Source organism: Salmo salar, chromosome 14 (genome assembly GCF_965601325.2).
Source record: "Salmo salar chromosome 14, fSalSal1, whole genome shotgun sequence".
NCBI lineage: Eukaryota > Metazoa > Chordata > Actinopteri > Salmoniformes > Salmonidae > Salmo > Salmo salar.
The window spans coordinates 98173522-98245610 of NC_138304.1; the positions used below are offsets into that span (position 1 = coordinate 98173522).

Sequence of the window (72089 nt, forward strand, 5' to 3'; positions counted from 1 at the left end):
GGAGGCTGAGACAGGAGCGGTCAGGAGACACTGTGGCCCCATCCGATGAAACCCCTGGACAGGGCCAAACAGGTAGGATATAACCCCACCCACTTTGCCAAAGCACAGCCTCCACACCACTGGAGGGATGTCTCCAACCACCAACATACCATCCCGGGACAAGGCCGAGTATAGCCCACAAAGATCTCCGCCACGGCACAGCCCAAGGGGAGGCGCCAACCCAGACAGGAAGACCACGTCAGTGACTCAACCCACTCAAGTGACGCACCCCTCCCAGGGACGGCATGGAAGAACACCAGTAAGCCAGTGACTCAGCCCCCGTAATAGGGGTAGAGGCAGAGAATCCCAGTGGAAAGAGGGGAAACCGGCCAGGCAGAGACAGCAAGGGCGGTTCGTTGCTCCAGCCTTTCTGTTCACCTTCACACCCCTGGGCCAGACTACACTTAATCATAGGACCTACTGAAGAGATATGTCTTCAGTAAAGACTTAAAGGTTGAGACTGAGTCTGCGTCTCTCACATGGGTAGGCGGACTATTCCATAAAAATGTATCTCTATAGGAGAAAGCCCTGCCTCCAGCTGTTTGCTTAGAAATTCTAGGAACAATTAGGAGGCCCGCGTCTTGTGACCGTAGCGTACGTGTAGGTATGTACGGCAGGACAAAATCGGAAAGATAGGTAGGAGCAAGCCCATGTAATGCTTTGTAGGTTAGCAGTAAAACCTTGAAATCAGCCCTTGCCTTAACAGGAAGCCAGTGGAGGGAGGCTAGCACTGGAGTAATATGATCAAATTTCTCATTCACACAGAATGAGCTCCTCCACCATCTCCGCTGTCACCACGTTGCCAGCCTAACACACACACACACACACACACACACACACACACACACACACACACACACACACACACACACACACACACACACACACACACACACACACACAAGTCCCCAAAGCACACACATCCTTTGGTTGCTCCTCTTTTCAGTTCGCTGCAGCTAGCGACTGGAACGAGCTGTAACAAACACTCAAACTGGACACCCACACACACACACACACACAAGTCCCCAAAGCCCACACATCCTTGGGTTGCTCCTCTTTTCAGTTTGCTGCAGCTAGCGACTGGAACGAGCTGTAACAAACACTCAAACTGGACAGTTTTACCTCCAATCTCTTCATTCAAAGACTCAATCATGGACACTCTTACTGACATTTGTGGCTGTTTCTTATGATGTATTGATGTCTCTACCTTCTTGCCCTTTGTGCTGTCTGTCCCCAATAATGTTTGTACCATGTGTTGTGTTGCTACCATGTTTTGTTGCTGTCATGTTGTGTTGCTGTCATGTTGTGTTGCTACCATGTTGTGTTGCTACCATGTTGTGTTGCTACCATGTTGTGTTTCTACCATGTTGTGTTGCTACCATGTTGTGATGCTACCATGTTGTTGTCATGTTGTGTTTCTACCATGTTGTTGTCATGTTGTGTTGCTGCCATGATGTGTTGTTGTATCAGGTCTCTCTTTATGTAGTGTTGTGGTGTCTCTTGTCGAGTGAGGGAAGGAGGGAAGGAGGGAGGGAGGGAAGGGAGTCGCCACTTCAGCATCTAATCCTAAACCATACAGCATCATATAGATCAATAGGCTACTGCCATCTCTTTTCACATCTAAACACTGATCTCTACCATTACTGCAGTCTTCCTGTTCTGCTGCAGAATGTCCAATCCATAATACTAGGGCATGTCTGAAGATCTCTATGTGTACATGATCATGTCCATCCATACATTCAATACTGAAGTCTGTGTTAAATGATCGGTTTTATTCACTGATGTAAAAAAGAGAGGGTGTAAAACATACAAGCGCTGAGCGAAAGTGTCAACAGTAGTAGTAATACTGTAGATGGCATGTGTAATGGAGCTCAGCTGTAAACAGTGTGTTACAAGGCAGAAGCTGAATCAACCAGTAGGCTGTCCATAGAGACAGCCCTGGTCAAAAACTACAGCTGAGCTGACTGGCTGCAGGCGCTGAATGAATGAACACTTGGAACAAATGGGCAAAAAAGATGCTTACCCCCATGGTACACTCCATGGTACACTCCATGGAACACTCCATATTACACTCCCATGGTGCACTCCATGGAACACTCCATGGAACACTCCATATTACACTCCCATGGTGCACTCCATGGAACACTCCATGGAACACTCCATATTACACTCCCATGGTACACTCCATGGAACACTCCATGGTACACTCCATGGTACACTCCCATGGTACACTCCATGGTACACTCCCATGGTACACTCCATGGAACACTCCATGGAACACTCCATGGTACACTCCCATGGTACACTCCATATTACACTCCATGGAACACTCCATGGTACACTCCATATTACACTCCATGGTACACTCCATATTACACTCCATGGTACACTCCCATGGTACACTCCATGGTACACTCCATATTACACTCCCATGGTACACTCCATATTACACTCCATGGTACACTCCATGGTACACTCCATGGAACACTCCATGGTACACTCCATATTACACTCCCATGGTACACTCCATGGTACACTCCATATTACACTCCCATGGTACACTCTATATTTCACTCCCATGGTACACTCCATATTACACTCCCATGGTACACTCCATATTACACTCCCATGGTACACTCCATGGTACACTCCATGGTGCACTCCATGGTACACTCCATGGTACACTCCATATTACACTCCCATGGTACACTCCATATCACACTCCCATGGTACACTCCATATTACACTCCATGGAACACTCCATATTACACTCCCATGGTACACTCCATGGTCCACTCCATATTACACTCCCATGGTACACTCCATATTACACTCCCATGGTACACTCCATATTACACTCCCATGGTACACTCCCATGGTACACTCCATGGAACACTCCCATGGTACACTCCATATTACACTCCCATGGTACACTCCATATTACACTCCATGGTACACTCCCATTGTACACTCCATGGTACACTCCATGGTACACTCCCATGGTACACTCCCATGGTACACTCCATATTACACTCCCATGGTACACTCCATATTACACTCCATGGTACACTCCATGGTACACTCCATGGTACACTCCATAATACACTCCATGGTACACTCCATATTACACTCCCATGGTACACTCCATATTACACTCCATATTACACTCCCATGGTACACTCCATATTACACTCCATAATACACTCCATGGTACACTCCATATTACACTCCCATGGTACACTCCATATTACACTCCCATTGTACACTCCATGGTACACTCCATGGTACACTCCCATGGTACACTCCATGGTACACTCCATGGTACACTCCCATGGTACACTCCATGGTACACTCCATATTACACTCCCATGGTACACTCCATATTACACTCCATGGTACACTCCCATTGTACACTCCATGGTACACTCCATGGTACACTCCCATGGTACACTCCATATTACACTCCATGGTACACTCCATATTACACTCCCATGGTACACTCCATGGTACACTCCATATTACACTCCCATGGTACACTCCATATTACACTCCCATGGTACACTCCATATTACACTCCATGGTACACTCCATATTACACTCCCATGGTACACTCCATATTACACTCCCATGGTACACTCCATATTACACTCCATGGTACACTCCATATTACACTCCCATGGTACACTCCATGGTACACTCCATATTACACTCCCATGGTACACTCCATATTACACTCCCATGGTACACTCCCATGATACACTCCCATGGTACACTCCATATTACACTCCCATTTTACACTCCATGGTACACTCCATGGTACACTCCATGGTACACTCCCATGGTACACTCCATGGTACACTCCATGGTACACTCCCATATTACACTCCATGGTACACTCCATATTACACTCCCATGGTACAATCCATATTACACTCCATGGTACACTCCCTATTACACTCCCATGGTACACTCCATGGTACACTCCATGGTACACTCCATGGTACACTCCCATGGTACACTCCAGTGTGTCTGATACTCTACAGCAGATATGCATGTATCCTACCATGTGTGCTGACCCCTGGATGTGTTTATGAAATGTTTTGTCTGTCTCTGTGTTATCCCGATAGGCCATCTGTTGGTGAAATGTCTTCTCATTGACACTAAGCATTTAGATTTTCTGAGAAACATCCTCCTGTCTCATGATGCCCACTACCTTGACCCACAGTAACCCCTGAACCTTTCCCTTGTCTCTTCACCATGAGAAGGTCACTCACTCCTTTGAATCCCTCCCTCTCCTTCTTGGTCAGACTTCTTATACAACTCATGTATACTGACACTGTACTCAAGCAAACACTCTCTCAAAGGAATCAAGTACTATGACAAGTCCTCCTTATTGAGATACACTTTAGCCAATAAATCAATATCAGCCACTACAACTAGGTCACATGATGTTCCCTGTAATAATGCCAGGGGTACAAACAAACAGCACACAGCAAACCCAGAGGAACGCAATCCACAATTCCCAATCCCCCTACCCCCAGTTTCCTACCCCTTGTCCCTTACCCCTAGTCCCCTGTCCCCGACCCCCAGTCCCCTACCCCCAGCCCCCTGTCCCCGACCCCCAGCCCCCTGTCCCCGACCCCCAGTCCCCTACCTCCAGTTCCCTGTCCCCGACCCCCAGCCCCCTGTCCCCGACCCCCAGTCCCCTACCCCCAGCCCCCTGTCCCCGACCCCTGACCCCCAGTCCCCTACCCCCAGCCCCCTGTCCCCGACCCCCAGCTCCCTGTCCCCAGTCTCCTACCCCCAGCCCCCAGTCCCCTACCCCCAGTCCCCTGTCCTCGACCCCCAGCCCCCTACCTCCAGTTCCCCAGTCCCCTACCCCCAGTCTCCTACCCCCTTGCCCCTACCCCCAGCCCCCTATCCCCGACCCCCAGTCTCCTACCCCCTGTCCCCTACCCCCTGCCCCCTGTTCCCGACCCCCAGTCCCCCAGTCCCCTACCCCCAGCCCCCTGTCCCCGACCCCCAGTCTCCTACCCCCTGTCCCCGACCCCCAGCCCCCAGTCCCCTACCCCCAGCCCCCTGTCCCCTGTCCCCGACCCCCGACCCCCGACCCCCAGTCCCCAGCCCCCAGTCCCCTACCCCCAGCCCCCAGCCCCCTGTCCCCGACCCCCAGCCCCCTGTCCCCGACCCCCAGTCCCCTACCTCCAGTTCCCCAGTCCCCTACCCCCAGTCTCCTACCCCCTGTCCCCTACCCCCAGCCCCCTGTCCCCGACCCCCAGTCCCCCAGCCCCCAGTCCCCTACCCCCAGCCCCGACCCCCAGCCCCCTGTCCCCGACCCCCAGTCCCCTACCCCCAGTTCCCCAGTCCCCCAGCCCCCTCCAGGCCGACCTCATTGTCTGCGGTCTGTTCTTCAGACTGCTTCTCTTGGGTCTGAACAGGACATCCGTAAAGTCCAGTTTGAGGTCTGTGTCAACACGAGGCATGGTTCCTGAGTTATGGAGGATCATTGAGGAGGTTATTCTGAGGCAGAAGGCTGCTGTGTTTTTCGTAGGCACCAAGCCCCAGACCGCAACCTCCAGGAGTGGATTTATAGTGTATGGTGGCCCCCTGGAATCTCCTTCTCCTTCTCTTTCCCCTTCACCCTCACTCTCCCCTCTCCTTTGTTGTTCTCCCTTTCACCTCCCTCTCTCGCAGTGGAGTGGGCAGAGCAGCTTTGGCAGCCGCAGACGTTGCTTGTCTGGGCAGATTAAGCACACACATCTTGTAAACATACACTACCGGTCAAAAGTTTTAGAACACCTACTCATTCAAATGTTTTACTTTATTTTTACTATTTTCTACATTGTAGAATAATAGTGAAGACATCAAAACGATGAAATAACACATATGGAATCATGTAGTAACCAAAAAAGTGTTAAACAAATCAAAATATATTTTATATTTGAGATTCTTCAAATAGCCACCCTTTGTCTTGATGACAGCTTTGCACACTCTTGGCATTCTCTCAACCAGCTTCACCTGGAATGCTTTTCCAATAGTCTTGAAGGAGTTCCCACATATCCTGAGCAGTTTTGGCTGCTTTTCCTCCACTCTGCGATCTGACTCATCCCAAACATCTCAATTTGGTTGAGGTCAGGGGATTGTGGAGGCCAGGTCATCTGATGCAGCACTCCATCACTCTCCTTCTTGGTAAAATAGCCCTTACACAACCTGGAGGTGTGTTGGGTCATTGTCCTGTTGAAAAACAAAGGATAGTCCCACTAAGCCCAAACCAGATGGGATGGCGTATCGCTGCAGAATGATGTGGTAACTATGCTGGTTATGTGTGCTTTGAATTCTAAATAAATCACAGACAGTGTCACCAGCAAAGCACCCCCACACCATCACACCTCCTCCTCCATGTTTTACGGTGGGAAATAGACATGCGGAGATCATCTGTTCACCCACACCGTGTCTCACAAAGACACAGAGGTTGGAACCAGAAATCTCCAATTTGGACTCCAGACCAAAAGACACATTTCCACCGGTCTAATGTCCATTGCTCATGTTTCTTGGCCTAAGCAAGTATCTTCTTCTTATTGGTGTCCTTTAGTAGTGGTTTGTTTGCAGCAATTTGACCATGAAGGCCCGATTCATACAGTCTCCTCTGAACAGTTGATGTTGAGATGTGTCTGTTACTTGAACTCTGTGAAGCATTTATTTGGGCTGCAGTTTCTGAGGGTGGTAACTCTAATGAACTTATCCTCTGCAGCAGAGGTAACTCTGTGTCTTCCATTCCTGTGGCGGTCCTCATGAGAGCCAGTATCATCATAGCGCTTGATGGTTTTTGCAACTGCACTTGAAGAAATATTAAAAGTTCTTGAAATGTTCAGTATTGACTGACCTTCATGTCTTAAATTAATGATGGACTGTAATTTCTATTTGCTTATTTGAGCTGTTCTTGCCATAATATGGACTTCGATTTATACCAAATAGGGCTATCTTCTGTATACCCCTCTACCTCATCGCAACACTACTGATTGGCTCAAGCGCATAATAAAGGAAAATCAATTGCACAAATTAACTTTTAAGAAGGCACACCTGTTAATTGAAATGCATTCCCGGTGACTACCTCATGAAGCTGGTTGAGATAATGCCGAGAGTGTGCAAAGCTTTCATCAAGGCAAAGGGTGGCTATTTGAAGAATCTCAAATATAAAATATTTTTTGATTTGTTTAACCCTTTTTTGGTTTCTACATGATTCCATGTGTGTTATTTCATAATATTGATGTCTTCACTGTTATTCTTCAATGTAGAAAATAGTAAAAAATAAAGAAAAGCCCTTGAATAAGTAGGTGTTCTAAAACTTTTGACCGGCAGTGTACACACACACACAAACACACACACACACACACACACACACACACACACACACACACACACACACACACACACACACACACACACACACACACACACACACACACACACACACACACACATACCCAAGACCTTTCTTCTGAGGTCTTGGCTGATATCTTTTGATTTTCAGACTCACACTGCAATGGGGCTCTGCAGCTCTGCAGCACAGTAGAGCATCACCTCCTGTCCAGTATAGTATAGTCCAGTAGAGTATAGTCCAACAGAATATAGTCCAGTATAGTATAGTCCAGTAGAGTATAGTCCAACAGAATATAGTCCAGTATAGTATAGTCCAGTAGAATATAGTCCAGTATAGTATAGTCCAGTAGAGTATAGTCCAGTAGAGTATAGTCCAACAGAATATAGTCCAGTATAGTATAGTCCAGTAGAATATAGTCCAGTAGAGTATAGTCCAGTATAGTATAGTCCAGTAGAGTATAGTCCAGTAGAATATAGTCCAGTAGAGTATAGTCCAGTATAGTATAGTCCAGTAGAATATAGTCCAGTAGAGTATAGTCCAACAGAATATAGTCCAGTATAGTATAGTCCAGTAGAATATAGTCCAGTAGAGTATAGTCCAGTAGAGTATAGTCCAGTATAGTATAGTCCAGTATAGTCCAGTAGAGTATAGTCCAGTATAGTGCAGTAGAAAATAGTCCAGTATAGTCCAGTACAGTATAGTCCAGTAGAGTATAGTCCAGTAGAGTATAGTACAGTATAGTCCAGTACAGTATAGTCCAGTAGAGTATAGTCCAGTATAGTCCAGTAGAATATAGTCCAGTTGAGTATAGTCCAGTATAGTATAGTCCAGTATAGTACAGTATAGTATAGTTCAGTATAGTACAGTCCAGTATAGTCCAGTAGAGTATAGTCCAGTGGAGTATAGTCCAGTATAGTATAGTCCAGTAGAGTATAGTCCAGTATAGTCCAGTAGAGTATAGTCCAGTATAGTCCAGAAGAATATAGTCCAGTATAGTCCAGTAGAATATAGTCCAGTAGAGTATAGTCCAGTAGAGTATAGTCCAGTATAGTACAGTCCAGTATAGTCCAGTAGAATATAGTCCAGTAGAATATAGTCCAGTAGAGTATAGTCCAGTAGAATATAGTCCAGTATAGTCCAGTAGAGTATAGTCCAGTGGTGTATAGTCCAGTAGAGTATAGTCCAGTGGTGTATAGTCCAGTAGAGTATAGTCCAGTAGAGTATAGTCCAGTAGAGTATAGTCCAGTATAGTCCAGTAGAGTATAGTCCAGTAGAGTATAGTAAAGTATAGTCCAGTAGAGTATAGTCCAGTATAGTCCAGTAGAATATAGTCCAGTAGAGTATAGTCCAGTAGAGTATAGTCCAGTATAGTATAGTCCAGTATAGTACAGTCTAGTATAGTTCAGTATAGTACAGTCCAGTATAGTCCAGTAGAGTATAGTCCAGTGGAGTATAGTCCAGTATAGTATAGTCCAGTAGAGTATAGTCCAGTATAGTTCAGTATAGTACAGTCCAGTATAGTCCAGTAGAGTATAGTCCAGTGGAGTATAGTCCAGTATAGTATAGTCCAGTAGAGTATAGTCCAGTATAGTCCAGTAGAGTATAGTCCAGTATAGTCCAGTAGAATATAGTCCAGTAGAATATAGTCCAGTAGAGTATAGTCCAGTAGAGTATAGTTCAGTATAGTACAGTCCAGTATAGTCCAGTAGAATATAGTCCAGTATAGTCCAGTAGAATATAGTCCAGTAGAGTATAGTCGAGTATAGTCCAGTGGTGTATAGTCCAGTAGAGTATAGTCCAGTAGAGTATAGCCCAGTATAGTCCAGTAGAGTATAGTCCAGTGGTATATAGTCCAGTAGAGTATAGTCCAGTGGTGTATAGTCCAGTAGAGTATAGTCCAGTGGTGTATAGTCCAGTGGTGTATAGTCCAGTAGAGTATAGTCCAGTAGAGTATAGTCCAGTAGAGTATAGTCCAGTATAGTACAGTCCAGTATAGTACACTAGAGTATAGTCCAGTAGAGTATAGTACATTATAGTCCAGTAGAGTGTAGTCCAGTAGAGTGTAGTCCAGTAGAGTATAGTCCAGTATAGTATAGTCCAGTATAGTCCATTATAGTATAGTCCAGTATAGTATAGTCCGGTATAGTCCAGTGTAGTCCAGTATAGTATAGTTCAGTATAGTATAGTTCAGTATAGTATAGTCCAATATAGCCCGGTAGAGTATAGTCCAGTATAGTCCAGTAGAGTATAGTCCAGTATAGTATAGTCCAGTATAGTCCAGTAGAGTGTAGTCCAGTAGAGTGTAGTCCAGTAGAGTATAGTCCAGCATAGTCCAGTCCAGTATAGTCCAGTAGAGTGTAGTCCAGTAGAGTATAGTCCAGTATAGTATAGTCCAGTATAGTCCATTATAGTATAGTCCAGTATAGTCCAGTATAGTATAGTCCGGTATAGTCCAGTATAGTATAGTTCAGTATAGTATAGTTCAGTATAGTATAGTCCAGTATAGCCCGGTAGAGTATAGTCCAGTATAGTCCAGTAGAGTATAGTCCAGTATAGTATAGCCCAGTAGAGTGTAGTCCAGTAGAGTGTAGTCCAGTAGAGTATAGTCCAGTATAGTCCAGTAGAGTATAGTCCAGTATAGTATAGCCCAGTAGAGTGTAGTCCAGTAGAGTATAGTCCAGTATAGTATAGTCCAGTATAGTCCATTATAGTATAGTCCAGTATAGTCCAGTATAGTATAGTTCAGTATAGTATAGTTCAGTATAGTATAGTCCAGTATAGCCCGGTAGAGTATAGTCCAGTATAGTCCAGTAGAGTATAGTCCAGTATAGTATAGCCCAGTAGAGTGTAGTCCAGTAGAGTATAGTCCAGTATAGTCCAGTAGAGTATAGTCCAGTAGAGTATAGTCCAGTATAGTATAGCCCAGTAGAGTGTAGTCCAGTAGAGTGTAGTCCAGTAGAGTATAGTCCAGTAGAGTGTTGTCCAGTAGCGTATAGTCAGTATTGTCCAGTAGAGTAGAGTCCAGTAGAGAGAGAGAGAGAGAGAGAGAGAGAGAGAGAGAGAGAGAGAGAGAGAGAGAGAGAGAGAGAAAGAAAAAAGGAAAGAGAGAGAAAGAGCAAGAGAGAGTGAAAGGGAGATATAATTGAGGAGAGAAGAATAGATAAGAAGAGTCTGGTTCTCAGTTGGTACAGCATGGCGCTTGCAACACCAGAGTTGTGCGTTTGATTCCCACGGAGGAACAGTTTTAAAATATATGCAAATTTCACGTGTTCATTACTTTCAAATGGACCATGTCTGGAATGAGACATGGCAGATAGGAATGGTGAAACACCACAAGGATCTCCCCTTACATTCTACAACACACAAATTGTACTTGAGAACAAACTCGCTATGGCCAGAAGGGGTCACAATAGCTAAGGAAATACAGCCTTATGCCCTGTGTTTTGGTACAGGTACAGCCTTATGCACTGTGTTTTGGTACAGGTACAGCCTTATGCACTGTGTTTTGGTACAGTGACAGCCTTATGCCCTGTGTTTTGGTACAGTGACAGCCTTATGCCCTGTGTTTTGGTACAGGTACAGCCTTATGCACTGTGTTTTGGTACAGGTACAGCCTTATGCCCTGTGTTTTGGTACAGTGACAGCCTTATGCCCTGTGTTTTGGTACAGTGACAGCCTTATGCCCTGTGTTTTGGTACAGGTACAGCCTTATGCACTGTGTTTTGGTACAGGTACAGCCTTATGCCCTGTGTTTTGGTACAGGTACAGCCTTATGCCCTGTGTTTTGGTACAGGTACAGCCTTATGCCCTGTGTTTTGGTACAGGTACAGCCTTATGCACTGTGTTTTGGTACAGGTATAGCCTTATGCACTGTGTTTTGGTACAGGTACAGCCTTATGCACTGTGTTTTGGTACAGGTATAGCCTTATGCACTGTGTTTTGGTACAGGTACAGCCTTATGCACTGTGTTTTGGTACAGGTACAGCCTTATGCACTGTGTTTTGGTACAGGTATAGCCTTATGCACTGTGTTTTGGTACAGTGACAGCCTTATGCCCTGTGTTTTGGTACAGGTATAGCCTTATGCACTGTGTTTTGGTACAGGTACAGCCTTATGCACTGTGTTTTGGTACAGTGACAGCCTTATGCACTGTGTTTTGGTACAGGTATAGCCTTATGCCCTGTGTTTTGGTACAGTGACAGCCTTATGCACTGTGTTTTGGTACAGGTATAGCCTTATGCCCTGTGTTTTGGTACAGGTATAGCCTTATGCACTGTGTTTTGGTACAGGTATAGCCTTATGCACTGTGTTTTGGTACAGGTACAGCCTTATGCCCTGTGTTTTGGTACAGTGACAGCCTTATGCACTGTGTTTTGGTACAGTGACAGCCTTATGCCCTGTGTTTTGGTACAGGTACAGCCTTATGCACTGTGTTTTGGTACAGTGACAGCCTTATGCCCTGTGTTTTGGTACAGGTACAGCCTTATGCACTGTGTTTTGGTACAGTGACAGCCTTATGCCCTGTGTTTTGGTACAGGTACAGCCTTATGCACTGTGTTTTGGTACAGGTACAGCCTTATGCACTGTGTTTTGGTACAGTGACAGCCTTATGCCCTGTGTTTTGGTACAGGTACAGCCTTATGCACTGTGTTTTGGTACAGGTACAGCCTTATGCCCTGTGTTTTGGTACAGGTACAGCCTTATGCACTGTGTTTTGGTACAGGTACAGCCTTATGCACTGTGTTTTGGTACAGGTACAGCCTTATGCACTGTGTTTTGGTACAGTGACAGCCTTATGCCCTGTGTTTTGGTACAGGTACAGCCTTATGCACTGTGTTTTGGTACAGGTATAGCCTTATGCACTGTGTTTTGGTACAGTGACAGCCTTATGCACTGTGTTTTGGTACAGGTACAGCCTTATGCACTGTGTTTTGGTACAGTGACAGCCTTATGCCCTGTGTTTTGGTACAGTGACAGCCTTATGCACTGTGTTTTGGTACAGCGACAGCCTTGTGCACTGTGTTTTGGTACAGTGACAGCCTTATGCCCTGTGTTTTGGTACAGGTACAGCCTTATGCACTGTGTTTTGGTACAGGTATAGCCTTATGCACTGTGTTTTGGTACAGTGACAGCCTTATGCACTGTGTTTTGGTACAGGTACAGCCTTATGCACTGTGTTTTGGTACAGTGACAGCCTTATGCCCTGTGTTTTGGTACAGTGACAGCCTTATGCACTGTGTTTTGGTACAGCGACAGCCTTGTGCACTGTGTTTTGGTACAGTGACAGCCTTATGCCCTGTGTTTTGGTACAGTGAGGCTTATGCCCTGTGTTTTTGTACAGTGAGCCCTGTGCCCTGTGTTTTGGTACAGGTACAGCCTTTGCACTGTGTTTTGGTACAGGTACAGCTTTATGCCTTATCCCTAACTACAACATTTTCAGACAAGTTAGAACGGCCAAAGGGGGCGGTGTTACAATCTACTGCAGAGATAGTCTGCAGAGTTCTGTCCTACTATCCAGGTCTGTACCCAAATAATTTGAACTTCTACTTTTAAAAATCCACCTCTCTAAAAACAAGTCTCTCACCGTTGCCGCCTGCTATAGACCACCCTCTGCCCCCAGCTGTGCTCTGGACACCATATGTGAACTGATTACCCCCCATCTATCTTCAGAGCTCGTGCTGCTAGGTGACCTAAAGTGGGACATGCTTAACACCCCAGAAATCCTACAATCTAAGCTTGATGTCCTCAATCTCACACAAATTATCAATGAACCTACCAGGTACCACCCCAAAGCCGTAAACATGGGCACCCTCATAGATATCATTCTAACCAACTTGCCCTCTAAATACACCTCTGCTGTTTTCAACCAAGATCTCAGCGATCACTGCCTCATTGCCTGCATCCGTAATGGGTCAGCGTTCAAACGACCTCCACTCATCACTGTCAAACACTCCCTGAAACATTTCAGTGAGCAAGCCTTTCTAATCGACCTGGCCCGGGTATCCTGGAAGGATATTGACCTCATCCCGTCAGTAGAGGATGCCTGTTTTTTTTTTTAACCTGTTTAGGATAGGGGGCAGTATTTTCACGGCCGGATAAAAAACGTACCCGATTTAATCTGGTTATTACTCCTGCCCAGAAACTAGAATATGCATATAATCATTTGATATGGATAGAAAACACCCTAAAGTTTCTAAAACTGTTTGAATGGTGTCTGTGAGTATAACAGAACTCATATGGCAGGCCATAACCTGAGAAGATTCTATATGGGAAGTGCCCTGTCTGACCATTTCTTGTCCTTCTATAGCCTCTTTATCGAAAATAGAGCATCTCTGCTGTAACGTGACATTTTCTAAGGCTCCCATAGGCTCTCAGAAGGCGCCAGAATGGGGAATGATGACTCTGCAGTCCCTGGGCGAAAAACAGTAGGGGTTTTGGAAAGTGGTCGTTCTGAGAACAATGACACTGGTGCGCGCGTGCATGTGAAGACTCCATTTTCTATTTTCAGTGTTTGAACGAAAACAAGGTCTCCCGGTCGGAATATTATCGCTATTATACGAGAAAAATCGCATAAAAAAAATATTTTAAACAGCGTTTGACATGCTTCGAAGTACGGTAATGGAATATTTTTTTGTCACGATACGCGCCGGCGCGTCACCCTTCGGATAGTGTCTTGAACGCAAGAACAAAACGCAGCTATTTGGATATAACTATGGATTATTTGGAACCAAAGCAACATTGGGTGTTGAAGTAGAAGTCCTGGGAGTGCATTCTGACGAAGAACAGCAAAGGTAATCCAATTTTTCTTATAGTAAATCTGAGTTTGGTGAGTGCCAAACTTGGTGGGTGTCAAAATAGCTAGCCATGATGGCCGGGCTATCTACTCAGAATATTGCAAAATGTGCTTTCACTGAAAAGCTATTTTAAAATCGGACACCGCGATTGCATAAAGGAGTTCTGTATCTATAATTCTTAAAATAATTGTTATGTTTTTTGTGAACGTTTATCGTGAGTAATTTAGTAAATTCACCGGAAGTTTTCGGTGGGTATGCTAGTTCTGAACATCACATGCTAATGTAAAAAGCTGTTTTTTTTATATAAATATGAACTTGATTGAACAAAACATGCATGTATTGTATAACATAATGTCCTAGGAGTGTCATCTGATGAAGATCATCAAAGGTTAGTGCTGCATTTAGCTGTGGTTTTGGTTTTTGTGACATTATATGCTAGCTTGAAAAATGGGTGTGTGATTATTTCTGGCTGGGTACTCTCCTGACATAATCTAATGTTTTGCTTTTGTTGTAAAGTATTTTTGAAATCGGACAATGTGGTTAGATAAAGGAGAGTCTTGTCTGTTAAATGGTGTAAAATAGTCATATGTTTGAAAAATGGAAGTTTTTGGATTTCTGAGGTATTTGTAAATTATATGCATATTCTAGTTTCTGGGCAGGAGTAATAACCAGATTAAATCGGGTACGTTTTTTATCCAGCTGTGAAAATACTGCCCCCTATCCTAAACAGGTTAAATAAAGGTGACATTAAAAAATAAATAAAAAGATCTTCAACCAAAACCTAACATTAGCTAAAAGGAACCTGAGTTTACATTTGTTTACAAATAACACAATAATTACATACTTAATTATTGTGTTAATCAGTATCTAAAATATTCCAAAGTTGAGAAAATGTTGAAGGGGCAAATACTTTTTCACAGCACCGTATAGCCAACTCATCTTTGACCCCTTGTACAGTATAACCCTCTTACTGTGCCTTATCAGGAGACAGAGACACAGCAACACGCTGCCCTGCATTGATAAGTTAGCAAGATAAGCCAGTCTTATGCAATATTCAATTAGAGGTGGGGCAGTCTGTGTTACAGAATGTCCACCATAAGAACCTGTGTCAGCATGTCGGAGCTGAAGATGAGTCTTCAGGTCTGCCTCTGTGTCTACTGTGTAATACATTGTTCGATTTTATGACACTGGAGAGATAGATAGATGCTGCCTGTAGGTGAAAGTTCATGTGGGGGTCACCATCACTGCATGTATGGAGGGAGGGTGACCTCAATACAACTCTATGTTACCCACTTTTTTATTTCATGACAGGGCTTACCTACCTATTACATTGAAGTATGTTTTCGCATTAGTTACCTGTTTTAATATTAGGGTATACACATCTAGTTACCTGTTTTTATATTAGGGTTTACACATCTAGTTACCTGTTTTGTATTCGGGTTTACACATCTAGTTACCTGTTATTGTTTTCGGGGGGCACCCATCTTGTTACCTGTCTTTGCATTAGGGTGTACCCACTGTTTCTTTGCCACTTTAATCCTGTGTATCACTGCAATACATAGAAAATAAGTATGTTGTGACTTTACTTTCATTAATCTGATGACTGTTATTTATTTATTCCATGTTTCATTGTTACCCTGATTAAATGAATCATGTAACAATTAACTCATAAGGATTTGGGGCACCACGGATGAAGTTGTTTAATGAGTTACCATCTCCCGAATTAATCTCTAGAAGATATGTAAATTATATATCAATAACAGTCACTTATTAATCATTCTTGGATCCGCAAAAACCCCAGCCTTACCGATCATTCTGTATCACACAATTTGGTTTAATTGGTCATTTACTAACTAACTAAATAATAACACAGAGTAACATACAGACTTACATGAGACAAAGGTCCCTAGTGGAATGTCAAGATATGATTATCTTTGGAGACAAAGGGTGTAATGGAAATTATATGATGAAAGGTTTGACTAAATGATTTCACTCAGAAACCATATAACCTGTTGAAATGTATTAGATATTATAAGGCTATAATAACGTGTTAAAGACTATAATCCAATGCTGTGTGTGAGTAGATTTTTAAGACTAGGACACTGTTACTACTTCAAAATGAGCAAGAAAGAGTTGATAAGACGACCTTGGGAAAGGAACAGGAGAAGAGGCCTCCCTAAGTTAGGGAGAGAAACAACGGCCTGGGAACGGCTTAGCTGGCAGGAGATTAGAAGACAGGTGGCAAGGTTTGATAATGAATGTATGTGTACTGTGGAAAAATACAACTGCCTATTTCTTAAAATATTTGTTATGTTTTTTGTGAACGTTTATCGTGAGTAATTTAGTAAATTCACCGGATGTTTGCGGGCGGTATGCCAGTTCTGAACGTCACATGCTAATGTAAAAAAGCTGGTTTTTGATATAAATATGAACTTGATTGAACAAAACATGCATGCATTGTATAACATAATGTCCTAGGGTTGTCATCTGATGAAGATCATCAAAGGTTAGTGCTGCATTTAGCTGTTGTTTTGTTTTTTGTGACATTATATGCTAGCTTGAAAAATGGGTGTCTGATTATTTCTGGCTGGGTACTCTGCTGACATAATCTAATGTTTTGCTTTCGCTGTAAAGCCTTTTTGAAATCGGACAATAATCCATAGTTATATCCAAATAGCGGTCTTTTGTTCGTCCGTTCAAGACACTATCCGAAGGGTAAAGAAGGGTGACGCGCCCGACACGTTTCGTGACAAAAAAAATCGAAATATTCCATTACCGTACTTCGAAGCATGTCAACCGCTGTTTAACCTGTTTGGGCTAGGGGGCAGTATTGAGAATTTTGGAAAAAATATGTGCCCATTTTTAACTGCCTCCTACACCAACTCAGAAGCTAGAATATGCATATTATTGTTCAGGTTTGGATAGAAAACACCCTAAAGTTTCTAAAACTGTTTGAATGGTGTCTGTGAGTATAACAGAACTCCTATGGCAGGCAAAAACCTGACAAGGTTTCATGCAGGAAGTGGCCTGTCTGACAAGGAGTCGTGCGTCTTGCATCTGTTTATTGAAAAGTAAGGATCTTAGCTGTAACGTGACAATTCCCAGGGCTCCAATAGGCTCTCAGGACGCGGGAAAATCATGAAGGTTGACGAGGCAGCCTCAGGCTGAAACAGATTATCATCTTATTCAAGTGTCCCATTAGGTGACAATGGAGTGAGGCGCGTGCGCGATTAGCCCCCGTGGAGTATTTTAATTCGGCTGTTTAGTTTATTGCAGATTCCCGGTCGGAATATTATCGCTTTTCTACGAGATAAATGGCATAAAAATTGGTTTTAAACAGCGGTTGACATGCTTCGAAGTACGGTAATGGAATATTTAGACATTTTTTGTCACGCCATGCGCTATGCTCGTGACCGTGGATTACCATTCTGATAGTGTCTAGAACTCACGAACAAAACGTCGCTGTTTGGATATAATGATGGATTATTTGGGACCAAACCTACATTTGTTATTGAAGAAGAAGTCCTGGGACTGCATTCTGACGAAGAACAAGAAAGGTAAGAACATTTTTCTTATAGGAAATGTGATTTTGGTGAAGGCTGAACTGCGTGGGTGTCTAAATAACTAGCCCTGTGATGCCGGGCTATGTACTTAGAATATTGCAAAATGTGCTTCATCCGAAAAGCTATTTTAAAATCGGACATATCGAGTGCATAGAGGAGTAATGTATCTATAATTCTTAAAATAATTGTTATGCTTTTTGTGAACGTTTATCGTGAGTAATTTAGCAAACTGTTAGTAAATTCCCCGGAAGTTTGCGGGGGGTATGCTAGTTCTGAACGTCACATGCTAATGTAAAAAGCTGGTTTTTGATATAAATATGAACTTGATTGAACAAAACATGCATGTATTGTATAACATAATGTCCTAGGGTTGTCATCTGATGAAGATCATCAAAGGTGAGTGCTGCATTTAGCTGTCTTCTGGGTTTTGGTGACATTATATGCTGGCTTGAAAAATGGGTGTCTGATTATTTTTGGCTTGGTACTCTGCTGACATAATCTAATGTTTTGCTTTCGTTGTAAAGCCTTTTTGAAATCGGACAGTGTGGTTAGATTAACGAGAGTCTTGTCTTTAAATAGCTGTAAAATAGTCATATGTTTGAGAAATTGAAGTAATAGGATTTTTAAGGTTTTGAAAATCGCGCCACAGGCTGCAAGTGGCTGTTACGTAGGTGGGACGAATTCGTCCCGCCTAGCCCAGAGAGGTTAAAATCAATTTTTATGCTATTTTTCTCGTAAAAAAGCGATAATATTCCGACCGGGAGTCGTTGTTTTCGTTCAAAGAGAGAGAAAGTAAACATGGTGTCGGCTCGTGCACGCGCCTCCAGTCTCATTGTCCTCTGATCGACCATTATCCAAATGTGCTAATGTTTTTCAGCCAGGGCCTGCAAAGCCACCATTCATCTTTCTGGCGCCTTCTGAGAGCCTATGGGAGCGTTAGAAAATGTCACGTTATGCCAGAGATCCCCTGTTTTGGTTAGAGATGATCAAGAAGGCCATGAAATGGTCAGAGAGAGCGCTTCCTGTTTGGAATCTTCTCAGGTTTTGGCCTGCCAAATGAGTTCTGTTATACTCACAGACACCATTCAAACAGTTTTAGAAACTTTAGGGTGTTTTCTATCCAAATCAAATAATTATATGCATATTCTCGTTTCTGGGCAGGAGTAGTAACCAGATTAATTCGGGTACGTTTTTTATCCGGCCGTGCAAATACTGCCCCCTATCCCCAACAGGTTAAGAACATTGATAACTTAATTCACGTAACAAAGGGACATTCCTTTAGTTGATACTAAAGGGTAAAAGAGAGAGTCTCCTTCTCTTGTAATTTACGACCGGGTGGGAACTGTTGACCTTCCAGCACCCCTCCCCCTCCCCTCTCCACTCTTTTGGAGAGAGAGAGGCCTGGTTACTGTCACAATCCCACCAGTCTGATCTGACCCATTCTGATCCTCACAGGACAGTCATGACAAGTCGTCTAGTCTACTTTACAGAATGTACACTGTAAAAACCTGACAGACATCTTTACTAAAGCCAAGAGGTTGAGAATAGAACAGAACAGAATAGAACAGAACAGAGCAGAATAGAACAGACAAAACAGAATAGAACAGAGCAGAAGAGAACAGAACAGATGGTTTCTGGGTGCAGAACGTTTTGTACACTTGGGTCTTTTATAAAGTCTTTCCCTCCAAACTCCATTCTCGTGTTAGAGAATGACACAGAGGAAAGACGTTACTGTGTCACTGGCATGTAGTCATAGAAATGGCTATCTGCAAACTATGATTAAAAAGAACATTAAAAGGGGAGGGAGATCATCATTTCTAATTGATAAAATCTCTAAAAGCTGTGCAGAACGCTCCCAGCTCTATGCGTTACTACAACCCCAGAGACCAGGGTTCAAGCCTCGTGTTCAGCATTGTATACCTTTTCGTTTTTTTATCGCTTTGGTACTATTTTCATAAGTATGTAGTAAGATTTCACAACTCTTAGTACAAAACTCAAAACAGATCATCAAAAAGGCTGTTATTTCAAAACTTTAAGCATATTTTCAATTGACTACTGTCAGTACAACACACACAATCACACAGTAGCTTTTTCACCAAACTTAATCAGTGTTTCATCTAGAAATATCTTTCATGCAAAGTAATTGCCTTTCACAATGCAATGCTCACAATACTTTTCATATGATTCTCTTCTCATTTGTTTAAATATATTTGACCATCACGTAATCCAACTAGTTTATCTACTATGTATGAATTTTGTTTGTAACTATAAACATCTAAATTACATGTATGATACATGATAACCATACATAATGACTACTCTTTATTGCAATTTTTTTTCATACAGTGTTAACCACAATTGACTACAGCTCAGCGTTCAACACCATGGTGCCCACAAAGCTGATCACTAAGCTAAGGACCCTGGGACTAAACACCTCCCTCTGCAACTGGATCCTGGACTTCCTGACGGGCCGCCCGCAGGTGGTAAGAGTAGGCAACAACACATCTGCAACGCTGATCCTCAACATGGGGGCCCCTCAGGGGTGCGTGCTTAGTCCCCTCCTGTACTCCCTGTTCACCCATGACTGTGTGCACGACTCCAACACCATCATTAAGTTTGCTGACGACACAACAGTGGTAGGCCTGATCACGACAACGATGAGGCAGCCTATAGGGAGGAGGTCAGAGACCTGGCAGTGTGGTGCCAGGACAACAACCTCTCCCTCAATGTGAGCAAGACGAAGGAGATGATTGTGGACTACAGGAAAAGGCGGGCCAAACACGCCCCTATTCACATCGACGGGGCTGTAGTGGAGTAGGTCGAGAGTTTCATGTTCCTTGGCGTCCACATCACCAATTAACTATCATGGTCCAAACACACCAAGAAAGTTGTGAAGAGGGCATGACAACAGCTTTTCGGAGACTGAAAAGATTTGTCATGGGTCCCCAGATCCTCAAAGATTTCTACAGCTGCACAATCAAGAGCATCCTGACCGTTTGCATCACCGCCTGGTATGGCAACTACTCAGCATCCGAGCGTAAGGCTCTACAGAGGGTAATGCATACGGCCCGGCACATCACTGGAGCCAAGCTTCCTGCCATCCTGGACCTATATACTAGGTGGTGTCAGAGGAAGGCCCAAAAAATTGTCCAAAACTCTAGTCACCCAAGTCATAGACAGTTCTCTCTTCTACAGCACGGCAAGTGGTCCCAGAGAGCCAAGTCTAGGTCCAAAAGGCTCCTTACCAGCTTCTACCCCCAAGCCATAAGACTGCTGAACAATTAATCAAATGGCAACCTGGCCTACAGTACCTACATGTACAAATTACCTCAACTAACCTGTACCCCGCACATTGACTCGGTACCGGTACCCTCTGTATATAGCCTTGTTATTGTTATTTTATTGTATAACTTTTTTTAAACTTTTTTTTACATTAAATAAAAAATTGTGGCCAACTTTTTTATTTTTTATTGAACCTTTATTTAACTACGCAGGTCAGTTCAGAACAAATTGTTGTTTACAATGACTTTACTTTATTTAGTAAATATGTTCTGAACTCTATTTTCTTAAAACTGCATTGTTGGTTGTGGGCTTGTAAGTAAGCATTTCACCTGTTGAATTGAGCGCATGTGACAAATAAAATTCGATTTGATTTGAAATGGTCACCATATAAACGGGTGTGTGTGAACACTTGCAATTTCTTTCAACATGGAGCAGATAGAGAGCAAGGGAGAGGAATAAATCAAAGAGCTCCTGGACAAGGGGCCCCTCAGAGAGGTGGGCATGGGCCCTGTCAAAGAGGTCAAAGAGGTGGGCAAGGGCCCTGTCAAAGAGGTCAAAGAGGTGGGCATGGGCCCTGTCAAAGAGGTCAAAGAGGTGGGCATGGGCCCCATCAAAGAGGTCAAAGAGGTGGGCATGGGCCCCGTCAAAGAGGTCAAAGAGGTGGGCATGGGCCCCATCAAAGAGGTGGAAAAGGGGCCTATCAGAGAGGTGGGCATGGGCCCTGTCAAAGAGGTCAAAGAGGTGGGCAAGGGGCCCATCAGATAGGTGGCCATCAGAGAGAAAGAGGCAGACGGAAGGGAACTGTTGTGTCTAATGAAGTCCGTGCCATTGTCGTTGACCAAGTGGTAAACAGAGGCCTTACCATGGCAGAGGCTGACAGATTAGTTCACCCCAATCTGAAAAGATCAACTGTCAATTCGATCATGAGAACATTTCGCCAAGGAAACTGGTAAGTCTGCAGGATATGCATTATGCTTTCCCATTACATTGACACTAAATTACATATTGTTATGCATGTAAATTCACCAAACATTTTCCAGTATTCTTACAGTATGATCTATGGACAGTATACTCTGTTCTACCTCATTGGCCAACGAGCGACCGTCCATGTGCCTGGACAACGTGGGAGAAACATCTCCATGTGCGCAGCTATCTCTGAAGATGGTGTGGTAGGATGTAGGCCATTACTTGGATTCTACAACGCTCCACACCTCATTGTGTTTTTCAATTAAATTGAACAGGCCTGTCAAGGTGAAGGGGTCCCTTATGTCATTGTGTGGAACAATGTCAGGTTCTACCCTGCAGAGGTGCTTCAGGCATGGTTTCAGACCCATCCCCAATTTGTGACCCTATACCTGCCCCCATATTCTCCTTACCTCAACCCTGTTGAGGATTTGTTTTCATCATGGAGGTGGAAGGTGTACGATTGCCATCCCCATGAGCGTGACACCCTCCTTCTGACCATGGATGAGGCATGCGACGACATCAATGCAGACCAATGTCAAGCTTGGATTCGCCATGCCTAAAGGTTTTTCCCGCAGTGCAGGAACAATGAGGACATTCACTGTGATGTGTATGAGAATTTATGGTGAAATGCTCAAGACAGGCTTGATGCACATTAACGTGTGCTAAACGTAGTGTTATTTTCATTTAATTTCTTCTATTTGATTAGACAGTACACCTATGTTGCAATTATATCTGAAAAATATATATATATATTTTTGCAAGAATGATTGTAGAGGATGTCTTCATTGATCACACATTGGATAGATATTATGGAAATCATAGATTTTCTGTCCATTTTGTTGGGTAATGTAACTGTATTGCCTAATGTGAAAACTGTAATTTACATACAGTACAGTAGCATATTACTTTCAGCACTTCTAAGGGCTGATTTGAAACACATATTCTCAGGTTGTTTCCTGCTTTGAATTCGATTCTTCTTCATGACAGCAACTCTTCTAGAACACCTTCCATAAGCAAGGTTCCACGGCTATCTACTATTATAGTACACACTGCACTGTACAGGCCATAGCATGTCATTTCAGACGTAGACCAAGTATCTGTAAGTGAAAAGTAATGAAGTCTTTAATAAGTTGGCCAGAAAGACATGTATGTATATTAAAGGAAAGAATGTTAGTTGTTCGCTTCATGTTTTTTAAAAGATTGTTCTCTTTCTGTAATGCCACTCTCTTTCTGAGAACAACAACGATACTCGTGGAAAAAATAGGGTGTTAAACTAGAACCATAGAAGCTTGTCCCGATAGGGGAACCCTTAATGGTTCTAGGTAAAACCCTCTGCAAAATGTTTTACCTAGAATCTTTTGTAAATTGTTCTATCTAAAACCCTCTGTAAATGGTTCTACCTAGAACCCTCTGTACATGGTTCTACCTAGAATCCCCTGTAAATGGTTATACCTAGAACCCTCTGTAAATGGTTCTACCTAGAACCCTCTGTAAATGGTTCCACCTAGAACCCTTTATTAAGGCGTCTACCTAGAACTCCTTTAATCTTCTAATCTAAGTGTTCTAAATGGAACTCTCATCAAGGGATAGAACCCTTTTATTTTTTGATACAAAATGTACATTCTAAACTAAACACCTTTTCTAACTAAAACCCTGAGAGGACTTGAACTCACCAACCATCAAGGAGTTGCATGCAATTAAATATTACATTTACACTGAAACCTCCAACCTCTTTGCATGGGCCTGTAAGTTAATAAACTACTGATGCCTAAGCCCTTGAAACCCATCTCTGCCTAGCCATGAGAGTGTCTGAAGAGAACTTCGAGACTATAAACTCAACAGAGGTGAAACCCATCTCTGCCTAGCCATGAGTGTCTGAAGAGAACTTTGAGACTATAAACTCAACAGAGGTGAAACCCATCTCTACCTAGCCATGAGAGTCTGAAGAGAACTTTGAGACTATAAACTCAACAGAGGTGAAACCCATCTCTGCCTAGCCATGAGTGTCTGAAGAGAACTTCGAGACTATAAACTCAACAGAGGTGAAACCCATCTCTGCCTAGCCATGAGTGTCTGAAGAGAACTTCGAGACTATAAACTCAAGAGGTGAAACCCATCTCTACCTAGCCATGAGTGTCTGAAGAGAACTTTGAGACTACAAACTCAACAGAGGTGAAACCCATCTCTGCCTAGCCATGAGAGTGTCTGAAGAGAACTTCGAGACTATAAACTCAACAGAGGTGAAACCCATCTCTACCTAGCCATGAGTGTCTGAAGAGAACTTCGAGACTATAAACTCAACAGAGGTGAGACACCCATCTCTACCTAGCCATGAGTGTCTGAAGAGAACTTTGAGACTATAAACTCAACAGAGGTGAGACCCATCTCTACCTAGCCATGAGTGTCTGAAGAGAACTTCGAGACCATAAACTCAACAGAGGTGAAAGTTAGATGGATTATAAAAAGAATGTCTACACATGGATTATTAGACTACCGGATCTGTAGTTTACTTCTCTCTCTCTCGCTCTCCTATTCTCTGTGTTAACCACACCCTAATATGCCATGTAGTACATGTTGCCACTCATTGTGTAAGCACACAGTATAGTGTTTTACTGCCAGTTATGTAATGAGGAATTTATGCAATCATATAGCATTTCACTTAAATACATTTTTGATTTGAATCTTGGACAAAATAAGCAATAATGTTTGTGTTTCTTCTATATTGTTTTAAAGACAGATTATAGTCTTATGCTGATATTAACACTTTTGTCATACATTATATTTCCATTGTCAGACATCGTACCCACAAGCTTGTTCTAGTTTCCCCATCCCCATTGTTCTGACACCACTAATACGTTTTGCCTGTATGCTTTTGACCACACTGTATGGCCACAGGGCAGCGACAGATATGACTGTTGCTGCGTCACAGAGCAGAACACACTAGATCAGGGGTGGGCAACTCCAGTCCTCGACTGTTTGCTAAGGATGGAGGAAAAAGTGTGACACCAATCAGGCCCTTGAGGACTAGAATTTTGGTATTTTGACCAAGTCAGATCAGCTCTGAAAAAACTACAGTGGGGAAAAAAAGTATTTAGTCAGCCACCAATTGTGCAAATAAATTCATTAAAAATCCTACAATGTGATTTTCTGGATTTTTTTTCTTCTCATTTTGTCTGTCATAGCTGAAGTGTACCTATGATGAAAATTACAGGCCTCTCTCATCTTTTTAAGTGGGAGAACTTGCACAATTGGTGGCTGACTAAATACTTTTTTGCCCCACTGTATTCATGAATCAAATGGGTATTTATTCATCCTTAACGGAATGGACCATTGAACAGCTGTAAATATTGCAGATTGTGCCTTTAAAGTCATTCACCCCCACTACTCATTCAGGACCCTCCCTCTGTCCCAGCTGTCATCAGTGTCCTTGGAGTCTCTTTGACAGTATTGATGTTGCCAGACAGTGTGTTGTGTGTTTGTCAATATAGATAGTGGATCAATACTCTGCAACGTTCTATGGGGTCACCTTCCCTCGATCGCCAAACTGTTTTATCACAGTGAAGCAATAGCAAACAGAGACAACGCACTGTAATGTCTGTAATGACTATATGCATTCTGATAAAGAAATGATCAGTACATCAACAAACTTTAATGACAGGCAACACCATCATTCATTTACTGAGATCTGATTAAAAGCATAGCAGGCATTACCTTTGACCTTATGAGTTTAGTAATCTTCAATCACAAAACACCCTGTCATTTAATCCCATATCTTTATCTGGCCTGTCAGCTGTGAACTTCCCCACTGGCAGTAGTGAATGCGAGTGTTGCCAGGGTAACTTCAGATCAACACTGTCAAAGCCATGAATAGAATGGATTAACTAAAAAAAAGTAATGTTTTAAAAACAAACAAAAAAACTTTATTAACACTTCTCATTCAAAGAAATAACATACAAAAGATCCAAAGTAATTTCTTTCTACATTTACAGAGCATAGGTTTTTGCTTCAAAAAAACAGAAACAAATCCTACTTGTACAAAGTGAACAAAACCATCAATCCCCTGCAGTGACAATGTGCCAAATGGTTCCAGCAATAAAGAAAACATTCTTCATCTTTCAAAACAACGAAAGTCTGTGCAAAGAACGCATACCAAAAACACAATGTGAGTGAGTCTCAAAATGGCACCCTATTCAGTGCACTACTTTTGACCAGAATCCTATGGGCCATGGCCGAAAGTAGTACACTATGTAAGGAATAGGGTGCCATTTGGGAGACAACCCATGTTGCTACATTAATAAGGCAAAACCCTACAGATAATTCACTTGGGAAGCTTCCTTGGTAAAGTGAGTGTAGATAGAAAGAAATATATATTCCACCCTAAAAATAAATAAAAAGGCTTTTCAAAAAGCAGCTAGTATTGCACTGATAGACTAGTACCCTTTAATAATGAAATCATAAGGAACTCACTAGTGGACTACATAAAAACAGAAATACTGATCACAGAATACACAGTAGTGGCTGATCCCAGATCAGTTTGTGTTGTATAAATAACTCCTACGGTCTGGGTTAGTGATGCAACATAAACACATCTGGGATAAGGCTAGAAAAACAGCCTTAGCAATAAATAAAATCACAGATTACTTACTGAGTAAAATAATACTTAGAACATGTTATTTTGGGGACCTGCATTTCTGCGGGTTCCTGTTCATATGGGATAAAATAATGAATGGCTGGAGCTCATGGAGTTCCGTTTGAGTCGGGTCTTTTTCCCTCAGGGAGGGTCATTCAACCATCTCTCTTTCCCTGTCAAAGTTCTGGTTTGGTTCCAGAACCCATCTACACATGAAGAGAATAATACTGGGCTTATCGTCAAGACTTACCCACAACGGCATCCCAAATGACATGCTATTCCCTATATAGTGCACTACTTTTGACCAGAGCCCAAAGTAGCGCACAACTTATAAGGAATAGCATGTCATTTGGGACACATTCCATCTCTAAATCAGAATGCTGTGCTAGGGTCGGGCTGCTTCCTACCCCTCAAATAACTTCCCATTGGCATGGAAACCATAGGAACTACATGGGAAACAAACAACTAAATGAAACGCATATCACTCCATTAGAACCATAACATGAGATTCTCAAAGCTTAAAAGAAACGTTTAGAAATGCAAATGAAATTTTTAAACTGAACGACTATCTACGTTGCCTACTACTCTCCTAGAACACAGAATGTCCTCGTATTCTACAAACGCTGCAGGTTATGGGCCCAATAGATAATTCACGTTCTGTAGACCAATATGGAGAAAAAAACAACACAATCAAAAACAGTGAACTAAATCAAAATAGCGCCACTAATTCAGATCAACTGATGAAATTAGATTAAAACTAAATAATACACAATAAACCTAAATCTAAAATGGAGGGGTGGTATTAAAAAAATGCCAAGTCCATCATTGGTTTAAAAATAATCCATATCATTGACAGTGGGGAGTGGAGAAAATACCACCGTCAGGGAGAGTGGCAAGGTGAAAACAACCCAACAGAACCCAATGGTGTTGGAACTGGACTGGGGTGCTTCCCAAATTGCACCCTATTCCCCATGTAGTACCAGGGAGCCATTTGGTACACAGCCTGGGAGTGGTGAAGTGGTTTTATGTCTCTGTGTGGTAGATGTTGTTGGAGTCGTGTTGGGTGTTGGTATTGCAGTAGTCCTTGGTGTGGCAGGTGTGTCCTAGACCACACATAGCTCTGTGGATGGGACCGGGGCTGTCGTCGCCACCGTGAGAGGTGGTGGTGAAGTTCAGAAGACTGGTGCAGGTGGGGAGGTAGACATGCTGCACGTGTTCCACCTCCGACCGACACACCGGACACGACTGGGGAGAGGACAAAGAGAGAATGTCAACATAAAAAACTGTCACTTCATTTGAGGTACAGGACAGGTACAATACATTCTGTAGACAGAAAGCACATTAAGAGGTGGAGTTGTGCATGCAGATCCACAGTGCTACAGAAAGCATGAACCACCATCAGCCATGGGCTGCAGAATGGACCAGGTAGCCAACCAATCATATTTCAGACACCCAGAACACCGACCAACAGTACTAACCAGTCTGTCACAGTGATGGAGCAGGGATAGTGGAAACACACTTCATTTTCATTTAGCCAGTCAATTGTATTGAAGTCACATAAAAGCCTGTTAGTTAACCAACAGGGACCTCCAGATCAAATTACCCACGATACACTCTGTTCAGACATATCAAGAAGATGGTTAATAGTGTTTTATAAGGGGGCGGCCATCTTGGAAAGTCAGTACATTTTTTTGGGGTGGGGGGAAATCTTCTGTTCTCTCTCTCTCCTCTCAATGTGTTTGGGCCTAGCCATCACATGACACGTTTCCTTGTGGATTTAATGGAATAGAGATTTGTTGGCATGCTGCCGGCAGCTTTAATCCACAGCCACTAATTCACCATCTGAGACGGCAGTTCAAGCAAAGTTGGGCACATTTAGGAGATTAGTGGGAGGGACAATCAGGTTAGCTGAACCCATGCATGAGCAAAACACTGGATCATTTTTTTTAAAGCCTTAAGTGATGAGTGACTCAGGAGAAAAGTCAAGTATTCTCCTGGAATCAGAGCGCTCTGCCACTCATGGTATTACACAGCTAGAACCACAGAGCGTGGACAACCACCACTAACACAGACTGTGGCTAGGTTCCAATACTCCCCAACAGCTTCCTTCCCAAGTGTTCTTTCCTACAATGGCACAAAGGACCGGATGGGTTTCTGTCCTACTGCTGTAGTGTATTAAGACCAAGCTGAACTACGGCCTCATGAAAGATGAGAAAGGGAAGACATTTAAACCTAGTGAGACAGCCGTGTATTCTGGGGGTTGACGGCAGTGGTGGCATCCAAATGTCTTGACCAATGGTCGACTTGACCAAAAACCATCAACAACTAAATGAATGTGCAGAGATCAGTGTTTTCTGGAGTCCTTCTCCATCATTGACTGGTAGTAGCTTCTCAATGTAGCCAGGACCACCATGTAGGAATTAACATGTGTGTTGAGATCATTTTCAACCAATCACAAGTAGTCACTTCTATCTGGGTCTCTTTACCTGTAGTTGGTTGGCGCAGGTCTGGCAGCACACCATGTGTCCACAGGGGCAGAAGGCTGCGTCTATCTCCTCCACACAGCACAGCATACACAGCAGAGCTTCTCTGAGTTTCTCTAGTCTCTCCAGCAGCGCCCTGCTCTGCTGGCAGCTCCCACAGTCCTCTCCCAGCCCCTCCTCCTGGCCACGCAGTGGACTGCGCCCCGATGGCGTCCTCTCGCCGCCCGCCACCATGATGCCGGCGTTGTAGAGCGTCCGGCGTGCGTAGTCGTAGACCTCCTTGGAGGTGCGTCGGATGTCGAAGACGTACTTCTTGCCCAGGTTGATGTTCTCGTTGAGAAAGAGAGACGCCAGGTGACCCTTGAAGTCACGGCTGTACTGCATCATCACCGCGCTGGTCACCGTGTCACACCTGGGAGGAGAGAGGGAGACATTACTAACCAGGAAGTCATGAGCATAAAGTCTCTCATTCTGTGATCATCTGTCAACTGAATGTTAGACACTATTTTCAAATCAATTGATTTCTCCATTGTCCACATCTCTTTTGGTTCTGAACCTATACAAGGGTTGTGGCTAAATGGTGTACAGCTAAGGTAAAAATGTTGCATGTTTGAGTCTGGGAGAATTTTAGCATTCTGGCTAACCCAAACCCTTTTCCTAACATGCTATGTCCTGTAAGTTCTCCTAACCTGTTATGTAAGTTCTCCTAACCTACTAGAAAAAGTCCAATCTGTCCGTAGCTGTATACCATCTAGTCAACACCCTATAAAAGGGGGTTGATCATGTTCAACAGCAGAATAGGACTGTAGAAATCCTCTCCACTGACACACTGTTAATGCTGTTGGTTCTACAGAACAGACACATCAGCACAAGCTGAGGAATAGGTGGTAAAACCCCCCACCCACACAATAGAGAGGTCATCTTTGGACCTTTGTGACTATTGTAAGACAATCTTTGCTATTGCACAATTGAAAACAGCTGACATCCATTTTTTCAGGAATAAACACTTTTAGTTTCATTAATATCAACACTAAGACTGTCTCCATGTCCTGTACTGCCTATGGCTTCATCAAGATCAGGACATGTCAAAGCACACTATGAATCTGTAGATGGGATGACACTAAGGACCAAAGCACAGTCTCAGTTAATGTGTACAACTACAGATCAGGATGCATATTCAGGGAGCAGAACCGTGGTAAACAGAGCAGAACGTTGAGTCTTCAGAAACACCAACGTTTAAGAGATGAGAGAGAGAACGATACCTAACTGGACTAAAATGGGGAAGTGTAACGGTTGGCTGGTTGACCAGCCCTTAGGCAGTATAAAGTCACGCCAGACTGGTTCACGAACTCTTCGTGGATTCAGAGGGATGTAGTCAGGTGAGTAAGTGACCACAGGCCATGTAGAGGATGGTAGTGTAAACAAACATGTGGTCAACACATTAACATAACAGTGAAGCCCATGGGGGGGGGGTCAATGTGTCTATATACTATACTCAGAGGCTCTCATTTTAACTCTACCAAATAGTTTGCGGAGAAGTCAGTCCCTTATGATGAAAACCTGGAACATTTGATCAACAACGCCTTCGATCAGTTGGTGATCCAATCCAACTCCACACATCCAGTATGATGACTATATGCAGAGTGTAGAATTGGACTGCATGTATTTGTGTTCTGGCTTCCCACAAGGTAACCCTCTCCACTCCTGTCCACTCGCCTGTAGAAGGCGTGTGTCTCAGTGATGGCCCGGTACAGTCCGCTTGCTGCCCGGTTGCTGATCAGCTTGAATATCAGAACCATACTGTCGCTGGTATCCTTGGTCACCGTCAGGTAAACACTCTTCCCTGACTGAGTGGCTGTTTGGATTATAGGATAGCTGATCCTAAAATGGATAAAGAAAAGCTGAATTTAGAAATGGTATTCTTTCAACTGAAATTCTGTAATATTACACCCTATCGCACAACAATAAAACAAATATATAATTAAAGTTTCATGATGACAATCTCAGATTTCCTGGAAGGTAAAGTTAGCGGGTGAGATGGACTTTACGCTTCAGAGATTTGGACGGTACAGTATTTACAGAGAGTAAAGGTACAGTATTTACAGAGAGTAAAGGTACAGTATTTACAGAGAGTAAAGGTACAGTATTTACAGAGAGTAAAGGTACAGTATTTACAGAGAGTAAAGGTACAGTATTTACAGAGAGTAAAGGTACAGTATTTACGGAGAGTAAAGGTACAGTATTTACAGAGAGTAAAGGTACAGTATTTCTAGGAGGCAATCAACTATGTACAGTAGATTGTGTATTGTGCACTATGCAACCCACATGCCAAGCTCTCTGGTGACATTGTTTTGGAAGATATGTAAGTGTTCTGACTGCACAAGAGATGGAGCAGTTGGTTAAGTATGGTGAAGACCCTTCATTTACCTGTTGACCAGGCTGAAGTCCTCTTTACAGACAGCGATACCTTCAGCGCCTACCCCTATGGCCAGCCTCTGTCCCTCTGCGTCCCTGGCCCAGTGCCACTCCACCCCATAGTGCTCCAGGCTGGACACCAGCTGCAGGGCCTGGTATTCCACTGACCCCGGGCTCTGACCCTCCAACGCCTTGTGCTTAGAGATGATACTGTGGCGAGAGAGAGAGAGAGAGAGAGGGGGAGATGGCAGCGTTACTAATGGTTCAGATGCAGAGCCTCATTGCTTCAAAGGGCTCACACAAAAGAGCCACTGTGCTTCAAATAGTTAATGTTCTGCATTCATTTCCTGGGAGGGCTGTGAGAAAACAGTAGAAAAACATCTTCACACAACTGAGAAACGTGACAGACTGCTGGTAATGAAGTCATGAACATCACTACCCATGGCCATCTAGAAGACATGAAGGGTCCTAACACCAGCCATACAGTCAGTCCAGCAGCCAGGATGAGGTTTAACCTGTTGGGGCTAGGGGGCAGTATTTGCACGGCCGGACATAAAACGTACCCGATTTAAAATGGTTACTACTCCTGCCCAGAAACGAGAATATGCATATAATTAGTAGATTTGGACAGAAAACACTCTAAAGTTTCTAAAACTGTTTGAATGGTGTCTGAGTATAACAGAACTCATATGGCAGGCCAAAACCTGAGAAGATTCCATACAGGAAGTGCCCTGTCTGACAATTTGTTGTCCTTCTGTTGCATCTCTATTGAAAATACAGCCTCTGTGCTGTAACGTGACACTTTCTAAGGCTTCCATTGGCTCTCTAAAGCCGCCAGAAAGTGGAATGGGGTGTCTGCTGTCTCTGGGCAAAGAACAGCAGCACAGTTTGTAAGTGGTCATCCTGGGGACAGTGAGACTGAGATGCGCATTCACAAGACTACTCCATTTTTTTTCTTTCAGCCTTTGAATGAATACAACGTTGCCCGGTTGGAATATTATCGCTATTTTACGAGAAAAATCGCATAAAAATTGATTTTAAACAGCGTTTGACATGCTTCTAAGTACGGTAATGGAATATTTGGAATTTTTTTGTCACGAAATGCACTCGCGCGTTACCCTTCGGATAGTGACCTGAACGCACGAACAAAACGGAGGTATTTGGATATAACTACAGATTATTTGGAACCAAAACAACATGTTGTTGAAGTAGAAGTCCTGGGAGTGCATTCTGATGAAAAACAGCAAAGTAATCCAATTTTTCTAATAGTAATTCTGAGTTTAGTGAGCCCCAAACTTGGTGGGTGTCAAAATAGCTAGCCGTGATGGCCGAGCTATGTACTCAGAATATTGCAAAATGTGCTTTTGCCGAAAAGCTATTTTAAAATCTGACATAGCGTTTGCATAAAGGAGTTCTGTATCTATAATTCTTAAAATAATTGTTATGTATTTTGTCAACGTTTATCATGAGTAATTTAGTAAATTCACCGGAAGTTTTCGGTGGGTATGCTAGTTCTGAACATCACATGCTAATGTAAAAAGCTGTTTTTTGATATAAATATGAACTTGATTGAACAAAACATGCATGTATTGTATAACATAATGTCCTAGGAGTGTCATCTGATGAAGATCATCAAAGGTTAGTGCTGCATTTAGCTGTGGTTTTGGTTTTTGTGACATATATGCTTGCTTTGAAAATGGCTGTGTGATTATTTTTGGCAGGGTACTCTCCTGACATAATCTAATGTTTTACTTTCGCTGTAAAGCCTTTTTGAAATCGGACAATGTGGTTAGATTAACGAGAGTCTTGTCTTTAAAATGGTGTAAAATAGTCATATGTTTGAGAAATTGAAGTTATAGCATTTTTGAGGTATTTGTATTTCGCGCCACGCGATTCCACTGGCTGTTGACTAGGGTGGGACGCAAACGCCCCACCTAGCCCATAGAAGTTCTACATGAATCACTCAGTGGCCACAGTCAGTATGTCAGCTGCACCACAAGGCAAGCACCAAGGTCCCAGATCCTACAGACAGCAGACTGAAGCACCAAGGTCCCAGATCCTACAGACGGCAGACTGAAGCACCAAGGTCCCAGATCCTACAGACGGCAGACTGAAGCACCAAGGTCCCAGATCCTACAGACGGCAGACTGAAGCACCAAGGTCCCAGATCCTACAGACGGCAGACTGAAGCACCAAGGTCCCAGATCCTACAGACAGCAGACTGAAGCACCAAGGTCCCAGATCCTACAGACGGCAGACTGAAGCACCAAGGTCCCAGATCCTACAGACAGCAGACTGAAGCACCAAGGTCCCAGATCCTACAGACGGCAGACTGAAGCACCAAGGTCCCAGATCCTACAGACGGCAGACTGAAGCACCAAGGTCCCAGATCCTACAGACGGCAGACTGAAGCACCAAGGTCCCAGATCCTACAGACGGCAGACTGAAGCACCAAGGTCCCAGATCCTACAGACGGCAGACTGAAGCACCAAGGTCCCAGATCCTACAGACGGCAGACTGAAGCACCAAGGTCCCAGATCCTACAGACGGCAGACTGAAGCACCAAGGTCCCAGATCCTACAGACGGCAGACTGAAGCACCAAGGTCCCAGATCCTACAGACGGCAGACTGAAGCACCAAGGTCCCAGATCCTACAGACGGCAGACTGAAGCACCAAGGTCCCAGATCCTACAGACGGCAGACTGAAGGGAAAATATCTTCATAAGAATTCCATCATATCTTTATGAATCCTATTACCCCGGGAGGGAGGGAACTCATATTTACATAGTTCTACAGAGACCTCATGTGATGGTGATTGAGATTATAGAGGGAGGGAGGGAGGAAGGGTCCTTCCTGAGCTGTCAGTCTGTCACCCAGAGAGCAGATTTTATAATATAATCCCATCATCCCCTTATCTGAGCAAAAATAAGGGAATCAATTACTATAATGTAATGTGAGCCTCTGTCCTGTCCTGCTAGCAATTCTCTCATCACTATGTGTGCAGTGTTAATTCAAGTGTATGAACTGAGCTATTATTGCCCTAGCATTACTCATGGACCGAACCTCGACCCCCGCTCAGTTCCATACGAACCTCGACCCCCGCTCAGTTCCATACGAACCTCGACCCCCGCTCAGTTCCATACGAACCTCGACCCCCGCTCAGTTCCATACGAACCTCGACCCCCGCTCAGTTCCATACGAACATTACTCATACAGCTATACGGGGGTACTGATGTCGACTCCCAACAACTGTTTCTGTCTATGGAATGCATCACCAATACATTTCCTCTTAGACAGCTTTGCTGTTCGGAAACTTTCACAACAGTGATAAAATTTCCCTGCTGTAATTTCTTAACTATGGTAAAATGATCTGTATGTATGCATTTTATTATTGTTGTTGGCTCAGCCATTTGAAAGTGGTTTACAAACTTAATTTGAGCGCAACAGTAAATTGTATCACAAAATTAGTTAAACACAGTACAGACATTGGTTAAGTCTTCCTCCAAAGACATACGCTTGATTATGAGGGGCGAGAACATCTAGAACATTACCCATAGTGCAATAGAAGTATGCTATCGGCAATTACGCAAAACAGGGCTGACAGAAATCACCAAATGGGCTACTACAATTGACAATACATTAACAAGACAACTTCATGTCAATATTAGCCTGATTAGAGCCAGTCCATTGGCATTTACATTTTCCCTCCAATTACGATGTCAGGAGGACCCTAGTTTGTGTGTGCTTGTCTTGCATGTGTATCCTAGTGTGTGTCCAAGAGTGTGTGTAAACACAGCGATAGATCGGTCCTCTGACCTAGTATGAACAGTCCCTAGTTTAGCTTGGCCTCCACCCAAACTGTCGGTCTTCTCAAACTGTTGACTTAACCAGTCAACGAGCTGCTGGGCTACGCTCTAATCGCTGGCTTGGTTCTCCCAACCATGTTATTGTTATTGTAGAGACAGAGAGAGAGAGACAGACAGAGACAGTTGTGGGCTTTGTGTGTTGGAGGTGGAAAATAATTTCCAGGTTGGATTTCACAGAAAATATTAATAAGTCAATGTTTAACACCTAGTTATAATCCTTGTTTTTCTGGCTGTATAAAAGAAAATGGGTCAAGTTATATCAAATACAGTTGAAGCCGGAAGTTTACATATGCCTTAGCCAAATACATTTCAACTCAGTTTTTCACATTCCTGACATTTAATCCTAGTAAAAAAATTCCCTGTCTTAGGTCAGTTAGGATCATCACTTTTAAGAATGTGAAATGTCAGAATAATAGTAGAGAGAATGATTTATTTCAGCTTTTATTTCTTTCATCACATTCCCAGTGGGTCAGAAGTTTACATACACTCAATTAGTATTTGGTAGTATTGCCTTTAAATTGTTTAACTTGGGTCAAACACTTCAGGTAGCCTTCCACAAGCTTCCCACAATAAGTTGGGTGAATTGTGGCCCATTCCTCCTGACAGAGCTGGTGTAACTGAGTCAGGTTTGTTGGCCTCCTTGGTCGCACAAGCTTTTTCAGTTCTGCCCACAAATTTTCTATAGGATTGAGGACAGGACTTTGTGATGGCCACTCCAATACCATGACTTTGTTGTACTTAAGCCATTTTGCCACAACTTTGGAAGTATGCTTGGGGTCATTGTCCATTTGGAAGACTCATTTGTGACCAGGGTTTAACTTCCTGACTGATGTCTTGAGATGTTGCTTCAATATATCCACATAATTTGAATTCCTCATGAAGCCATCTATTTTGTGAAGTGCACCAGTCCCTCCTGCAGCAAAGCTCCCCACAACATGATGCTGCCCCGTGCTTCATGGTTGGGATGGTGTTCTTCGGCTTGCAAGCCTCCCCCTTTTTCCTCCAAACATAGCGATGGTCATTATGGCCAAACCGTTCTATTTTTGTTTCATCAGACCAGAGGACATTTCTCCAAAAAGTACGATCTTTGTCCCCGTGTGCAATTGCAAACCGTAGTCTGGCTTTTTTATGGTGGTTTTGGAGCAGTGGCTTCTTCTTTGCTGAGCTGCCTTTCAGGTTATGTTGATATAGGACTCGTTTCACTGTGGATATAGATACTTTTGTACCCGTTTCCTCCAGCATCTTCACAAGGTCCTTCGCTGTTGTTCTGGGATTGATTTCCACATTTGGCACCAAAGTATGTTCATCTCTAGGAGACAGAACACGTCTCCTTCCTGAGAGGTATGGCGGCTGTGTGGTCCCATGGTGTTTATACTTGCGTACTATTGTTTGTACAGATGAACATGGTACCTTCAGGTGTTTGGAAATTGCTCCCAAGGATGAACCAGACTTGTAGAGGTCTACATTTTTTTTTCTGAGGTCTTGGCTGATTTCTTTTGATTTTCCCATGATGTCAAGCAAAGAGGCACTGAGTTTGAAGGTAGGCCTTGAAATACATCCACAGGTACACCTCCAATTGACTCAAATCCTGTCAATTAACCTTTGGGAAAGCTTCTAAAGCCATGTAATAATTTTCGGGAATTTTCCAAGCTGTTTAAAGGCACAGTAAACTTCGAGTATGTCAATTTATGACCCACTGGAATTGTGATACAGTGAAATAATCTGTCTGTAAACAATTATTGGAAAAATTAATTGTGTCATGCACAAAGTAGATGTCTTAACCGACTTGCCAAAACTATAGTTTGTTAACAAGACATTTGTGGTGTGGTTGAAAACCGAGTTTTAATGACTCCAACCTAAGTGTATGTAAACTTCCGACTTCACCTGTACCATTCCCTTTCAAGTGTTGATTTGTATGATTTACAGTCTTTTCACAATGCGAGAACTCAATAACCCTGCTTGCTTTGGTGAAATTCCCTGTCAGGTGTTCAGTTCCATGCCTGAACAGGTTTGGTCCTTGAGAGAGAAAAATAAGTGGCTACATGGTAGAAACATGGGGAAGAGAAGGGTGTGTCTCTCTAGAGGGGACCTTGTGAGCATGTGTAGTATGCTCCAAAATGGCACCTTATTACCCATCTAGTGCAATACTTTTGACCAGAGCCTATGGGGAAATAGGGTGCCATTTCCTTTCCATCTGTTGCTCATCTCATGTTGGGTGACATCACGTGGGACAAACTGTTGTTCGAATTGCAAACCAACCTCGTCTCCATGGTAGGAACATGGGAGTGGAACATGTTTTTTTTCTGTACAGCGAACCTCGTGACCATGTCTTTTCTTCTAGGTTCCTCTTAGTCTGTATTTTGCGCATGGCGACTGACACGTGGGCATGAGTTTCGAACTTTGTTCCAATTGCAAAGCAAACCATTTCTGGGGACTTCCAAACTCTGCTGCAGTCTGCAATGTCAGTGTAACTGATATCAGGTTCCCATGTTTCTGTCAGCTACACACGTATTCAAAAAGGTAGGCTAAGTAGAAGGAAATGTTACGGCTTGGAGCAACTCGTGGGTTAGGGTGCAAATTCTAGAACCTATTTTACACCTAATTGTTTATTGGTTTTGAGCAGCTACCATATGTTAATGGGAATAGGAACACAGCTAAGTCTAGGTAATGTTAATGGGAATAGGAACACAGCTAAGTCTAGGTAATGTTAATGGGAATAGGAACACAGCTAAGTCTAGGTAATGTTAATGGGAATAGGAACACAGCTAAGTCTAGGTAATGTTAATGGGAATAGGAACACAGCTAAGTCTAGGTAATGTTAATGGGAATAGGAACACAGCTAAGTCTAGGTAATGTTAATGGGAATAGGAACACAGCTAAGTCTAGGTAACACTGATGGTAATAAATTATGAAAAGGTTTGACCTGTTCTGGGATGAATTTTCAATCATTCTGAATTGGGACAGGAAAGGGAATTTTCCTCTTTGAAGCACCTGATTGTTAGATGTCCAACCGATGTTGGATGAATCATTAACACCACATCTGTCACTTGGTTCAGCTAGATGTTGATACTTTCATATCATAAGCCTCTAATAACATATCTGTTCACTAAGCCTGCCAGCGACCTTGTCAAGGGTAGGTTTGCTTTCAATATTTCAACCGTGTATTCATGTCCTGCAAACTCCATCTAATTAGCACAATGGCTAGAGCTTCAATCCTGTTTTGACACACCACAGGTGTGGGTGTGTGTGTGTGGACACATTTTACTATACTTGTGAGAACCAAAAGTACTCACAAGAATAGTAAACTAACAAATTCAGAAGTGAGGCCATTTTTGCTTAGGGTTATAGGTTAGGTTTAGGGGAAAAGTGAAAATAGGATCTTGAATGGGAATCAACTGTTGGTCCCCAAAAAGTCCTCAAGCATAGTAGGACATAGCTGTGTGTGTGTGTGTGTGCAAGCCTTCATGTCCCCCCAGGTGTCCCCTGGCCTTACCTGTTGACTGTTGCCGGGCAGGGTTCGCTCCCACTCAGCTCAGAGTAGCAGTACTTGGCTGTGTTCTGGTTGTAGTCTCTGAACTCGGCTTGGGCCAGCAGGGCACTCAGCTCCTCAGCCTGCACAGAACACATCCTCAGGTGGCCACTGTGGAGGTTCTCCTTGACCTGCATGAAGAACACATGTCTGGTGGAGGGAAGAGAGAGGGAGGGAATGTTAGACATGAACTGGAACAGGTAATGATTGGAGATGGGTGGTGCACAGGGCCTGGAACCAAACAGGTGATGATTGGAGAGGGGTGGTGCACAGGGCCTGGAACCAAACAGGTAATGATTGGGGGAGCAGGTGGACATAATAGAGGTTGGGTTACACACAGAGCAGGTGTGTGTGTGTGTGTGTGGGGGGGGGGGGGGGGGGGGGCAACAGGCCTAGAGCACCTGAAAATGGATGGTTGTTCACTCATTGACACTGTACAGCTCACTTTCTCTCTCACACCAACACACTTTATGACTGACAGCGGACCTCCAGCTTACCAAAGCCATACACCTCAAAGTAGTACTCTGTTCTGCTTTCTAGTTCACTACGGTCATTGATGCCAGGAATAGAATGAGGAACACGAGTTAAAAAGTAAAAGCTGTTCCCAGTCAGACAGTGCGTGACGTGGTCTGACTTTTAACCCAGTGACTCAGTCAGCGACTTTAATTATATATATATTTTTTTAACAAGGCAAGTCAGTTAAGAACAAATTCTTATTTACAATGACAGCCTAAGAACAGAGGGTTAACTGCCTTGTTCAGGGTCAGAACGACAGATCTTTACCTTGTCAGCTCAGGGATTCGATCTTGCAACCTTTCGGTTACTAGTCCAACACTCTAACCACAAGGCTACCTGCCGCCCCGAAATGGGGCTTCATAACTCTAATCAGGGTACACTGTACACACACACACACACACACACACACAGCTCTAGCTCTTATCACAGTGTAAGAGGAGTCAGCAGCCAGCCCTTTAAAGCTTCTGTATGGCTGCCTATTCACAGTAGTGTGCTGCGGAGCGATAAACAGACTGGGTTATACTGCTGTTGTGTTGTAACAGTGGGGTCTGGGTACGATAGCACCATTCAGCCTTGGCCTCTCGTTCTCCTTCTCTCATTCTTAAAAAATAAGTCCGGTTATATACCAAAACAAGCCAACACAAAGACAGGGCTAAATCGCTGTAATGATGACGCAGCGCTGTAAGCTTGTTCTTAGTGAGGTAAGGGCCCTCCCACGTTGTTGCTAAACACTTGTTATTGTGCTGAATTTAACATGAAGGGATAGTAGGCCTCGGGAAAGAAATTGGATTAAAACAAAAAAAAGAATAATAATAATTAAAATTAAGAAAGAATAACAATAGACATAAACAACAAAGAATACGGTGTCTGCATGCAGAACATTGGGCTGGTTCAATCACAGGCATGGAAGCTTTTACTTTGTTTTCCCCCGAAAGCTCAGAACAACATTTATTAGTTCCTGAGATGTGGTGAATGATTGAGTTAAGTTCTTGCCTACTTTAACTCAGTTATGATGTGATGACACTTCTTTTTCAAGTCACTGTCCAGTGAGGCTCTTAATACAAAACTGAGATACCAATAATATTATTCTGGACTGGGAAAGTGTATGGTCAGTTAAACATGAACTAGTAATATATATATGACACTGAGGCAGCGAAATAGACAAATTCTCTCCCATTAAAAAGGAGGGTGAACATGAGAACTGTGGCCTCGTCTCAGACCTGCAACTGGAACTGAAAACCAGCACAAACCTGTCAGGCAACTCAGCTGCCTCCTTCCTCCCCAAACAGGATCCAGTCAACTGGATCCAACGAGACCAGACTCCCTTGTTTTCCTCACACATAATGTAACCTCATAACATAACGTAACTTGGCATACAACTACCGAGCCCATCTGTACAAATGAATAACACAACTATGCAACATCCCTAACACATAGCTATGTAACATAGAACTCCAACTGTGTATGAATGTGTTACAGTGAGATTTACTGTCAACTCTGCTTGGTCTCTTCCTGACACCCCTGTGCTGATGGCTGAAAGCATCCATGCAGGAAAATGCTTGCCACACTGGTTTTAGTCACACAAACATTCTAATTTAGCTAGCAAACAAACAATCCCATCTCATCTTGAATGCGCCAACTGTCTTGTTTTTTGCAGATTGCATATTTCAGGTAGAAAACCTAACAGATCAAGAGTGTGGACTCCAGACAGTAACTGTGCTATTTTTTGTATCAAGGATGAGTTCACTATGGAGCCAGTCCAGCGTTCGCACATAAGTAGCACAGATTGCTAGCTAGGCTAACTACCTTGCTGGCTAGATAGAGGCTAACTACACTGCTGCCTAACTAGCCAGCTAACATTAACTAAGTGATAATGTCATGAGGGCTGCTTGCTTGGTGAAGTGTACTTTGGATTACTTCCGTTTTAAAATATGCCGTCGCTGGCACGCTAATCACCGTCAAACCACCATGCCTACTCTCACGTTTTGACTTACGGGCTGAATGATGTTCAATCAGCAGCTCGTAGAGCGCCCTCTTCAGGCTACCATTAAAATATATACAAATTACCAGAATTATTCTCGTTCATTCTATGTACAGTATATAATCTTGGTGCTTTATGTACGGAATAAAGACCGATTTAGCGGTCGGGCTCTAAACCGCACACAGCCGTCTGTTTCCCTATTGTGCCAGGCCCAGCAGCAGGACTCATGTGAACAGCAGGCTGCTAACCTGTCTGGTTGGAAACAAAGGGCTACCTGGGGTTTACTATCAGTCACGGCCCTGCCTGGCCTGACTGCTCTCCTTCCCTCTCCCTCGTCACCCTGGGGTCGCCAGCTCAGCGCTCCGCCTTACGTGACTCATTTTGGAAACACATAGCCGCTCAAATTGAAAAGGAAAACTTCTCCTGTAGCTCTGCCCCGTGCAGTCCAACTCTTTTATACCCCACCCAATACTGGGTTTAATCTGGGCTCAGAACATGGGCTAAATGACCATGTCTGGGTGTATACAGTATCTGGAACATCCACATAATAAGAAGTTAAATACTAGGTAGGTATTGTTGTTAAGGACAATGTATAGGAAACAGTCACAAGTCTAGTCTAACTTGTACAGCAAGTCGACACAAATCAACTTCCAGGGCAGCATGGCAGGAGTCTCCCTTCATCCACCATGCTTTGATGGGAACTGTAGAGGGCGGTGATGAGGGGGTGTGAGCTGGTCTGACTGTCCTCTGTGCAGGATCGTGACTGGTACACGGCTCGAACATGAACTCCAACAATGCCAGGCCGCTGGATACTGACGGTAACTGTAGTGTAAAACAAATCAAAATATATTTTATATGAGATTCTTCAAAGTAGCCACCCTTTGTCTTGATCACAGCTTTGCACACTCATGGCATTCTCTCAACCATCTTCACCTGGAATTCTTTTCCAACAGTCTTGAAGGAGTTCCCATTTTTGCTGAGCACTTGTTGGCTGCTTTTCCTTCACTCTGCGGTCCAACTCATCCCAAACCATCTCAATTGGGTTGAAGTCGGGTGATTGTGGAGACCAGGTCATATGATGCAGCACTCCATCACTCTCCTTCTTGGTCAAATAGCCCTTGCATAGCCTGGAGGTGTGCTTTGGGTCATTGTCCTGTTGAAAAAGTAATTATAGTCCTACTAAGTGCAAACCAGATGGGATGGCGTATCGCTGCAGAATGCTGTGGTAGCCATGCTGTTTAAGTGTGCTTTGAACTCTAAAATCAGACTGTGTGGAGGTGCTTTGCTGGTGACACCATCACACCTCCTCCTCCATGCTTCACGGTGGGAACCACACATACAGAGATCATCCGTTCACCTACTCTGCATCTCAAAGACACGGCGGTTGGAACCAAAAAGCTCTAATTTGGACTCATCAGACCAAAGGACATATTTCCACCGGTCTAATATCCATTGCTCATGTTTCTTGGCCCAAGCAAGTGTTTTCTTATTGGTGTCCTTCAGTAGTGGTTTCTATACAGCAATTCGCCCATGAAGGCCTGATTCACACAACAGTTGAGGTTGAGATGTGTCTGTTACTTGAAGTCTGAAGCATTTATTTAGGCTGCAATTTCTGAGGCTGGTATCTCTAATGAGCGTATCCTCTTCAGCAGAGGTAACTCTGGGTCTTCCTTTCCTGCGGCGGTCCTCATTAGAGTCAGTTTCATCCTAGTGCTTGGTTTTTGCGACTGCACTTGAAGAAACTTTCAAAGTTCTTGACATTTTCAGAATTGACTGACCTTCATGTCTTAAAAGTAATGGACGGTCATTTCTCTTTGCTTATTTGAGCTGTTCTTGCCATAATATGGACTTCGATTTATACCAAATAGGGCTATCTTCTGTATACCACCCATACCTTGTCACAACACAACTGACTGGTTCAAACGCATTAAGGAAAGCAATTACACAAATTAACTTAAGGCACACCTGTTAATTGAAATGCATTCCAGGTGACTACCTCATGAAGCTGGTTGAGAAAATGCCAAGAGTGTGCAAAGCTGAATCTCAAATATATTTTGATTTGTTTAACACTTTTTTGGTTATTACATGATTCCATGTGTTATTTCATAGTTTGTGTCTTCACTACTATTCTACAATGTAGAAAATTGTAAAAATAAACACAACCCCTTGAATGAGTATGTGTCCAAACTTTTGACTGGTACTGTATATATATATATAAATAAAGCTTGAACAGGATTAGGCCTATTTTTGATCAAATTTGAATGGAATTGATGGAGAGAAAGACAGTGAGAGAGTGTTTGCCTGCACACTGATTTAAAGCAATGATATTTGAGTGATAGGCTGCTTTAAATAAAACTCTTTACAATAAAAAAAAAAATAAGGTGACCCCAAAACGGAGATGTGTGTAAACTAGATGTGCATTCAGTCCTTATATCACTATAGTCCTACATTTCACTTGAAAAAAAAAAAAGTTACCGTGATGAGATGATACACGCATTGTGAACTGCGCTGCATTCTGGGATGCTCCGTCCGTCCCGTTGGTGATTGATCATGCAGATAGCAGAGAGTCAGCCGTAGAGAAGCCAGATTGAGACATTGCATATCATTTAAAAACAGTTCCATTTCACGTCATGCTGTTCATAGAAATAATTTATTATAACAATTGTAGCAGTTATTTTCTCTCTGGAAAAAAAGGGAGCGGGTTTGGGCGGGAAATCTCTAACCTGGTTGCCGCTATTCAACTCTAACACAGACGGACAAAACAGCTGGGGTTATATTTAAGCCTTCAGGGAATCTGATACTGGAACAGAAAACCCTTAAACCTCCTCCTCTCTGCTGGCCCAGTTTAAATAAAGAGGCTGTGTTCATCCCAGTTGTAAGACTTTCATTACTGTCAAGGAACACCTGCTCTCAGACCAGTGGACCGCACGGTACATTTACTGTTCAGACACACACACACACACACACACACCGCGGGCAATGGACGACAGCGGGGGCTCCAACACAAAGTAATCTGTTCGACTGCTGGAATGCTACAACACTTGACTGCATAGCTGGAATAATTCAATTAAAATGCACCGTAGACTGGGGGGGATATGGTTCATTGATCTCTATGTGTGACAGCAGATGGAAGATGGAGAGAAGGAAGAAGAGAAAGGGGGAGGAAGAGAGGGTGTTTAGTGCACATGAGTTATGATTTTATTAGTGACATGTTTTAACTGTGTTTTAGAAGTTCTCAAAGTGAAATGACTTCACCAAATAGGCTATTTAGTACATTTCACATGCTCTCTTCACATCAGTACTTTTTCTTAACTAAATTAATAGTAAACAAGTTGTCAAAAGTAGCCAAAAACAAATGATAAAAGAATTGTTTCAACTGGATTTCTCCTCTCAGTAGAAACATAGAACACATCAGAACGTCACAGAGTTCTCAGTTTCCAGAAGAACATAAAGTCCATGTGAAATGAAACCAAAAACCTCTGCCTTGCGACTGCACCGCATCAGCCAATGAGAAGTGTCTGTTTCAGAGCCACAGGCCCTAAACAATGTGGTTTGTTGGAGTAACAAATAACACAGCCCAGAGCTGTGGTGCTAGAGGTCACTCCCAGTCAACGAACTCTAATAACCCAATTCCATGGACCACTTTTACTCACTGTCTCAATGAAAACTTCACAATTTACACTCTCCAACACAAGGCTGTTAATCAGCTAGTTTAAGCAACGGAAAGAGGGACAAAAGACTAAATAAATAAGAAATATTATTCACACGCCGACTGAATTCCTGAATCCAAAGAGTGGCATTTTGAGGCGAACAAATAAGTTGTTTTTGTAAGCTAAAACGCCCTCTGGTTATGGGAACATAACGGAGTGTTCCATAATAACGAACTGTAGAAGGGCAAAGGTCACACACAGAGCCCAGAGCCAGCCCCAGACATCCTTCCTGGCCGGGAACTAATGCTAAGGGTTCAAACTAGATATACGAGGGACTGATACTTGAGTTCAGAGACCTTAAGGCAGGTTTAAAAAAAGTTTGGGGAAAAGGACAGGGGCTGACTGTAGAAACCATCTTGTCTCCTAAACTAAGGCAAATGGATGTAATGCTAACACCCAATGGTCTTCAATTCCGTGAAAAACATCCATCAGCCTTGTTGTTGTGACAATATCTCGGTTCTGCAGACATGTAAAGACACTCTGGAGTTGGCAAGGCTCAAGAATACACAACGGCTCTCCTAGGGGGTTTAGGGGGAGGATATCAAAGCACAAAAACATGTGACTTCTGCATTTGCACCCAAATTAAACTGACAAAACAGTCTCAAACTTTCCTCTCTCACTATGCTAACTGAATTCACAGATATATTGAACCAAAATAAAAGCAACGTGCAACAATGTCAAAGATTCTAGTGAGTTACAGTTCATATAAAAGGAAATGAGTCAACTGAAATAAATGAATTAGTCCCTAATCTATGGATTTCACATGAATGGGAATACAGATATGCATCTGGTCACAGATACCTTAACAAAAAGGTAGGGGTGTTGATCCTAAAACCAGTCAGTATCTGGTGTGACCACCATTTGCCTCATGTAGTGTGACATCTCTTTCACAGAGTTAAATCAGGCTGTTGACTGTGGCCTGTGAAATGTTTTCCCACTTCTCTTCAATGGTTGTGTGAAGTTTCTGGATATTGGTGGGAACTAGAACATGCTGTTGCACATGTCAATCCAGAGCATCCCAAACATGCTCAATGGGTGGCATGTCTGGTGAGTAAGCAGGCCATGGAAGAACTGGGATATTTTCAGCTTCCAGGGATTGTGTACAGATCCTTGCAACATGGGGCCGTGCATTATCATGCTGAAACATGAGGTGATGGTGGCGGATGAATGGCACGACAATGGGCTTCAGGATCTCATCACAGTATCTCTGCGCATTCAAATTGCTATCAATAAATTGCAATTGTGTTCATTGTCTGTAGCTTATGCCTGCCCATACCATAACCCCACCATGGGGCACTCTGTTCACAACGTTGGCATCAGCAAACCGCCCCCCCTACGTTCATGCCATACACATGGTCTGCGGTTGTGAGGCAAGTTGGACGTACTGCCAAATTCTCTAAAAGGACATTGGATGAGGCTTATGCATGCCAATTGCACGTTCCTTCAAAACTTGACAGTTGTGGCATTGTTGTTGCATGACCAAACTGCACATTTTAGAGTGATCTTTTGTCCCCAGCACAAGGTGCACCTATATAATGATCATGCTGTTTAATCAGCTTCTTGATATGCCATACCTGTCAAGTGGCTGGATTATCTTGGCAATGGAGAAATGCTCACTAACAGGGATGTAAACACATTTGAGCACAACACTTGAAGGAATAAGCTTCAGCTCATGAAACATGGGACCAACACTTTACATGTTGCTTTATATTTGTGTACTAACAAATCAAATCGACTCTGATTGAAGGACAATTAACTGAGTCCGAGAGGCCATGCAAACCCAAGAATGCATGCATGTTGCTGCCATTCAAAACCCAGCCAGAATGCCCTTTCATTTTGAACCCAGTACTAGAAGAATTTACCATTCAAATTGCTAGGGTTAGAGGCTTTAAGTCCCTTCTAGCAATTCTATTTCTAAGGAAAAGGAACAAAAAATGTCCCTTATCTCATTCATGGCAGTGGTCTATATTAATGGCTGGCAGGCCCTCTGGACTGCTAACCCCCCTGACCAACCGTTGGCCTGATCCGAAAACTAAACAACAAGGAGTGGAAAACATGTTCATTTAGACCCAGCACGACGCAGACAGCACTACCCCTGGGCTGAGTGAGGGATAACGACGCAGACAGCACTACCCCTGGGCTGAGTGAGGGATAACGACGCAGACAGCACTACCCCTGGGCTGAGTGAGGGATAACGACGCAGACAGCACTACCCCTGGGCTGAGTGAGGGATAACGACGCAGACAGCACTACCCCTGGGCTGAGTGAGGGATAACGACGCAGACAGCACTACCCCTGGGCTGAGTGAGGGATAACGACGCAGACAGCACTACCCCTGGGCTGAGTGAGGGATAACGACGCAGACAGCACTACCCTTGGGCTGAGTGAGGGATAACGACGCAGACAGCACTACCCCTGGGCTGAGTGAGGGATAACGACGCAGACAGCACTACCCCTGGGCTGAGTGAGGGATAACGACGCAGACAGCACTACCCCTGGGCTGAGTGAGGGATAACGACGCAGACAGCACTACCCCTGGGCTGAGTGAGGGATAACGACGCAGACAGCACTACCCCTGGGCTGAGTGAGGGATAACGACGCAGACAGCACTACCCTTGGGCTGAGTGAGGGATAACGACGCAGACAGCACTACCTCTGGGCTAGTGAGGGATAACGACGCAGACAGCACTACCTCTGGGCTAGTGAGGGATAACGACGCAGACAGCACATATTCATTGAGGGGGCCAAGTTCCAACCATAGAATTAAAACAACTAGAACAGTGAAGACATTCTAGTTATTCTATTTCTATGGGGCCCCAACTCAATCCCTGCCTTGCTCTCACCCAATCAGACATGACCACTCCCATCATCTCCTAACCAACGGATGGATTTATGGGGAAGTTTCATAAAGAGGGTTGTTTGTTTGAGCGAACAGCTTTTAAAACCAATATGAAATCTACTACTCCTCTGAGAGTTCAGAAATTACAACCAAATGCAGAAGTAGCTCTATGAAACTGCACAGATCTGATCAGTGAACACAAACATCAAGACTGCCTCAACTCAAACCATGGGCAGAGACAGAGTCAGTCTAGGTGTGAGCAGCAACAAAAATAGATGGTGGGGATGAGAGTAGAGAAAACATCTCTCCCACTAGCAGGCAGGCAGCGGCTGCATTAGGCAGTCAGACAGGGGGTTTCAAAAGCTACCCAGGCAGAGCGGTGTAGAGAGATGCTGTGATCTAAGCTACAGGATTAGGATGGGGGTTTATTTCATGTTCGGAGGACAGAGAAACCACGGAAATCAGACTGAATTGAGCCGGTGCTACAGACCAAAGGCCTGAGTGTGTATTTATAGAAAGCTTTAAAAAAAAATGTGGGAGTGTGTGTGAAATTCATTGGAGATCATTTTAAAAAGACGTCCTCCAGCAATTTTTTAACTTTGACTATTGAAAATAACCCAAAATAACTACTGTGCAAAATAGGGTTTTTTAGACACCTGCAGACCTCAAGGAGTTGGTCTGATGGGAGTCTGTGATGTCATCCCTAGCTTGAGGAACAATAGAGAACAAAAGAGGAAAGCCCTCCCATGTCATAACATACCTGGACCACCTATTGAGATGTGCCTTTGTTGTCGTCATAAAGTATAAATGCTATGAAACGTTGGGGTTGCATGTACGTATTCAAGTTGGTTTCGTGTTAAATGGTTTAAGAGCTAGAGCGGGCAGAATATAATAATAATAATAATGAGTTTGTAAGAAATCTAGGAGTAGCTTGCCTTCAGCAAGCAAACTAATAAGAAGAGTGTAGAGCGTTAGAGCACTGTGGATCCCGACAGAGCACTGCTGCCGTCGCCATTTTTCATGCTGCGCTTGGGAGCGGGTGGTCAGATCAGACAACTTTGGGATGGAAATATTTCTGTTGTCCCGCAGATTATTTGGAAACGGTCGTTCTTCTGCTTTTTGCGCGTTAGACTACCTATTGAAAAGTCACATCTGTCTTATTATTCACTGCTTCAAGTTAAGTAGCCGACTGTGGTCTCAATGAAATAGAGTAGGCTGCCTATGATGGGGGGGTGAAGCAAGGGGGCAGTCATCTTTCCAAGGAAATGTACTTCCTAAATGTGAGGTTTAGAATATAGTTAACTACATTGCCTAAAAATAAATAATTTGTCTGTCTGAAAATCGTCCCACTCCTAAAAAGGTAAGCTATAAAACGAAGCTCAGGTCAAAGTGCAAGTCTCACCAATTCTGCTCTCTTCAAACTACGTCTAGCCTACTCACTGATATAGCCCAGTAATACCGAAAGCTTAATATAAAATGGCCACGTGAGAATCTCTGTTAATTTAACCTATTTCTTAGGTTATTTTTTGCACATTTCGATATTGCCAATAAGGCGCCAATTGCTGAGTCTTCACATGAGCCTAAAATAACATTGTGGGATCAGTTCTTGTGGTAGCCCGACAGAAAGACAGCTGGTGTGGGCGGGATGAATAAATCAGTCCTGTGCAGACTTCTACCTGAGTGGGCCAAGCACACACAAAAAAAGGCCCAAGCTTACAATAATGGGATAGCAGCGGGATTTGGTGATGATTCTGTAAATTTAAGCGCTTCAGCTTACGTAAGCAGCTTTTTATTTGTATTCTGTGAGTGCAGAGTCCACCATATGCTATGTAACAGGGTGAGAGAGAGGCCTATGTATATGCGTAGCATGTATATGTGGACGTGAGTGTGTGTGTACATACTGGCGTTCTGCGTGCGTCTGTACCCACTAAGGACAATTCACACGCTCTCCAGCATCTGTTGGAGAGCGTGTGAATTCACACGCTCTCCACTACCTGCAGGCTTTCCTGTACCAGGACATGATGTGTGTGTGTGTGTGTGTGTGTGTGTGTGGTGTGTGTAGCTGTGAGGGTAAGTGTGAGCATGCCTATAATGCTGGAAAATCCCCCTGGGCCAGGTCACCATTCAGCACTGTCACTTGCCAAGAACACTCAGTTCCATTGGTGGATATTAGTTTGTGAGCATGTTCCATTGGTATATAGTTGTTTCTGAGAGGCGTCCTTCACTAGTAAACTATTGTCTGGGGTCTCTCTCTCTCATACACCAACTGGCAGTGCAACACGTGTAGCTGTCAGAACAAGCTGATAGATTAGGAATAGACTAGAGCACATGCAGAGGAGAGATGGAGGAAGAGGAGTTGGACACAGTCACGCATTCTACTGAGATGTTCTGCTCTCACTGTGAGAGTCTACTGGTCGGGTTGGGTGCTATCCAGACGGTCATACTGTCTTACTGTTTCTGTACCATACCAGAGGATGCGGTATTACCTGAAATGCACACAAGGGGCGCTATTTCTTGTGGTCGGAGTGTGAGAGGCAGAGACAGCAGTAGTCTAACAGGGTGACGGGCAGAGGGAGACAGCAGTAGTCTAACAGGGTGACGGGCAGATGGAGACAGCAGTAGTCTAACAGGGTGACGGGCAGAGGGAGACAGCAGTAGTCTAACAGGGTGACGGGCAGAGGGAGACAGCAGTAGTCTAACAGGGTGACGGGCAGAGGGAGACAGCAGTAGTCTAACAGGGTGACGGGCAGAGGGAGACAGCAGTAGTCTAACAGGGTGACTACCCCTCACCTTTTCCTTACCCTCATCTATCCCTTTCCTCCCCCCAACTCCACAGGCACACTGTCCAGTCTTAAAGACACACACAAAGTCCCTCCTGAAATCCCCCCCTGAAAGGGCACCAGACTGTGTAGTCTGTCAGCCCTCCAAGTCAGGAGTAAGGGGAGAGAGAGCGGTAGTGTGTGCTTGGAGTCCAGACAGAAGAGGGAGGCTGCTGGCCATGAGGGATAGATCTCTGTTTAATGAACAGTTACTGGCCAACCGTGAACACACAGAGACACAGAGAGAGGAGCAGAGCAGCTCAGGGGCTCTGCTCCCCACACACAGAGAGACAGAGAGAGGAGCAGAGCAGCTCAGGGGCTCTGCTCCCCACACACAGAGAGACAGAGAGAGGAGTGGAGCAGCTCAGGGGCTCTGCTCCCCACACACAGAGAGACAGAGAGAGGAGTGGAGCAGCTCAGGGGCTCTGCTCCCCACACACAGAGACACAGAGAGAGGAGTGGAGCAGCTCAGGGGCTCTGCTCCCCACACACAGACACACAGAGAGAGGAGCAGAGCAGCTCAGGGGCTCTGCTCCCCACACACAGAGACACAGAGAGAGGAGTGGAGCAGCTCAGGGGCTCTGCTCCCCACACACAGAGACACAGAGAGAGAGAGGAGTGGAGCAGCTCAGGGGCTCTGCTCCCCACACACAGAGACACAGAGAGAGAGAGAGGAGTGGAGCAGCTCAGGGGCTCTGCTCCCCACACACAGACACACAGAGAGAGGAGCAGAGCAGCTCAGGGGCTCTGCTCCCCACACACAGAGACACAGAGAGAGAGGAGTGGAGCAGCTCAGGGGCTCTGCTCCCCACACACAGACACACAGAGAGAGGAGCAGAGCAGCTCAGGGGCTCTGCTCCCCACACACAGAGACACAGAGAGAGGAGCAGAGCAGCTCAGGGGCTCTGCTCCCCACACACAGAGACACAGAGAGAGGAGCAGAGCAGCTCAGGGGCTCTGCTCCCCACACACTTCTCTACTCTAACATTGAGTTATCTGCCTCTCCTGGCAGACAGACTGACTGGGGTTAGAATCAGCTTTTAATTATACAGGATATCCCACAGCTGTGGAAAGATAGACATGATGATATTAACGTGAACACTGCATGCAAAGCTGTTTTTCTGCGACGGGCAGTCAGAGAGGGAGGGTTAATACTGACATCAGTATTGTGTCCCAAATGGCACCCTATTCCCGTTATAGTGCACTGCCCATAGGTCGCTGGTCTGAAGTGCATTATATAGGGAATAGGGTGCCATGAGGGATGCAGTCAGGATCAAGCTTATCAGGACTTCTCAATAGAGGACCTCTAAAAAGCTGGGGGAGGAGGAGAAGGTGAGAGAAATCAAAACCAGGTTCAAGGTTCTGTTATCTATCAGCCTGAAGTCAGCGTGTCAAAGGTGCTGTTATCTATCAGCCCGATGAAGTCAGCGTCTCAAAGGTTCTGTTATCTATCAGCCTGATGAAGTCAGCGTGTCAAAGGTTCTGTTATCTATCAGCCTGAAGTCAGCGTGTCAAAGGTTCTGTTATCTATCAGCCTGATGAAGTCAGCGTGTCAAAGGTCCTGTCCTGTTATCTATCAGCCTGATGAAGTCAGCGTGTCAAAGGTCCTGTCCTGTTATCTATCAGCCTGATGAAGTCAGCGTGTCAAAGTTCCTGTTATCTATCAGCCTGATGAAGTCAGCGTGTCAAAGGTCCTGTCCTGTTATCTATCAGCCTGATGAAGTCAGCGTGTCAAAGGTTCTGTTATCTATCAGCCTGATGAAGTCAGCGTGTCAAAGGTCCTGTTATCTATCAGCCTGATGAAGTCAGCGTGTCAAAGGTCCTGTTTTCTATCAGCCTGATGAGTCAGCGTATCAAAGGTCCTGTTATCTATCAGCCTGATGAAGTCAGCGTATCAAAGGTCCTGTTATCTATCAGCCTGATGAAGTCAGCGTATCAAAGGTCCTGTTATCTATCAGCCTGATGAAGTCAGCGTATCAAAGGTCCTGTTATCTATCAGCCTGATGAAGTCAGCGTATCAAAGGTCCTGTTTTCTATCAGCCTGAAGTCAGCGTATCAAAGGTCCTGTTATCTATCAGCCTGAAGTCAGCGTATCAAAGGTCCTGTTATCTATCAGTCTGAAGTCAGCGTATCAAAGGTCCTGTTATCTATCAGCCTGAAGTCAGCGTATCAAAGGTCCTGTTATCCATCAGCCTGATGAAGTCAGCGTATCAAAGGTCCTGTTTTCTATCAGCCTGATGAAGTCAGCATATCAAAGGTCCTGTTTTCTATCAGCCTGATGAAGTCAGCGTATCAAAGGTCCTGTTATCTATCAGCCTGATGAAGTCAGCATATCAAAGGTCCTGTTTTCTATCAGCCTGATGAAGTCAGCGTATCAAAGGTCCTGTTATCTATCAGTCTGAAGTCAGCGTATCAAAGGTCCTGTTATCTATCAGCCTGATGAAGTCAGCGTGTCAAAGGTCGTTATCCATCAGCCTGATGAAGTCAGCGTGTCAAAGGTCCTGTTATCTATCAGCCTGAAGTCAGCGTGTCAAAGGTCCTGTTATCTATCAGCCTGATGAAGTCAGCGTGTCAAAGGTTCTGTTATCTATCAGCCTGATGAAGTCAGCGTGTCAAAGGTCATGTTATCTATCAGCCTGAAGTCAGCGTGTCAAAGGTCCTGTTATCTATCAGCCTGAAGTCAGCGTATCAAAGGTCCTGTTATCTATCAGCCTGATGAAGTCAGCGTGTCAAAGGTCATGTTATCTATCAGCCTGATGAAGTCAGCGTATCAAAGGTTCTGTTATCTATCAGCCTGATGAAGTCAGCGTATCAAAGGTCCTGTTATCTATCAGCCTGATGAAGTCAGCATATCAAAGGTCCTGTTATCTATCAGCCTGATGAAGTCAGCGTATCAAAGGTCCTGTTATCTATCAGCCTGATGAAGTCAGCGTATCAAAGGTCCTGTTATCTATCAGCCTGAAGTCAGCGTATCAAAGGTCCTGTTATCTATCAGCATGAAGTCAGCGTGTCAAAGGTCCTGTTTTCTATCAGCCTGAAGTCAGCGTATCAAAGGTCCTGTTATCTATCAGCCTGATGAAGTCAGCGTATCAAAGGTCCTGTTATCTATCAGCCTGAAGTCAGCGTATCAAAGGTCCTGTTATCTATCAGCCTGAAGTCAGCGTATCAAAGGTCCTGTTATCTATCAGCCATGAAGTGAACTTGTCAGGCCATTCACTAGAGAAGTTTCAACATGCTTTTTTTTGGAAGACAGGATCGTTGCTTCTCTGGTTTGTTTGTGGAAAAGAAGAACGATTTCAAAAATGAGGCTGACAAAATACAGCGCTAAGAGCATATTCAATGAGAAAACAGCCTTTCACACTGGTCTTTTTATAGTTATTTTAACTCGTGCATATTTTCTGAGTATGTAGTAAAAGCATTTCAGCATTTAAACAAATTCACAACGGTGAGACGTGCCTTTGAGACTTTGTCAAAAGCCAAAAGAAACTACAAACAGAGAAATGCATAAGAACAAGGACGCTTCTCCTTGAATGAGAAAGTCAACAAAAGAAAAGAAACCAACAGCAAAATAGCAACAACAAATGATTAAGTGAGTCCACTTCTCCTTCATTCACTTGAATGAGAGCCAGCAGGGAAGGTCTGTGTAGCTCTCAGCAGGCAGGACCAGGCAGGACCAGGCAGGACCAGGCAGGCATAGGGACCCTGTGGCATCAGCAACAGAGACTTTACAGAGTTCACATTTCCTGGCTGCCTCCCGCCCTGCTCCACAATGACCTGTAGTAACCCTGTGTGCTGTGGGGTTACTCTAGTTCGCTCCACTGTAGAGCCTAATCAGGAAGTCACAACTCACTTCACAGTGTACAGTAGCTACAGTACAGTGCTGAATGATCTGGTTGTTTATCTTCCCCCTGCTTCTCCTCCTACAGCACATGACTGGAGTCAGAGGGAATCTGAACAGTTGAGGGTTGAGTTAGAGATTATGTTGTAATATGAATATTTAATGAGTAACATGCCCTAGATTTATTTTGCTTTCTTTTCCCATCATAACAAGACGATGTAAGGACCATAAAGAATGACTAATGTAATAAGATGGTAAGTGTGTGTGTGTGTGTGTGTGTGTGTGTGTGTGTGTGTGTGTGTGAGATACAGAACATCCATACCTAGTCTGTTCCTGGAGTATGAGATGTGGTTCCACAAAGAACTTGACTCGAAGCCGGAGTCGGCAGGGAGTCAGGTTGTCCATCTGCTGACAGATTCTGTTCCTGAGGTTGAGCCACAGGTTCTCTCCCTTACTGCCTGAGAACTGCAGGCCGAAGTAGTCCACCTCTATGATTCCTAACTTCCTACACACCTTTAGAATAGAGGAATTCAGTGTGTTAGGTTAAACGGAGCATTCAGGGGGAAACCAGTCAAACCCACAGAATAGTCACTCTATCAAAGTAAAACCTAAATTGATTTGTGAAGGCCTAAAACAAAGTTTAGAGCAGCATCTTCAATAAAACATGAGTGAGTTTACCATGTTTTTTATTTCTTTTTATTATTACTATTTGTTGCCTTTGCCATTGACTCTGTGGCTCGTACACATCAATAGCAGGCCGTAAAGCCAGTGGGAGCGTTGATGGAAAACACATTGGGATCTTTTCACCTGGTGATACAACTCACCTGTCAACAGCGACAAGAAAGAAACGAGTTACATAACGTCAAGGACAGCCTACTTCCAGACGGGACGGAGGATGAGGACTAGTATGTCAACGCGCTGTGCGCGTCATATAGAATGGATACAACTCATTACAAAACAACGCGATTAAAGCCTCCGATAAATTCACATTGGATGCTTTTATTTCCTGGTTTGATGACTAACGTTACATCCTTTCTTCATTTTTTAAATGTAATCTTTATTTAACCAGGTAGGCCAGTTGAGAACAAGTTCTCATTTACTACTGCGACCTGGCCAAGATAAAGCAAAGCAGTGCGACAAAATCAACAGAGTTACACAAACAAAAGTACAGTCTATAACACAATATAAACATGAATCTATGTACAGTCTTTGGCACCAGCAGCTCTGTGCACGCGTGATAGTATTTATTAACTGTTTCAAAACGGATTTCGCAGCCATTTGGAACTATTGTATCTTCAATGTTGATCTAGTCAACAATGGGAACCCCATTCAAGCTTCACAATAACATTGCCAATTTGCCAAGCATGCACCGGGGAACCAAATGAACTGAAGTAACCTTGGCTTGACAAAGCCTTTCCTCGCGAATATACTACCAGGAAACAACTCCCTCAGAAAGAACCTTCATAGTAACTTACCTATTTAGGAAATCACCAAATTAATGAGTTTGATTGTGTCATCAGGAACATTTTGGGGGGGCTATTTCACGGAAAATATAGCCAACTTATTTTCGACCAAAGCAACATTGTTGCACGATAGAGGAAGCGCATTTGTATTGGTGTGTAATTTTATTTTTTAACAATAATAATAATAATATTAATAATTTGTAATGCTGTGTGTGATAATGTTGGGTAGTCTATCCTATGACAGACAATGCCATTTCGAGATAACTGACGTCGGCAGAAAATCTAGCAAAAAACATTGAACTTCTGTACATCAACATTTGGATTTATCATCTCTGCAAACCAACACACAACACACAGTGTTGCGTTTCAATCCGAACATTTCACTGAAAATTACACTTGCAGGACAATATTCACTGGAATTTCACACAAATGTGTGAATAAATAACGTATTAACAACCTGAAAATGGGGAATTAAATTAGTATCCACTATCCATACCTTATTCAGACAGTCTTCACCATTCGCCTTCGTATCAACTTCCACTTCCATTACCACCGAATCCGGACGGGTAACTTGGCAAAGCATTTTGGCAATCTAATAGTTTAGCTTTGGTCTATACCTCTCTTTTTAAAAATAAACAACCTCGGTATCCCTCCTTTTGAGACCCTACATTAAAGCTTTCGTTCACTTTCGAAGCCCTCTCACTTTGTGTGATAAACACTACCTTCCAGCTGTAGGATATCAACTGCTATGCCAAAGCACTTCTTACTCGGAAGCAGCCAATGACAGAGCGTTTAGCATATTGTCAGCCACAAACCTGCCAATCCCCGTCGTGTCCGAACGAAACGGCTTTACAACGCATGACGAGGACAGCCAAGGCGCCCCCTTCTGAGTGCGCAGCTAATTTCACCTTCCACAAAAAATACGGAACCTTCACCTGCTTAGGAAGAGTTGACTATCCATGGAAATATCAGAGTAGAGTTGCTCTGAGTAAGTTGAGAGCTGCATATGAATTAATAATGCATTGAAATACTGATAGAATATAGCAACAGTGGAGGACTATGTGGCCCCAACCATTTATTTCTGTGCTTGCTTTCAAAAGCATCTGAATTGTTAATGCTAAAAGCTCCCATTGTTTTTGCCCAAATACCCTTCCTTGCCTTGTGAGCAAAGTCTATTCCTGTAAGTTGTCCTACGGTATGTCAGACAACATGTATTTCACACACAGCACTTGTTTTCCTTCTTCACCTTTCTGCAACAGCTCTTAGTTACTTATTGTGTGATCTTCACTAGTTAGATGTGATTTAAAAGGGGAGCATTTCTTATTCGTGTGTTTATAAATCTCCTATCATGACAGACAGGCACAATAGGATGGAAACGTATCATCCTGTTATTGTATGGTTATAATGAACTGCACTCATCCCCACAGAGAAACACGCACCCTATACCACAAGCCCCATGTTCACACGTTGTTGTGCTTGACATCAGTAAAAATGCAGCAGTATATTGGAGTGGATGATTGTAGGGGGAGACTGTCAACGACCTTCATCCGTACTGACATAAAAATAACATTTAAGTCTGTCAAAGCTGCATGGCAGTCAGATGCAAATGAAGTACTTAAAATATCCTGTTTTTCTTTTTCCATTTGAATTTTTCTCAGAGAGGGACATTTTGAAAGGGACGTTGGCCTCAAAATGTCATCCACCAAGTATTGCTTTGAAAATATCTGTCTGTGACAATAACTGTATAACTTGGTCTGTGACCCGGATGTTCTACTGACTTTAAGATCGGATAGCAGGGGAGATGTAATGTGGATTGAGACAGGTCAAGCCTGTGAGTGAGTGAGTGAGTGAGTGAGTGAGTGAGTGAGTGAGTGAGTGAGTGAGTGAGTGAGTGAGTGAGAGGCATCCCAGCTTAGTGAACTGTGTTGTCAGTGCATTAGTGTGGTGTTCAACTCAGCCAGCTGTTTGACCTTCTGCACCCTTCCAAAGGACATCAGGGAGATGGGCTGCCTGCCTGCCCATCGAGTCTACCGGTCAGAAACTATGTGTCCTGATGCAGCTAGTCTGGTGTTGAAACTACCAGTGTCCTGATGCAGCTAGTCTGGTGTTGAAACTACCAGTGTTCTGATGCAGCTAGTCTGGTGTTGAAACTACCAGTGTCCTGATGCAGCTAGTCTAGTGTTGAAACTACCAGTGTCCTGATGCAGCTAGTCTAATGTTGAAACTACCAGTGTCCTGATGCAGCTAGTCTAGTGTTGAAACTACCAGTGTTCTGATGCAGCTAGTCTGGTGTTGAAACTACCAGTGTCCTGATGCAGCTAGTCTAGTGTTGAAACTACCAGTGTTCTGATGCAGCTAGTCTGGTGTTGAAACTACCAGTGTTCTGATGCAGCTAGTCTGGTGTTGAAACTACCAGTGTTCTGATGCAGCTAGTCTGGTGTTGAAACTACCAGTGTCCTGATGCAGCTAGTCTAATGTTGAAACTACCAGTGTCCTGATGCAGCTAGTCTAGTGTTGAAACTACCAGTGTTCTGATGCAGCTAGTCTGGTGTTGAAACTACCAGTGTTCTGATGCAGCTAGTCTAATGTTGAAACTACCAGTGTTCTGATGCAGCTAGTCTAATGTTGAAACTACCAGTGTTCTGATGCAGCTAGTCTGGTGTTGAAACTACCAGTGTCCTGATGCAGCTAGTCTAGTGTTGAAACTACCAGTGTTCTGATGCAGCTAGTCTGGTGTTGAAACTACCAGTGTCCTGATGCAGCTAGTCTAATGTTGAAACTACCAGTGTTCTGATGCAGCTAGTCTAATGTTGAAACTACCAGTGTTCTGATGCAGCTAGTCTGGTGTTGAAACTACCAGTGTTCTGATGCAGCTAGTCTGGTGTTGAAACTACCAGTGTTCTGATGCAGCTAGTCTGGTGTTGAAACTACCAGTGTTCTGATGCAGCTAGTCTGGTGTTGAAACTACCAGTGTTCTGATGCAGCTAGTCTGGTGTTGAAACTACCAGTGTTCTGATGCAGCTAGTCTAGTGTTGAAACTACCAGTGTTCTGATGCAGCTAGTCTGGTGTTGAAACTACCAGTGTTCTGATGCAGCTAGTCTGGTGTTGAAACTACCAGTGTTCTGATGCAGCTAGTCTGGTGTTGAAACTACCAGTGTTCTGATGCAGTTAGTCTAATGTTGAAACTACCAGTGTTCTGATGCAGCTAGTCTGGTGTTGAAACTACCAGTGTTCTGATGCAGCTAGTCTGGTGTTGAAACTACCAGTGTTCTGATGCAGCTAGTCTGGTGTTGAAACTATCAGTGTTCTGATGCAGCTAGTCTGGTGTTGAAACTACCAGTGTTCTGATGCAGCTAGTCTGGTGTTGAAACTACCAGTGTTCTGATGCAGCTAGTCTGGTGTTGAAACTACCAGTGTTCTGATGCAGCTAGTCTAATGTTGAAACTACCAGTGTTCTGATGCAGCTAGTCTGGTGTTGAAACTACCAGTGTTCTGATGCAGCTAGTCTGGTGTTGAAACTACCAGTGTTCTGATGCAGCTAGTCTGGCGGATAGGGTTCCTGTCAAAATAGTGGACGACATATGGAATAGGGTGCCATTTGGGACTCATACAGATGAGTGGCTGTTCAACACCACCACATGACAGAAGGGAAGAGAGGGGGTTTGATTTGGAAGTGAACTGCAGATCAGTCTCCCAGGGACAGACCCTCACACTAAGACACACCACCGGAGACACAGACACGCATACAGGCACGCACACACACACACACACACACGCACACGCACACGCACACACACAGACACAAGCACGCACCACACACACACACACACACACACACACACACACACACACACACACACACACACACACACACACACACACACACACACACACACACACACACACACACACACACACACACACACACACATGCATGCACAGCCGCACACACACAGCCACACACACAGCCATATACACACACACACGCACACACACACACACACACACACACACACACACACACACACACACACACACACACACACACACACACACACACACACACACACACACACACACACACACACACACACACACACAGCCACACACACACCTGAAACCTCAACACAGTTTACTCTCCTGTTCTCCCATGACCAGGATGTTTGCCAGTGAGACATATTGCGATGTCATCACTGTAGAATTAGTACTAAGTTTACTGTGACTGCAGTCTGGCCTTCCAATTATGTGTTCAGATTACTCTGAGGCATTGGATTTGTGTCTTGAATTGATATACACTACTCACATTGTTTAAATTTGCTATCAGGTTTTGCTGCTCTAACTCTCAGGAGGAGGTCTCTGTGGACCTGGCTGCAACATCAACTCTCAGGAGGACCTCTCTGTGGACCTGGCTACAATATCAACTCTCAGGAGGAGCTCTCTGTGGACCTGGCTACAATATCAACTCTCAGGAGGACCTCTCTGTGGACCTGGCTCCAACATCAACTCTCAGGAGGACCTCTCTGTGGACCTGGCTGCAACATCAACTCTCAGGAGGAGCTCTCTGTGCACCTGGCTGCAACATCAACTCTCAGGAGGAGCTCTCTGTGGACCTGGCTGCAATATCAACTCTCAGGAGGAACTCTCTGTGCACCTGGCTGCAACATCAACTCTCAGGAGGACCTCTCTGTGGACCTGGCTCCAACATCAACTCTCAGGAGGACCTCTCTGTGGACCTGGCTGCAACATCAACTCTCAGGAGGAGCTCTCTGTGCACCTGGCTGCAACATCAACTCTCAGGAGGAGCTCTCTGTGGACCTGGCTGCAATATCAACTCTCAGGAGGAACTCTCTGTGCACCTGGCTGCAACATCAACTCTCAGGAGGAGCTCTCTGCTAATCTGGCTTCAGGAGGAATTCTCTGTGCACCTGGCTGCAGGAGGAGCTCTCTGTGCGCCTGGCTGCAATGTCAGTGTAAAACTAGATAGGCTCAGATTGTGATGAGATATTTATACCAGTGATGCAGAAGCTGCAGGCAAAGAGCAATACATTAAAGATAAACTAGCTAGTATTAACCGTCACGCCATAGAGACAGCCTCTCAATACATCAAAGATAAACCAGCTAGTATTAACCGGGACGCCATAGACACAGCCTCTCATTGCATCTACAGTATGTGACATTCCATTAAAGCAGAGCAATGAGAAAACCATGGCTTGTGATCATCTCTTCCAATGTATTTTTAAGATCTCTTCTAAGTTGAGTTGTTCAGAATGTCCAATGTCTGTGGTGCAGGGCTGTAGGAGGAATACTTTTATTCTGCCATGTGGGAGCGTGGGAATCGGCCCTGTCGTATTTCACTGTTAGCAGACAGTAAATGTTTCCAGCAATGCCACTGTAACTCCCCAGGGGTGTGTGTGTGCGTGTGTGTGTGTGTGTGTGTGTGTGTGTGTGTGTGTGTGCGCGTGTGTGTGTGTGTGTGTGTGTGTGTGTGTGTGTGTGTGTGTGTGTGTGTGTGTGTGTGTGTGTGTGTGTGTGTGTGTGTGTGTGTGTGTGTGTGTGCGCGTGTGCGGATTGCAGCTGGCAAGCATACAGACTAAATGTGCTCAGAATCCAATCACTCAGAGATGTTATGACATTAAGGAAACTCATCATGAAAACAACATGAGACCCATCAGTGTCAGTGGAGGCTGGTGGGAGGAGCTACAGGAGGACAGGCTCATTGTAATGGCTGGAATGGAATACCTCTGATACACAGAGAAGCACAAAGAAGCCCCATCTGATATCCATAGCTGCGGGAAGTAGGGCTGTTGAGGGTGTTGCAGCACCCCCTGGAAAATCAGAATACCTTTTTTTTTTATCATGTTTTTGTAAAAGTAGCGCACTGGGCCTTTAATAGTCCTGTATAAGTCGACCCCCCCCCCCGGCTATGCTGATATGTACCCTCATCAATCAGGTACTGTATATCAAAACATGTATGTCCTTTCAATACAGCTACTCACTTACATGTTATCAGACGGCTCTCTAGATTCAGCAGGACCGAAACTGACCCATATAACACTGTACTGTCTACTGCTGTGGTGTTTCATATTCATAGGGAAAGGATTTACAGTATAATCAATAATACCAATTAGGATTCATATTGAATCAAATGTTAGAAAATTGAGATTTTTGGACACTAGACAAAAGCCTTATTTGTATGTGTATTTATTATGGATCACCATTAGTTCCTGCCAGGGCAGCAGCTACTCTTCCTGGGGTCCAGCAACATTAAGGCAGTTATATACAATTAAAAATTATTACATGACATTACATTTCATAACACTTTAACCAATACATTTAGTGTGTTCCCTCAGGCCCCTACTCCACTCTCACATATTTACAATACAACATCCATGTGTACGTGTGTGTAGAGTGCATGTCTTATCATGTGTATGTTTGTCTGTGCCTGTGTGTGTGTGTGTGTCTCTTCACAGTACCCGCTGTTCCATAAGGTGTAGGTAGTACCGTGCGCCTCCCATAGTCTGTTCTGGACTTGGGGATTGTGAAGAGACCAGCCGTGCTGCCCTGTTCTGGGCCAATTGTAATTTTCCCAAGTCCCTCTGTGGCACCTGACCACACGACTGAACAGTAGTCCAGGTGAGACATAACTAGGGCCTGTAGGACCTGCCTCATTGATAGGGTTGTTAAGAAGGCAGAGCAGAGCTTTATTATGGACAGACTTCTCCCCATCTTAGCTACTGTTGTATCAACATGTTTTGACCATGACAGTTTACATTCCAGGGTAACTCCAAGTTGTTTAGTCACCTCAACTTGTTCAATTTCCACATGATTTATTACAACATTTAGTTGAGGGTTAGGGTTTAGTGAATGATTTGTCACAAATACAATGCTTTTAGTTTTAGAAATACTTAAGATTAAATTATTCCTTGCCACCCACTCTGAAACTAATTGCAGCTCTTTGTTAAGTGTTGCAGTAATTTCACTCGCTGTAGTAGCTGATGTGTATAGTGTTGAGTCATCCACATACATAGACACACTGGCTTTACTCAAGGCCAGTGGCATGTCGTTAGTAAAGATAGATAAAAGTAAGGGGCCTAGACAGCTGCCCTGAGGAATTCCTGATTCTACCTGGATAATGTTGGAGAGGCTTCCATTAAAGAACACCCTCTGTGTGCTGTTAGACAGGTAACTCTTTATCCACAATATAGCAGGGGGTGTCTAGCCATAACACGTACATTTCTCCATCAGCAGACTATGATCGATAATGTTAAAAGTCTAACAAAACAGCTGCCACAATCTTTTTGTGTAAGTGCCGCGCTTGTTGAATGTCCTTCCCTATAAGCGTGCTGAGAGTCTGTTGTCAATTTGTTTAGAGTAAAATAGCATTGTAACAGGCTGATTGGTCAGCTATTTGAGCCAGTAAAGGGAGCTTTACATTGCAGAATTACTTTTGCTTCCCTCCAGTTCTGAGGGCCCACACTTTCTAGTAGGCTTAGATTGATGATATGGCAAATAGGAGTGGCAATATCCTCAGTAATTTTCCATCCAAGTTGTCAGACCCTGGTGGCTTGTCATTGTTGATAGACAACAATTCTTTCACACTCACTAGTTAATAAAAAATTACAATGGTTGTCTTTCATAATTTGATCAGATATACTTGGATGTGTAGTGTCAGTGTTTGTTGCTGGCATGTCATGCCTAAATTTGCTAATCTCGCCAATTAAAAAAATCATTAAAGTGATTGGCAATATCAGTGGGTTTTCTAATGAATGAGCCATCTGATTCAATGAATGATGGAGCAGAGTTTGCCTTTTTGCCCAAAATTTCTATTTAAGGTGCTCCAAAGCGTTTTACTATCATTCTTTATGTAATTTATCTGTGTTTCATACTATTTCAGTTGAAATGACACTGTAAAGACATGCTGGTTCACCTTGCTTACTTTTGGGGGGAGGAGGGACTTTTGTTGCCCTTGAACTAGCTCGACCTATTGTCGTGTCTTTGGCTATGCCGGATTAAGTGATATGACATGCTATTCTATAAAATCCTTTCTCTGTAATTAATATTACGTGATTGAGCTAATCATGTAAATGTAATTAACTAGAAAGTCGGGGCACCACGAAAGAGTGTTTATAGAGCTGTTATCTTCCGAATAAACTTTGAAAGACCTAGTAATATTTTACATCAATAGCAGTCAATATTAAACGTCACCTTATTTCAGTCTCATCTGAAAGTTGTAAATTCTTGGTTATCTTCACGAACCCTAGCTAACAAGTTGAATCAGCAATACAAAATTGGGTTTAATTATTTATTTCCTAAATACCTAACCAATTACACAGAATTACATATACACAGAATGCAAATTATGTCATACAGAAAACATCCCTGGTGGACGGAACCTGTATGATGGCTTGTTACACAAAGAGAGGGGGTTGGGCTTGAATGAAAGAGCGGGAAGACTGAGGAACAAAGGGAGAAGCTGTGCTATCGTAAATACAGTATCTTATGCATTCTAAATTACCGCCCATTTGGAAAAGGAAAATGCAATAAATATTTACTCTGAGCTGCGCTTCGGTAGGTTGGTCGTAGATGCTGGCCGTGTTGTCCAACAGAGATCTTCCTGTCCTCGGAAGAATGTCTCTGGTGATAAATTGGATACGTTGTAGTATCTTCGTTGTGTGTTAGACTGGCTACGTCGTCCGTCCTTTCCTAGCCCACGTTTACAGCTGCTGTTGCTAACTCAACGGCTAGGAGGTCTCACTTCTTTAGTGAATAAGAGTTCAAAGTTCATACCATTCACAACCAAAGCTCATGCTGAGGTTGGCTTAGTTCTGTAGTTGACATGTTAGTCCTTTTTAACGTATGGACCGTCGTCCTATCGTCCTCGGAACAGGAGGTTACATTTTCGTCAAGGGCTTATATAGTGGAGGGAGAGAAGGGTGTGTTTCATAGTTTATAACCCATGTCTCTTCACAGGGGCGGGCCACTGATTGAGCAGGGCTCTAACCTTATGAAAACCCTATTCTCTCATTTGGAAGCTAAAATTACATTTAATCTTTTCACAAATAGTTTCATTTAACCTCTCTCTGATCTTCATCAGAAGGCACTTCCAGGAATCCCAGGTCCACAATAAATGTTGTTTTGTTCGATAAAGTCCATAATTTATGTCCAAATAGCTCCTTGTTGTTTGCGCGTTCAGTAAGCTACTCCAAGTGTAGGAAGCGCGGCCAAAATGTCACGACGAAAAGTTTAAAAAAAAGTTATATTTACATTCATTCTAACATGTCAAATGTTGTATAGCATCAATCTTTAGGGCCTTTTTAACTTAGAACTTCAATAATATTCCAACCGGACGATTCCAGTGTCTTGAAAAACATTTTGGAACACAGCTACCCCTTACGTGAATGCGCGCCAATGAACTCATGTGCTTTCCTGAGTCAACAACTTCCAACTTCCTCTGTTCGCTCTCTGTTCACCATAGACGCCTCAAACAACTTTCTAAAGACTGTTGACATCTAGTGGAAGCCTTGGGAAGTGCAAAATTAACCCTAAGTCACTGTGTGTTCGATAGGCAATGACTTGAAAGGACTACAAGCACCAGATTTCCCACTTCCTGGTGAGATTTTTCTCAGGTTTTTGCCTGCCATATGAGTTCTGTTATACTCACAGACATCATTCAAACAGTTTTAGAAACTTCAGTGTGTTTTCTATCCAAATCTACTAATAATATGCATATTCTAGTTCCTGGGCACAAGTAGTAGGCCGTTTAATCTCGGTACGTTTTTCGTCCGGCCGTGAAAATACTGCCCCCTACCCAAGAGAGGTTCAATTGCATTTAAATTGCACAACAATTCCATGTGAATCTGATAACTATAATGTATAGACTTTCCCAGATACAGTTTATGTCGTCCTGTCATCAGTCATAATGTCTCAGATGACAACCGAACATCATGTTCATTAAGTACCAATGCATATTTTCAACTGGTTCTATTACCGAAATATGGTTCCTTTCCCCCCACTTGTTTGATGTTCCCAGACTCTCTATGTTTAACAAAGGCTATTCAAGAGTCCTTCAGTAGGGTCAGAGAGAGAGGGAAGGGAGAAAGGTATTTATGGGGGGGGGTCATAAACCTTACCCACAGGGCAATGTCATGACACTATAAACCTAAACCATTATTCATTGTTTTTTTAGTGTGGGATTGGTACTGTATGATGACATCATCCTATGTGACATCATTCTCTTCAAGGCACTAGAACATTAAAGCAGCATCAGGATTCTATCTGTGATATCACCCACTTAGAATCCTGATGCTGCTTTTATCTGTGATATCACCCACTTTAAAGCAGCATCAGGGTTCTATCTGTGATATCACCCACTTAAAAGCAGCATCAGGGTTCTATCTGTGATATCACCCACTTAAAAGCAGCATCAGGGTTCTATCTGTGATATCACCCACTTTAAAGCAGCATCAGGGTTCTATCTGTGATATCACCCACTTTAAAGCAGCATCAGGGTTCTATCTGTGATATCACCCACTTAAAAGCAGCATCAGGGTTCTATCTGTGATATCCCCCACTTTAAAGCAGCATTAGGGTTCTATCTGTGATATCACCCACTTAAAAGCAGCATCAGGGTTCTATCTGTGATATCACCCACTTTTCCATACAAGATGTGTCACTGATGCAGTGATTATGTCATAACGGACCAGGGCAGGCCATGCTCTCAGGTTGTTGTGTGTTCGTGGTAACATTAATTTGTTTCATTGCATCTCTGTAGAGCAACAGGTAGCTTCACCAGGGAGTTTTCTCTTCTTGTGGTAACTATGATGAAGAAAGGCCGGGGGTTCAGCTATGTCTTCTTCGGGGGAAAAAGCAGAAAACCCATCCCAGACACGCCATATGAAAGATGGACAATCGACAAAGGACTCAGACATCTTGTTGGCTGTCACAAGTCTGTTTAAGTCAGATCTGGTCGTCTGGGCTGAGAGTACAGGATGTGTGGTCGTCTGGGCTGAGAATACAGGATGTGTGGTCGTCTGGGCTGAGATTACAGGATGTGTGGTCATCTGGGCTGAGAATACAGGATGTGTGGTCATCTGGGCTGAGAATACAGGATGTGTGGTCGTCTGGGCTGAGAATACAGGATGTGTGGTCGTCTGAGCTGAGAATACAGGATGTGTGGTCGTCTGAGCTGAGAATACAGGATGTGTGGTCGTCTGGGCTGAGAATACAGGATGTGTTGTCGTCTGGGCCGAGAATACAGGATGTGTGGTCTCCACTTTCTGGCTGTCTCACCCTCAGCAGACACAAGCAGCACAGGGACAGGGTGCTGGCTGATAGAGAGGACCTCATCTCCCTATCAGAGGTCACACAGTGTTCGGACTCTTTGAACACCCTTGGAACACAGACACCTCTAAGGACAGACAGGCAGATAAACCAATAGGATTGATGGATGTCCCCTTATCCCCACAGAAGCGGGAGGTGAAGGTGGTCCGTGGTCCGTGCCCCGTGCCTGGTGTCCCTTCTCTCCAGCTATCTGAGTGGTGGAGTGGTGTACTCTCAATCCCAGTTGTCTCTGGCCCATGACGTTGCGTATGGAGCTTGTGGACATGGGAGGGGAGAGCGGGGACGAGACTCACGTGAGGTACAGGGCAGAGTTGAGCCTGTCTGAGGGTGACACACAGGTGGCCTTGGGGGTGTGGCTCCAAAGGGTGACACACTGATAGATTATCACCATGGCTAATACTAGAAATGATCAGATCTGGGTTCAAATAGTATTTATAACATTTCATATTTCTTTAGTGGCGCTTGATTGAGTTTGCCTGAGCTTTCCCATCCTTATGACTGGGCTCTCTTTATATCATAAAGCCATGCTAGGACATGTAGCCCATTGGAGACTATATCTAACAGGTTAAATGTCTTAACAGGTCAAAAGGGACGATTCTGAGAATGTGTTGTTTTCTCTGTTCCACCTCCCTCTCAGAAGCCTTGACTGAGCCATGACTAGATCAAAGGGAGAGGATGAGCTCACTACTATAATGAAGAAAGTATTTTAGCATATTTTTTAGCATGTGGAGTTGTTGTTTATGAGGAAACATGATTTTATTTCTGCGTTGCAGCCAAGTGTAGCATATTTCCTTTCTATCACATAGCAGCTGGGTATAGGAGATGGCCAAGACTTGAAATATCCCTATTCCCATCACAGTCTCCTGTTACAGATTTATCATTGAAAACAGATTAAGCTTTAAAAATGCATCCGTGAGTAATAATCAATCATTTTGAAACACTGGGTGGTGTTTGAATTGTGATACTCCAAACATAACTCATGAACACTTTTCCTCACAATAACAGCACAATGAATACAACGTCATCTATTTTACTATGAGAAGGCAGAATATACAGTACATTAATGTATGTATTGCGTTTGCATATCGATTAATTTTGCCACGTGTCTCACTGACTCAAAAGGTCAGGTGCAAATTAATAACTCATCCTCTTTAATCTCTATCATCTTCCTTCCCACTCTGTCATCCTCTGTCTGAGGTAATGTGACAACAACACACACACACACACACACACACACACACACACACACACACACACACACACACACACACACACACACACACACACACACACACACACACACACACACATTCACTGCTACTGATTGACAGGCTAGCTAGCCCATCACTCATCAGTCAGCGCAGCCTGGGTCTCTGGCCTTGTCTCTGTTGGCAAAAGCCATTTGTGACGGTTGCCCCTGGAGACAGGTCTGATTGTTCACTAAAAGCTGGAATCCAGGAGAGAGGAAGTGATTGTTCACTAAAAGCTGGAATCCAGGAGAGAGGAAGTGATTGTTCACTAAAAGCTGGAATCCAGGAGAGAGGAAGTGATTGTTCACTAAAAGCTGGAATCCAGGAGAGAGGAAGTGATTGTTCACTAAAAGCTGGAATCCAGGAGAGAGGAAGTGATTGTTCACTAAAAGCTGGAATCCAGGAGTGAGGAAGTGTTTTATTGCCAGATCAAACATGGGGAGAGGCATCCAGTTGCTGTAGTAGGAGATGGTATATCTATTAACCCTAACCCTATCTACTGCAGTAGGAGATGGTATATCTATTAACCCTAACCCTATCTACTGCAGTAGGAGATGGTATATCTATTAACCCTAAACCTATCTACTGCAGTAGGAGATGGTATATCTATTAACCCTAACCCTATCTACTGCAGTAGGAGATGGTATATCTATTAACCCTAACCCTATCTACTGCAGTAGGAGATGGTATATCTATTAACCCTAAACCTATCTACTGCAGTAGGAGATGGTATATCTATTAACCCTAAACCTATCTACTGCAGTAGGAGATGGTATATCTATTAACCCTAAACCTATCTACTGCAGTAGGAGATGGTATATCTATTAACCCTAACCCTATCTACTGCAGTAGGAGATGGTACAGTATATCTACTAACCCTATCTACTGCGGTAGGAGCTGGTACAGTATATCTACTAACCCTATCTACTGCAGTAGGAGATGGTACAGTATATCTACTAACCCTATCTACTGCAGTAGGAGATGGTACAGTATATCTACTAACCCTATCTACTGCAGTAGGAGATGGTACAGTATATCTACTAACCCTATCTACTGCAGTAGGAGATGGTACAGTATATATACTAACCCTATCTACTGCAGTAGGAGATGGTACAGTATATCTACTAACCCTGTCTACTGCAGTAGGAGATGGTACAGTATATCTACTAACCCTATCTACTGCAGTAGGAGATGGTACAGTATATCTACTAACCCTGTCTACTGCTGTAGGAGATGGTACAGTATATCTACTAACCCTATCTACTGCAGTAGGAGATGGTATATCTATTAACCCTAACCCTGTCTACTGCTGTAGGAGATGGTACAGTATATCTACTAACCCTCTCTTTGGGTCTGAGAGTATAGCTTACTCCCTGGAACTATGGACCTCCAGGCCTCTAGGCCTACACTCCCTGCCCGGGTCAACACCTCTCTCTCTGGGCATGAGTCCCAGCTGGGGCCACCCCCCTCCATAACCTCGCCCACCAGGCGAACCGGGGCACCCACAGTTAAGCATCACTCCTCGGACACTAATGTATATAGCCCCACTGTCACGAACCACCTGCACCTGGTAACCTGAAAGAGGCTTTGTGCACCTGGTGACCTGAAACCACCTCTGTGCACCTGGTGACCCAGCCGCTTTCCGCTCAGAGAGAAACGGGGTGAACCGTCTCCCAAAGGAGCTCCACCGATAAAGGCAAATGCACATGGGGCGGGAGGAACCGTCTGTCCAAACACAGGCCAAGGGCAGGCCGACGGGGGCTCTCCCAGGTGGATAACGAATGCCAATCGGTCAGTAGGAATGAACACATGTATCAGCCATAATAGAACCATCACACAATCCAAGGAACCAACCCAGCAATCAATTTGCACCAACCTAGGAGTGTCTGACCGTCCCAGGGGCTGAGATATCGTCCATCAGAAGGGTCGGGCCCAAACCGGAATGAGAACCAGGAGTTGCCTACCACATTAACTCTAGGGTGGAAAAAGACAAGAAGTCTCTATCTGGTTCCGTTTCTGAGAAATCATGGTTCTCAATGTGTTGAAAACCAGGTTTCTCAAATTGCGCCGGTACCTGTCTGGCCAATCTGGAACTGAGTGGGGTTACTACGGGACAGAACAACTATTGACATAAGCCCTGGCACCCACAGGGCTTCTGTGTTGCCCCACCAGAGGGCACCAGAGGGGGTCAAATCCCCCAACACCTGTTTTCGTCTTTAAACATTAATAACTCGAAAAGTAAAAGTCCAATCTGGATGGTTTTTTTTTTTGCACGGCGTGCATTTTCATGTAATCAAAACCGTTTTTGGGAAAAAAAATGTTAAAGAAAAACATGTTAGAAGGTGATGAAAATAAGTACAGCGGGTGGGGGGAGGGGCTTCCGGATGGGCTGGGCCCCTTCTGACAATGGGTAACTGTAGCCCATCACGAGACAGGGTACCATTCCAAATTTGGGACCTCTAAGCCCTCGGGAAGTATTTGTTACCATTTGCTGAAAAATCTTAAGAATGGTCAAAAAAATGTCAAAGTACACATTTCTCTCTTTCATTCTAGAGAAGTCCAGCCGAACACCTGGTGATTGAACAGGTTACCAGGTGTACATTTTTTAAATGGTTTTTAATGGCTTTAGGGGGGTGCTGGAGGTCCATGGCCAGGTAGGGAGCACCCCCCACCCGGGTCCTGCCAATGGCTGATCATTTTGGACGTTTTTGACCATCGACACCTGGGAACCCAATGTAAGTCAATGACAGAGCTCTGCTGAAAAATGACTATGTTCAGCCGTGCACCTGGTGATTGAACGGGTTACCAGGTGTCGAGCCTCTACAGGTTAACTCCAGACCTCCATGCCTCTGGGCCTACTCTCTCTGCCCTGCCTGCCTGCCTGCCTGCCCGCCTGTCCTCCCCCTCGGTCTGTCACTTCAGCTCGGTGCACCTGGTACCTTATAACACCCTGGCCCTTCAGACCCCTAGGCCTCCATTCATTCTTAACCATGACCAAATGACACACACAGACAAGAGTGAATTTCAAAGAAATGTATTTAAATTATCAGTGAATCATGGATTGATTTGTCCCTCAATTAGTGACCGGGCCCGGCTGGCGTTACGAGACAAATTATGATACCAGTAATACCGTGCCTGCGTAACCAGAGAGTGAGACATATGGTTGGCCACGGCTCCGCAGTCTGTAACCGACTCTTGATTAAAGTTCATTGTAGCAACGCTTCGTCGATGTGTACCGAAGGTCACTTTACTTCCAATGCCGAACTCAGCAAATATCTGGGCCACATACTCCCCGAGATTATCGTACGTTTTGCCGCAGGACGTGAAAAAGAACGGCTCTGTGTCTGAGTTGATGCCACTCAGATCTGATCTGATGGAAGCGTT

At 43.9% G+C, this 72089-nt stretch overlaps 1 protein-coding gene across 1 annotated transcript; it reads right to left on the reverse strand.

Moving 5' to 3' along the window:
* Positions 1 to 25917: 25917 nt before the first annotated feature.
* LOC106570576 (E3 ubiquitin-protein ligase MYLIP-A) lies at positions 25918 to 56902 on the reverse strand. Its single transcript, XM_014143025.3, has 7 exons — positions 56611 to 56902; positions 54974 to 55164; positions 38913 to 39098; positions 31566 to 31763; positions 30855 to 31019; positions 29142 to 29550; positions 25918 to 27900 (listed from the first exon to the last, which is right to left on the reverse strand). The coding sequence occupies exons 1-7, from the start codon at positions 56695 to 56697 to the stop codon at positions 27679 to 27681; spliced, it is 1458 nt and encodes a 485-aa protein (XP_013998500.1). The 5' UTR covers positions 56698 to 56902; the 3' UTR covers positions 25918 to 27678.
* Positions 56903 to 72089: the final 15187 nt, after the last annotated feature.

Excerpts from the sequence above, each read along its gene's own strand:
- LOC106570576 (XM_014143025.3), bottom strand. The coding sequence starts at position 56,697 with ATGCTTTGCCAAGTTACCCGTCCGGATTCGGTGGTAATGGAAGTGGAA. Across the intron at positions 39,099-54,973 it reads ATACTCCAGGAACAGACTAG|ACATGTGTTCTTCATGCAGG; the intron begins GTATGGATGTTC and ends TCCCTCCACCAG. Across the intron at positions 31,020-31,565 it reads GACTTCAGCCTGGTCAACAG|GATCAGCTATCCTATAATCC; the intron begins GTAAATGAAGGG and ends TATCCATTTTAG.